Consider the following 72089-nt stretch of genomic DNA (forward strand, 5'->3'; position numbering starts at 1 on the left):
CATTGAACATTCACAGCGTGTGATATTGCATGCAGATCCATTCACCTGCATAGGTTGAGAGGGGTATACTTTATGGGGTGGGTCACACTGGATGAAAAAAGCGAAGGTGCAAATGAAAGTGACCAATGAGGCACTGGAGCAGATAACCAGCATGCCCTTCAGAGAGTGATAAGCTATATTTTAGAAATAATAAAAAAGAAGACATAGCTTTACACGGACACAAAAATTAACGTCGCATACTCAAAACGTTTTTGAAAAAAAAACAATATGTAAATTATTGAAACAACTGTCAAACTTAACACCGGCTTGTCAAATGTTTTCAAATATTTTATGGCGAGCTTTGATTTGGATAATTTTTGCTGGCGTTTTCGATTCAACCAATTTTTGCATTAAGTAATTTGGCTTTTTGGAAACAAATTGAATATTTAAAATGTTAAAACCAAGGCATGTACAAAAATCTATCACTCCCTTCATCTCAAGTTTGCAGACTTTTGGCAAAATACCTCCGCATATAAGAGCAAAGCCGGCAGCAGGCAGGAAAAATGCACCTGAAGTGAAAGCCGCTTGACTAGCACTGAATCCGAAAACTATTTCCAAGTACTTCGGAGTAAACACAGAAAGAACTGTAAGTAAAAACCCTTCCATTGCACCTGCGAATCCCAAACACAGACAAAGAGGGTTCTTCAAAATATGACACATTCCTAGTTTGAAATCGTGACAACTTGCTAATGGAATTTCACTTTGAGCTGTGGAAATTAAGTCGCTTTCCGAGTCATCCGCTTTCAGTTCCTCGTCTTCCTCGATACTCTGATTCTCACTTTCGTTGGTTGATTTTTTGCGTCCCCAGTTGCAAAAAGTTCTGGCTGTTGGTAAGGTGGAAAAAGAAAAACTTGACGCGATAATATGAAATTATGCAAGCAAGAAATGTCAATTACATATTTACTTTTTAAGACATGAAGACCGAGGCAAAGACCAATATAAACACAAAACAAGAGAGCACCAGGTTCCTTTTCAAGTAGTGCAGAAGATAAAGACCAGTTTTTGTAGCAAAAAGTCTGGAATTAAAACTTTAAAAGAAATCAACAGGTTGGAAAAGAAATCAAAGTTGAAAAGCGTTAAGGAACTCAAGGATACCAAAAAAAAATATTAGTATTTTTAAATGTTTCAACTTTCGAATTTCGGAGAAAAAATACATCAGGTTGAAAACCTTTCAGCTTTGATGATTGAAAGGTTTTTCATAAATGGAAACCAGATAAAAGCAACTGGCTCACTAAGATTTTTTCATTCCGCTGGAAAATCATAATTTTAAACTCCACTTTTGAACTTAAACTTTGTTCAAGTTTTTTTTCGCATCATTTGAAATTTTGCAATTGAACTCCATAATTTGCCTTTAGTCTAGCAAATGAGTTTTACTTAAAATCAAAATTAATAAAAGTCAAAACGCAAGAAATCAAACTGAGGTTTGAACAAATTTTAAGATTTTTACTGAAACAAAACATTCACTCGAGCTAAATAAGTCTTTTAACTGCGGTCATCGAAACTTAAAAACTGAAATCAATTTTCAAAACTTGATTTTCAATTTTCAATGCTTATTTGCACTATTTGCTGTTTCGTATCCTATCAGCGTAATATTCCTTAACTTAGCAAATGAATTGCAAATAAGCCTCAGAGGCGAAGCTGAGCTTCACGTCACTAGCAACTTACTCAAGCGTAGTATTACAAGCTAGCGAAAAGAAAACAAGACAGAAAAATTTATGTTTTTTTGCAAGTTTTGTTTCTGAGAAAAAAAAACGAAACATTCAATTTCAGAACAACAGTCGAGAAACAGAACCTCTACATTGAATAAGATTTTGCATCATTCACCAAGCGGCCACTAGGCCCATAATACTTGAATAGACACCCATTGAACGAAAAAAAAAACAAAAAAAGCTATGAGAAAATCTTGTCAAATATACTTTTGAAAGATTCAGTTTCATTAGTTAAAATTTTTACCTCACTAAATCATTTTTACTTAACAACACAAAATCAATGAGCCAAAAATATTTTAATTGAAATAGCAAAAAAAATTTGTTTTTTACCTCATTAATATGCTGATGAAATTTCAATTTACAGTCAAAGTGAATACCACGATATTTGAAACATTCTCTATCTTCTATTTGGGTGTCATTTAAAAAAAATTGACTGGTCTTTTTTCAGTATTTTTTGCTCCGACAGTATCTCATGGTCTTGGTTTTTTTGACATTCAGTGTCAATTTGTTCTTGTCTAACCAATCAACTACTTCAAGCAAAGCCGATTGATGTGCGAAAGCAATATAGTCTTTGTTGTTTGTGGATTTCAGAAAAGTGTCATCAGCATACAAAAGTACCCCTGTGTTTTTGTGGCTATTTGCAGATCGCTTATATAGAGCATGAATAAAAGCGGGCCAAGGATAGATCCTTGAGGTACACCAAAAGGTACCAGTTTAAGTTCGGTCTTAAAAGAGTTAGTTTCGATGTACTGATAGCGATTGTCTAGGTAAGATTCCAAGAGATTTAAGACAGGCCCTCTGTATCCCATATGTTGCAATTTTATTAACAGATTAGAGTGATCAACAGTGTCAAAAACCTTTGTTAGGTCTGAAAAAGTATTCTGAACAGTTTGTTTTTTGTTCGATAGCGATGCTGAAACTTCTTCCAACAATGTAAGGATGGCGTCAAAAGTGCTTCTTTTTGATCTGAAGCCTAACTGAGTGTTTCGGATGATATTAAAATTGTCTACATATGATTGGGCTCGTTTAAAAATTAGGCCCTTGAATGGGCCCTTGAAAATCGGTACAATTTTTCCAATTTTTAAACAATTTGGATAGATTCCTGAGGTTAGGCAGCCATTAAACATTTCAGTCAAAGTTCCTGCTAATATAGTTTTTAAATGCTTGACGAGAACAGTGTTTATATCATAGCAATCTGTACTATATTTATTTTTTAGACTTTCGATGACTTCATTTAAATCATTTTTTTTCAAAACACCGATTGCTGCTGACGGATAACATTATTTTCCATGCAATTTGGTTTGCTTTGTGAAAGTCTGGCGCCAATATTTGCGAAATATTCGTTAAAATGGTCAGCGTCCCCCATCGATAGATTACGTGATTTGGAATTTTTCCCTTTACCTCTCCTTTCCTTAAAAGTTTCGAAATTTTTTTTCGTTTTTCAATTAGACTCAAGCATTAAATTATTTTGATAGTAATTTCGTTTTTTTTACGGATGATTAGGTTTTTGACTATTTAATTTTGGGAACTATATTTGTTCCGGGCATCCGTTGTTTTAATATTCAAAAACTCTTGTTGTAACCGTCGTTTTTTTGCTGCTGCATTTTTTACTTCATTGTAAAAGTAAACGCTTTGGAAAAAAGTATCAACTGCCTTCACAAGGATTAAATTTATTTTTCCTAAAATCCGAGATGACTTTTGAGGGTATTCGGGTTTCCATAACTGCATACATTTGCCAATCTCATGCTGCATATAAAAACTTCATTTCTCACTTATATCCCTTTTTTAACTTGTTCCAGTTTCTAGCAAAAAATTTTTCAGAAAAAACGTCCTTTCTCAGAAAAATTGAAAAAATTTGAACACCAAAATGATCAGACAATGAACTTTTGTTAATTTTTGTTGAGAAACTTGATGTACAGAAAAATAAGTCTATCAAAGTGCTACTACGTTCTGTCACTCTTGTTGGGAGGCAGCTCATTTTGTTTTCTAACATGCCATTTCCTATCATAATATCCTCAATTTTCATTCGCTTTATCGAGTTTAACAGAAAATTTACGTTGAAATCACTACAAACTATGTGTTCAGTTTCAGGCCCTAGCGTTAATCCATGCAAATAATTTTGCAGGCTTTCCAAGGTAGCGTTGTTTAAGAATTTGGTGGAATGTCAACACAGGTTACTACAATTTTCTGATTTATTTGGGTTTTTATGAGAACTGACAAGATTTGGATATGGCTATCTTTTTTTGTTTTATTATCCTATGGTCTGACCCAATGTTAACATAGATGCCAATACCTCCTCCTCGTTTAATTCTAGCGCAACTATAGGTTCGTATCCTTGAATTTGGAAAATATCACTTTCAGAGGTATTTTTGAGCCAGGTTTCAGGTAAACAAATGATATGTGAACGTTGGGCCAACTGATCTACTTCTAATTCAATTTTGCTGTTTGATAGTTGTTTTCTTTCCTTCAACCAAGGGAAATGAACTGCACTTAAAAAGAAGCCAAAATCAAACCACGAAAAGTCAAACCACGATAAAGAACCAGCAAGACCAATCAAAGTATCTTCACAAGGTTCATTGACACCAATAAAGTTAGAACTGCTAAAACTTTTTTAATTTATAGAAAAAATGATACCAGACCACCATTTTTACATACACGGCCGTGGCTCAAATCATTGATCGCCAATCTCTATTCGCTAAAAAAAATGAAAAACCAATTCTATTCCTACCAGTTTCTCGACACTGAGAGCACTTTCTCAGACGATTAAAAACTGACCAAATCAATACTGAAAGGGCTGTGATATAATAATAATCAAGTTTGCACGTTGTTTCGTAACCGATACGGTAAAAATGAGAGTGGATTAATTAAACATACACTCGCCACAGTTTGATAGACTGGTCATAATTCTGCTTTATAGACTGATCATAATTCTCCTTTATAGACAGGTCATAATTTTGCAAGTGATCCAAGGCAGTTACGCTTTCATCCAAAAAAAGTTGTGGTAGTGGTGACCCTAAAAGTTCTGTTTTTTTTTAAAATGCTGCAATATCTACAATTCAACATGACATTGCTTCAGTTTTCAGGACAAATATAGAAGAAAAATTAATTTATCAGCAAAAATTTTGTCAAATTTTGTCAGCAATCCATTAATGAGCATCTCAGGGCTTGATTTTATGCCCTGTTTCAAATTTTTTATTTTTTGAATTATGAAGCGTCAAGTATGTCACTACGGTGCCTATCTACCTGTGGGAACATATCGCAGTTCGTAAGGATATCCGACAACAGGCAGCACTGAGAGGAGCAGTCCCAGTGAGGCCACTGCGAATCCGATCCAGTAGGCGCCGATGAAGTTAGGGTTGTTGGCGAACTCATTGTATTCTTGCTGCGATAGACTTGAGTAGAACGGATGGGATCTAGACACACAAAACGTATGAAAAGCAAAATTTAAAACATAGCCAACAGTCAGTTGGAAAAGAGTCAATGAAAGACTTATTTTTTGAAAAAATCTCAGCTTTTGAGATTAAAAAAAACACATAACATAGAAGCTGTTTGAATTTCTCCACGAATTTCAGGCTGGCAATTATTTTGATAAAATTAACCTAACTTGAGAAAACTGGATTAATCGGTAAATTTTTTATTTCGCTAGCAAATCTGAAAACTAAATTCCCCTTTCGAAACTGGAGGTCAATCACGTTTCTCGTGTTCTTTACACTTTTGATGGTCAATAGTAGAGTTTCCCTTCTCTTTAACAAAAGATATGAACTGAATTTAAAAGGAAAACATAGCCATTTGAAAAAACTTCAACATGAAATTTAAAGAAAAACTAGCGTTTAACGCACCTTCGGTGCTTCGAAATTTTTCGACAACTCATGAAAAACCGCATATATTGGAAACAACATCTGCAAACTTTTAGTGTACTCTGACTGCACCCAATTACAGGGTTGGTAATTTCGAACTTTTAAATTTTTTTATTCCCATTTTAAAAGCGTCATCTCGAGAACTTAATGGGCCTCTGGAAACATTTGGAGGCCAGATTTGCAACCACTGAGAGTCTCTGAGAGCACCCTACTATAGGGTTAGGAATCCAAAACTTCGTGAATTTTTTTAAACCTATGTTTCCAGAAAAAAAATGAAAAAAAAAAACGTCTTATCTCGGCAACTAAAAGGATTTGAGCATTCATATTAAGAGGCAATATTTGAGACGCCTGGGTGTACGCTGAGAATAAGATGGTATCTTCATCAAGTTAGTAGTTTCACATTTTTTGAATTTCTTTGTAGATAAGTTTTGAGAAATTTTGAAAAAATCAAAAAACGTCACATCTCGGAAACTAAAAGCAATTGAGCAGTCGCGTTTAGCAGTCGCATGTGGCAAGATTTGCAACTCTTTAGAGTACCCTGACAACACCGAACTATAGCGTTGGGAATTTCAGAAATTGCGAAAAAAAAATTAATATAAGTTTTCTGAAATCTTTGAAAAAACCACAAGAAGCGTCACATCTCGAAAACTTCAAAGAATGAGAAGTCATATTAGGAGGCAAGATTCGCAATATTTGAGATTACTCTGACAGGACCCAACTATGCTTGGAAATTTCAGATTTTCAGAAAAAAAATTAACATAAGTTTCTGAAATTTTTTTGAAAAAAATCACAAAAAACGCCAAATCTCGAAAACTAAAAGAATTTGAACAGTCAGATTTGGAGACAACATTTGTTATTTGTAACTCCTTAGAGTACTCTGATAGCACCCAACTACAAGGTTGGGAATTTCAAATTTTGAGAAATAATTATTTAATATTTTCTGAAATTTTTTAAAAAAAAATCACAAAAAACATAATAGCTCGAAAACTACAGGGATTTGAGCAGTCATATTTGGAGGCAAGATTCGCGATCCTTGATAGTACTCTGACAGTACCCAACTACAGTGTTGGGAATTTCAGAATTTAGAAAAAAAAATTTAAGTTTTCTGAAAAAAATTTTGAAAAAATCACAAAAACCGTCATATCTCAAAAAGTACCAAGAATTGAGCAGTCATATTTGGAGGCAATATTTGAGACGCCTGGGTGTACGCTGAGAATAAGATTGTATCTTCATCAAGTTAGTAGTTTCACATTTTTTGAACTTCTTTGTGGATAAGTTCTTTGAGAAATTTTGAAAAAATCAAAAAACGTCACATCTCGGAAACTAAAAGCAATTGAGCAGTCGCGTTTAGCAGTCGCATGTGGCAAGATTTGCAACTCTTCAGAGTACCCTGACAACACCGAGCTATAGCGTTGGGAATTTCAGAAATTGCGAAAAAAAATTAATATAAGTTTTCTGAAAACTTTGAAAAAATCACAAGAAGCGTCACATCTCGAAAACTTCAAAGAATGAGAAGTCATATTAGGAGGCAAGATTCGCAATATTTGAGATTACTCTGACAGGACCCAACTACAGGGTTGGAAATTTCAGATTTTCAGAAAAAAAATTAATATAAGTTTCTGAAATTTTTTTGAAAAAAATCACAAAAAACGTCATTTCTCGAAAACTAAAAGAATTTGAACAGTCAGATTTGGAGACAATATTTGTAATTTGTAACTCCTTAGAGTACTCTGATAGCAGCCAACTACAAGGTTGGGAATTTCAAATTTTGAGAAATAATTATTTAATATTTTCTGAAATTTTTTTAAAAAAAATCACAAAAAACATAATAGCTCGAAAACTACAAGGATTTGAGCAGTCATATTTGGAGGCAAGATTCGCGATCCTTGATAGTACTCTGACAGTACCCAACTACAGTGTTGGGAATTTCAGAATTAAAAAAAAATTTAAGTTTTCTGAAAAAATTTTTGAAAAAATCACAAAAACCGTCATATCTCGAAAAGTACAAAGAATTGAGCAGTCATATTTGGAGGCAAGATTCGCAATCTTTAAGATTACTCTGAAAGGACCCAACTACAGGGTTGGGAATTTCAAATTTTGCAAAAAAATTTAAATAAGTTTTCTGAAAATTTTTGAAAAAATCACAAAAAACGTCATATCTCGAAAACTACAAAGATTTGAACAGTCAAATTTGGAGGCAAGATTTGTAATTCCTTAGAGTACTCTGCAAGCACCCAACTACAGGGTTGGGAACTTTAGGTTTTGTAAACTACTTTGTTATTTGAAATTGCTGAAAATTTTTGAAAAAACCTCAAAAATCGTCTTATCTCCTTAACTAAAATGATTCGATTATTCAAAACTGGAGTCCAAATTCGCAAACCCTATTTCGATATTGGGCTGCTTAATTTAAACTCGGTAAAATAACAACTAAAATTAAATTGGAAAATCGAAAAAAAAATTCTTAACCATTGCAATATACGATACAGCTTAAACATGCAAAAATAACACGTTGAAAAAGCTTAAACATGGCGAGATAGTGAAGCCCGCATTTAAATATATAATAGATTATATGGCTTTAAAGCTCTTTAAATTTGAAAAACAATTTATATTTTGTAGTTTTTTCATAAAATCAACAAAAAACACGAATTATAAATTGTCATTAAAAGCAGTTAAGAAAACAAAACAAACAGCATTGAACGCAAGAAAACATAAAAATGACTACTTTTTTTTGAAAAATTTGAATTGTAAAGATTAAATATTTTCTTAAACCGCTTTAAATTTCAGGAAAAAAGTGGGTTATGTGCTTTTTTGATGAAAATTAATAAAATTTGAAAAAATTGGATCAATAGGTAAATTCTTTATTCCTCTGGGAAATAATTTGAAAATTCAAAGCCACTTTCGATCACGTTTTTTATTACCTTCCCGCACCGACCACCTATGGATCATAATTGATTATATTGTCATAATGTGGTCAGTATCTATAAAATTACATATTTATCAATTATGATCCATTAAAAAAGTCTCATAATCCTAATATTTTTATGTCAGTAAAATCCATTCTAATCGATTAGAATCCATTGAAAGTGGATTACAATCGTTATAATTTTTATGTCAATATAAATCCATTACAATCGACTATAATGAATTTTTTCGAGAAATTAGTCATGAAACTTACAACTTTTTTTCAAACTTTTTCATTTATTGTTTAGTGCAATTGTCACGTATTAGGTTTCATAAAATTTTACATTTCACTTCAAAAGTTTTCATTTTTTGTCTTAGATTCTTATATATTCTGATTGATTCCCCCCTTTACTTAATCCCCCCTGTTTACGCTCCTCCCCGTTTACCCCCAACCCCCACCCCCAGTTTCTTTTACCGCCCCCCCCCCCCGCCAGTTTCTTTAACCACCCTCCCAGTTTACTTTATCCCCGTTTAAGTTTATTTTATCCTTCCACCTCCCTGCCATTCTCGCCCCCCTATGGTTGAACACGGGGGGGGGGGGGGGGTATTTATAGGTAGACTTTGGATGAAGGGGGTTAATGGTTGACACTACCAGTTTAGCTCCTCACTCCTTTTTAGGTGGGGGGAGCTAAAAATACTTGAGGGAGTTACGTTGAGACATGACATTTAGTTTAAAAAAACGTGGCATACACTTTGCAATTTTCCTGCAAAATTCGCAAATTTTCTGCAAAAACAATCGAATTTAGTGCTAATAATAAAATGGCTTATAATAGATTATAATGGGTTATAATGGAGTTTTATTTCAAAAATAATCGATTACAATGGATTATTTTGGCAAAAATAATCGATTTCAGTACCAAAAATAATGAAATTTAATCGATTATAATGGATCATATAGGATTAATTTTTTTTGCAAAAATAATCTATCATAATGGCAATATAATCGATTTCGTGGTCTGAATTTTTCACCTTTAATGGATTATTTTTGTCTTGGGAATCCATTATCATCGATTAGAATCCATAGGCGCTCGATGCGGGCTAACACTTTTGCTGGTCGATAGTGGATTTTGCCTTTGTTTTAACAAGAAATCAACTGAAGTTTGAAGAAAGTCAAAAATCAAACCGCAAAAAAAATCACAGAGACCTATGTAAATTTTCCTTACGTTCATGAATTCTAAATAAACGCAGTATATATTCCCTTACAAAAAGTTTTGTCCGACTCCATTAGTTTTTTTAGCCTTGAATGAGCGTCCAAGAGAAACAAAACGTACTTTAAAACGCCCGACTCGTTCAGTAAAATGCTTAGTATGAATAATCACGAGCACCTGATAATCTCTCAGATCATCTCTCAGAAAAACATTGAAAACCATGAAGACGTCATCTCACCTGGTGACGTCATCGAAGGGAAGAGAAAGGAAGTAGCCCCCGAGGAGATACCCGACACCAGAGCCCACCACGTTGAACATTGCCGCTATCCCAGTGTACACTAAAGTACCAGGCACGAAATAAAAAGCAGTGACAATAATTTCTGGCTACACCAAAATCTCATTTTAGACACACAAAAAACAAGCATGAGATTTGAATCGCACCTCGCATGACTGAAATTTCAAAGCAAAACATAGCCAACTAACAGAAAATGACCCAATTTGAGAAAACTGGATCAATAGAACATAGCCAACTGACAGTTGGAAAAGCTAATGAACGCAAGAAAACTGAAAAAACTGACTTGTTTTTTCCAAAACCTTGAAATTTGAATTTCGAAGAAAAAAATAGATGGCTCTAAAGCCATCTATTTTTTCTCTTTGAATTTTTAGAACATTTTATGGTTGACCCTTTTTTTGCTAAATTTCGCCCAGTTTGAGAAAACTGGAACAAAAGGCAACTTTTATTTCGCGGGGGAATCTGATAATTAATGTCCAATTTCGAAATTCGAAGTCGATCACGTTTTTTGTGACTTTTACACTTTTGCTGTTCAATAGTGGAGTTTGCTTTCCTTTTAACAATAGAAATGCCCTGAACTTAAACAGAAATCAAAAATCAAACCGCGAAAAATCAAAATTGAGCCTGAATAAACTTTAAGATTTTTACCGAAAAAAAACACCAAGACCTACAGTCACGGGACAATGAAGTTGCAACTTTTAGTTTTCAAGCGAGAAAAAGATTTCTCTACAATAATAAAGATTCACGATTAAAAACTTGACATACGATAGATGAAACTCATTTTTAGACAATAGCCGGATAAAAACCGTAAAAACTGTTTTAAGGCGTCGTTTGGCCATATAATTAGAGGGCGACCGAGAATTGTTCTTAGTGCCAAAAATTTCCCGTCAACAGCACAAGCGGTATGAAACATTGGACCTAAACGTATTCATTGGAAAGCTGAGAATCTCAACTAGGCCCTCATGCAGGTTTTATTACTTAAAATTTTGTTAGGCTCTTAGACACAAAGTTGACTGAAAACTCAGTAATTTATACAGTAAAATGCACAAAATTGGAGTTACTTTCTGTTTCGTAGCTGAGTAGTTTTTTGCATTCCTTTTCAAGTTGAAAAAAAAAAAACTAAAATGAGGGCCTAGCTGAGATCCTCAGCTTTCCAACGAATACGTTTAGGTCCAAAGTTTTGCATTGCTTGTGCTGCTTACAATTTTTGAAAATAGTTTTCAACAGTTTTTTATCCGGCTATTGTCTCAAAACAAGTTTCATCTATCATATGTCAAATTTTCAACCGTGAATCTTGCAACTTCTATATCCCGTGACTGTATATAATAGTCTTCACTATGTTCATTACTCTTAATGAGCCAGGAAATTTTTTTCTGAAATGGTCGAAGCATAAATTTTTTTCTGAATTGGTCGAAGCTAGGTTTGTGCCTGGGAAGAAGTCCTGTGCGAATTTGTTCATGTAGTCCAGCACATTTGCAAAGAGTGGTGCTGATCCTAGTCCAATTATGGCCATTCCGAGGTAGAAGAACAGTACCCATAGTCGCAGGTCATTCGCCGGGCGAGGAACGTCAGATGAAACAAGCTGAAGCATAATTGAACCGATTGGAATAAATAAACTTGCATAGATGCCTCCCCCACCTCTGAGTTATTAGTTTCGTGATTTAAAAGCTGATATGAAGGGAGAAAACTTGTCTAGGCAAATGCACCGACTCCCAGTCTAATTAAATGTACACAGAGGCGAAATAGCATTTCGCAATCTTCAGCAAGAAATGGCAAAGAAACTTTTAAATTTGCTAGGGTTTTTAAAAAATTTTTTTTCGTGTTATTGAATTGCAAAATAGAACACAAGCGAAGCTGAGCTTCGCATTACTCGCGATACATCGCAAGCACAGCATTGCTAGCGAACAGTAAATCAGACGGAAATAACAAAAGCTAAAAAAATGGGAAAAGGAAAAAATAAAATTAAATTCAGAAAAACAGTCAAGAAAACAAAACAATCTGCATTAATTTTCAAAACAAACTTTATCGAGCAGCCAGTAAGCCGAAATTTGTGTAGAGACTCCCATCGAGCCGGAAAAAAACCAAAAAAAAAAACAAAGAATTGTCGTACATAAATTTCGAGCAATTAAGTTTTAAAACTTTGAATTTTTGCAAGACAAACTACCTGAAGTTAAAAAAAATAAATCTTTTTTTTACACTTGAAGCGACGCAAAAATAAATTAACATAGCCGATAAAGCATAAGCCGAAACCATTTATGTCGACTAAACATTTCACGCGAGAAAAAAAGGAAAATATACAAAGTCTGGGCTATTAACTTTACAAATTACAGGAACGAATCAAACACACTTGCATCTACAATTAAAGCTGCTGAAAAAACCCGCGATGTGGCAACTAAGCCGACAAAACATAGGCAGACAAAAACAAAAATCCGACAAATCAATTCATACAGTGAAAAAAAAACGAAGCCCAGCCGGGACTCAAACCCTAGACCTTGTGTATATATGGTTTACTAATAAACCAATTTTAGTTTTTATTTGCAAGTTTGTGGGAAAAATTGCTAATGGGAAAAAGTATAGTTCCCGATTACAAGACACGCAAGTTTATATAGAATTAAACACAGAGGTGAAGTTGCACTTCGCATACACAAGCAAAATATGATCGATAACGCTAGTGGGAAAATATGAATGAGTAAAACTTTGAATCTACAAAATTTATAAGTGACGCACGCCAATTATGAGTCTACATAACTGCTAAGTGACGCAAGCCAACTATGACGCATTAGCAGTACCAGTCAATTTGAAAAAAAAAAAGAAATTTACAAACTAATATGCCTCAACTTTTAGAGTGGACGCATTTTAACTAGTAAACGAAAAATTTCATTAAAAACATCCGACCCTGCCCAGGTTCGAACCCTCTTATTTTGTTGCGGGTTTCCTTTCCTACCTCTACGCTACAGATCCAAGATACCTAGAAGCTAAAGTGCTATTTGTAATATAATAGTCTGCGTTAATATTCTTAGCATTGGCTGTACTTAATACCTGGTTATTGATCAAAACGAAAACTTTGAAAATAAACACGTTTCGTCGCAACAATATTTGTGTCGCAACAATACTTGCGAGATAGGGTGGGCTTTGCTTGTGTAAACAGTCCACAGATAATGACGTTGAGCAGTTTGGTCGAGCACTAATTTATGCAAGTTAGGTTAGAAAACTTGAACTCATGAAATAACACAGGAATTTCCCTGTGTAAATAAATTCAATTAGTGATTTATTCAAAGGCCAGCAGCGATCTACCATAAATAGTTGAACAAATTGTTTTTCGGCTCCATCTTCCTGGATAAATGGTCCCAAAGTAGGAGGGATCTATCTGCCCCAGGAATAATTCTAATAATTGTGCAGTATCCAAGTTAAACAATTTCCCGCTGATTTGTGTAAAAATCTTCAACCTTAAATAATTAAATCTTCGATACATCAATTTTTTCTCGGGAAAAACTAACTGGCGCAACCATGCATTGAAAACCTTTCAAAAAAACTTTTCTTTATGTATCATTTTTTGGGATTTTGAGCCAAAAGAATGTAACAACGATTTCATTCTAGAAGAGTACCCAATTTGGCGCCAACAGTGATGAAAAATGGTAACACTTAACCGTTGAGTGCAATTTACTGTCGGAAAAAACAAACGCCTCTCAAAAGATTGAGTGACTTCTTCGACATGAAACAAATTGCCCAATCTTTTGGTTTTTTAATTTTTGTTTTGTTTTTGAATTCTTTTGTCTTAGAAAAAGGTAGGCGAGTATCAGTAATTAACTAATGGTAAAGATTTGGTTTTGGTACTTGCAATACACCATGGTCAAAACCCTATACAAAATTTGAAAAAATATATATTATTGATGTCGGAACAACCGTGTGCTCATATTTCTAATCTGGCTTTACATTAAAGCAGACGTGTAACAGACACTTTCGAATATGCAAAACTATTTACCACTTCGTAAATAGTAATAATGGTTATATTTTTAACTAAACTTGAAGATCAATGTGCAAATTTCAAGTTAACATTTTAACATCTCTCAAATTTATTTCAATGGAAAAAAATCAAAAAAATGGATGGACAGATATATGACGTAGTGTCTTTTTTTGCTAGCGGATTTTGACTATCTCCAAGACAGATCGATTGGGAGAATTGCTCGTAATTCGGATTCTAAAAAAATCTATGCGTCGACAAAACGGGTGTTTTTTTTTTCGTTTTTTTTCAGACACAATTTAAATTGGGCTGTAATTATATAACGCCAACTCCAATCACCATAAATTTCAGCACAGAGGCGAAGTTGCACTTCGCATACACAAGCAAAAATATAATTGATAACTCCACTGGGAAAAACTGAATGAGTAAAACTTTGAGTCTACAAAATTGCTAAGCGACGCAAGCCAATTATGACGCATCAGCAGTACCAGTCAATTTGAAAAAAGAAGAAATTTACCAAGTAACATGCCATAATGGCTCTTTTCCAGTTCCCCCCTTTCAAAATATCGAGTTTTATGTTTGTTTTACGTCTTATTACGGCTACATGCGTGATGTTACGCTGTAAAGTATGAAGAAAAAATCTGTTTACAGTTGTCGATTCGTTCACCACGCCAAATTTCATTGCAATATGACAAGGTTAAATAAGCTTTTCAAAATTGAATTTGAAGGGGGGGGGGACTGGAAAAGAGCCGCCATAAATTATAGAGTGTCGCATTTTAACTAGTATACGAACAAGTTCATTAAAAACATCCGACCCTGCCCAGGTTTAAACCCTCTTTGCGGGTCTGATATCTTGAAGCTTAAGTGCTATTTGTATTATAATAGTCTGTGTTAATATCCCTAGCATTGGCTGTACTGAATAGCTGGTTATTGATCAAAATGAAAACTTTCAAAATTAACTCATTTCGTCGCAACAATATTTGCGACTTGGGCGGGAAAAAAAAAGAAAGTTCATACTATCACACAAGCTTTGCTTGCGCAAACGGTAATAAGCTTTTCATGAAAACTTAGTTTAGGCTCCAAATCTTCAAAAGCGTTTGAACTGCCACTATGATAAAAATGAAAGAATAGGTTAAGGATCTGTTTCTATAAGTTCAAAGAATCTAAATCTCATTGGAAGAGAAAGGCAGTACAACAGTGCCGAAAATCAAAATCTTGTTCAACGGTGCCGAAATTATTTTGAATACTGTTTTTACCCTCTCATCACTGACAAGTTGAAGATAATGAGGAATTTGATGGGTCTTGCACTCGTGTTGCTGGCACGAGTATGGTTCTACCACTGAAAGGCTCCCATCTCTAGAACCACTGGCAAGTAATTATATTCAAACGGACGAAAGTTGAAAAAGACAAAAAATTGCCATTTCAACTTATGCCGCTTGTTAAACAAACAGAAGTTCCCCAAGCCCGGCCTCATAAATTTTGTTGAACAAACAATGAACTCCGCAAATTGTCATTTTTTTGGGTCTTGTTCCAAAACACAAGTGTTCACACAAAACTGCCAACAATTCACAAAAATCAAAAGACCCAATTATGATCATTTTTAGTTTCGAAACTGTTGTACTTAAGCATTGTTGAACGCCCCCGATCAGAGACAACAGAAACCACTACCCTTCAAGAGGTTGATGGATCAAGTCTTTTTGGTGTATATTTAGTTTTTGCATAATTTTGACAAGTCAAAAATTAGCAGCAATGAATCAGGGGCGGACTTAGGATGAAGTCGGGTGCCCCCGCCTCCTCCCCCCTCAAGGCTTTGACCTTCTCACCAACCAAAGAGTCCCCCTTACGTATTATTAAATGACATGTATTTTAGGCCTACTAACCCTGAAACTTTTCTAAGGCCCCTTTGGCACCAATATATACTATTTTTGAAGGGGAGCGCGCGCCGAAAAAACGCAATTTTTTGGTCAAAATTTCCCAAAAACGGCTTTTTTGACCGTTTTTTTTAAAATTTGCTTGCGGCGCAAATATTTGGTCACAAGAGGGTCTTTATAGTTTTTTAGGAGAGCTCGGAAAATCAATCTGGTCGACCCACCCCTCAAGAAAACCTTAGATGCCCCCCCCCTGCAATTAATCATGGCTAAATCATCGCTCTAAATTGCACCAGCGTTGAATCAGAGCCATTAAACAGGTCTAAAATTTTTTGTTTTCGGCGGTTTCTGTTTTCGTGTATTTACAGAGATTAACGTATTTCGCAACATAACGATGCATCAAGTAAATCAAAACTATCCGACAAAAATTTTTGTCAATCGTAGTTCTGACTGTAATGAGAACATCTGAAAAAAGGCGCTCGGTGTCTAAGAAAACAGCGCAAAATGCGACAAAAGCTCAAATTTCTTTTAATGACGGTAGAAATACAAAACTGCGAGGTAACCCGTTATTTCTTTCTTGAAGCTTTTGCAAAAGTGCGTTTGGAGTGCTACGCACTACATGCACATCTTCCCAATACCTTTTTTAAATATTTGCAATTGCATTTGAGGTTACAAGTTGAAAAAGCTGAGCTTCTCTACATTTACGTGGACTGTAACTTTGCGACTACTAACTAATTCAAACTCTTGCGCTCCTTGGCATTTCTCAAAAATTTGTTCGAGCAATTATGCAAAGGACAAAATTTCTCACATTAAATTCTTCTGCCAAAGCTGAATTCCTTTAATTGATCAGCTATGTTTGAATAAATTTTACAGAGCTTTGATCAAACAAAATTATATTTGTGACATTCATTAGTAGTGCGTTTCTTTTTCAAAAAAGGAGGGTTATTGGTTTGTTCGAATGTTCACTTAAGGCCACGACACCTTAAGTTTTGAAAATTGCAATATGGATTTTGACTCGGCTTTGGAAATCGCTGGATCTTTTGGTCCGGCGCAACTGATGCTGGTTATCTTCGCCGGTTTTATGTCAGCTTACAATGGATGGCACGCCTACATTGTTGTATTTGTAGGACTTGATATTGACTTCTCTTGTGCCGATGGGCCAGGAGTTTCCAAGTATCCCTTTCAAAACAACTCGGCTTTGGACAAATGTGATGAAAGCTGTCAAAAATTAATATTTGAAGACGATACCGGATCAATTTATAAAGACTACGTTTTGGTTTGTAACAACCAACAAATCCTGGCGACTGTATCGACTTCAGCATACTGGTCGGCATTTCTCATTTCAACCCTAACGTGTGGCTCCATTAGCGAAAAATTCGGCAGAAAATGGCCATCAGCAATTTTGGTTTTTCTTCAATTCTTTTCGACACTCGCCACTACGTTTGCACCAGATATCTATTCCTACATTGCGATGCGTTTCGTTTCGGGATTTTGCAGCATTTCATCTTATCTTGTAATGCTAATTCTGACAGAAAATGTGTCGAAACAATACGTGCCAAAACTAGAAATAACCAATCAGCTCATGTTTGTGATTGGACAAATCGCGTGTGTTCTAAGTGCATTCGTATTTGAGGAATCATGGCGCAAACAGTTCTTGACATTGGCACTTCCCTTAATTCCCTTTATGTTTTTCCAGGTGTTTCTCCTCCCAGAAAGTGCGAGGTGGCTTGAATCCGTTGGCCGAATAAACGAAGCGGAATATAACTTAAAATGGATTGCCAAGTACAATGGAAACCCGACCAAAGCGATTAACTTGACTAAGCCTGATTCCGAATCAAGTTTGCTTTTGCGCGAGGAGCATGAAAGCTCGAAACAAAAAGACGACTCCTTCAATCAAAAGTACCAAAAAGAGACTGGAACATCTCTCAAAATGAGCGTTTTGGATCTATTCAGAACGTTGCATAGCTGTGTTCTAACAGCCGTCAACATGTTAGCATGGTTTGCATGCAGTATGGTTTATTTCGGCCTAATTTTCAATGTGAAAAAGATTCATGGTAATCTTTATTTGAACTCACTTCTCTTGTCTTTGGTTGACGTCCCATCATGGTTCGTTTCAAAATCGATCAATAGATGGGGTCGAAAGACAGTCTTTTATATTGCCTTGTTTGTTGCATCAGCGTTTTGCGCAGGTGTTCCCTTTATAGGTGGCTCAGTTCAAATCGTGTTTGCAATGGCCGGCAAATGTCTCGCGACTGCATGTTACAGCATTCTATTCGTCCATTGTCCCGAACAGTTTCCGTCGTCGATGCGAAACGCTGGAATGTCGCTATGCTCGGCTGCCTCTAAAATTGCTTTAATTCTGACTCCTTTTGTGCTGAAAATGAACTTGGGTGGACCTTTTTCGGGAGATACGACTCCATTTGAGATCTTCTCCTTCGCTGGATGCTTTGCAGGAGTGACTGTTTGTCTGTTCGGAGTGGAGACGAAAGATAAGCCGACAGTCGAAACTATTGAAGACTACGAACATCTGGCATCTCCTCGGAGAAAAACTCTGGACGAACATGATTCACTGTAGAAGACTTTAAAAACAAAAAAAAAACACAAAAAATTGTCGCAAGGATAACTAAATACTACTATTCATGATCATAGAAAACTTTGATTTTAAAAACGATTTTTAAAAAAATAAACATTCAGGTGGAAAAAAAACAAGAAATACTGCTTGTTTTTAATGAATTTCCGCCAATCCAATGAAACTTCCGAAAGAGTGATTGTGGTGCCTTATTGAAACCTTTCTTTCGAGATTAATCTTTCATCTTTTGAATCAAAATCTTCTAACAATCTGCTCCAGTGTTCCGAAAAAAAAACAAATTGAAGATTTTGGTACTTCACAATCAATTATTAGGCACTCAATTATTAGGCACTCTTTTTGTTCCGATACCTTTTGGCTTACCTGTTTGCCCAAGTCCTTTTTTACTTAGAAATAAGCAAATGCACTCAATTAATTGAACTTTTCACACATAGAAAGCGAAACCGGGCAAACCGTTGCATAATTAAAAATTAACCTTGAAACACAGCCAACAGGCAGTTGAAAAAGAGTCAATGAACGCAATTGAACGACTAATTTTTTTTAAATCTCAACTTTCAAAAATTAAGGATAGAAATTTAAAGCACTTTGAAATTCTAGAACAATTTAAGATTGACATTTTTTTCGATAAAACTAACCTAATTTTAAAAAAAACTGGATCAATAGATAAACTTTTTATATCGCTGAAAATCTGAAATTTGAATTCGAGTTTTGAAACGAGTAACCAATCATTTTTTCAGAATTTTACACTTTCGCTGTTCAATAGTGGAGTTTGCCTTAGTTTCAAACAAATAAATTGAACAAAACTTGAAAAAATGAAAAGTCAAACCGCAAAAATAGAATTTGAGCCCGAACAAAATCTTTTCCCGAAAAAAAGCAAAAAAAAAAAATTATCGCGAATTATATAAGAGTCTGAACTGCGTTCACTGACTCTTATACAATGGCCCATCATAAGCTCAGTAAATAAATATAATGAGATGAGACTCAACTACATTTAATAAAGCACGAAAGCAAAACAATCAAATATTGTTGAAGCTTTTATTTCTTTGGATGAGTTTTGAATCCTAAGAGCATAAGAACTATTCATAAGACATGTAAAAACACGTTAAAACGACAATTTTTGACTTAAGAGAATTTAATTACAAAATAAAACAGTTGAGCCATTGAAACACCTAATAAATAAACAGATCATAATTTGCTAGTCGCACACCTTTCTATGTAACTGTTGCTTTCCGTTGATTTTTACAGGGGCTGAAAACAAATCAGTTTTTACGCGTTGAAGTTAAGAAATTCGTAAAAAAAACAAAGCTTGAAATAGCAGTATGGGGGGATTAAAAAAAGATGTTTTTGTTATAAATATTATCACAGTCACTGTTTTTGACAACAATTACAAAACTGAAAACGTTTTGGCGTGCGAAGTTTGCTTTCGCCCGTTCCAATTGAGCCTTTTAATCTATGGGGCATAAAATTTTGCACTGTGGGCAATAAATGTCGGCTCATTTAATGTGTTGCTGAATCCACAACGAGCGAAAAGATCAAAGAGATGAGCAGAAAAAATCGAAGCATTGACCTAGCATTTGGAGCTGCACTATGTTTTCATCATTTGTGTCTGGATTCCACAACATAAAAAAAGATCAAAGATAAACAGCGTTGCTGCGCATTCGACGACAACTATTTGTGTCGTAACCCCCCGACCATCCGAAAATACAGTTTGGACCGTAATGACTGTTACACTTGACTAAATTAGAAAAAAAATTGGAAAGTTGGAAAGCTTACTTTTCATTGAAACCTTAATCAATTGAATCTTGAGTTGAAAAATATTAAAATTAGGTCTTAAAAAAACTTAAATAAGGTCAATTGCGGCATCATATTAAAATTCCGTGATTGATTTTAAGTAAAAATGCACAAAAATTGTCACATATAGGGCCTTTAGCGGATAATTTTGTAAAATTTTCCCATTTTTACTTTGAACTCCTTGTCATTTTCTGTACAAACAAAAAAGTAAATAAATAATATGAAAAAACAAACACTTGCAGATTTGATTGCTTAAAATGAAAAAAAAACTATACTATTTTTTGTTGGCGACCGCCTACTCATTTTTTGTTTTTTGTTGAGTTTAAAAAAAGACAATAGTGTTCCAACGCATGGTACGCTAATTGGTACGTCCCCGCCGGCAGTAAACTGTCTTTTTAATATATTTTTAATTTAAGCTTTGTATTCAACTTAACTTCATATTTCAGCTGAAATAAACCCCCATGTTGTTTCACAATCTTAAAATGTGTCAGAATTGAACAAAAGCGATACTTTTCGGTTCTATTGAGTAGCTTCAGGATATTTTTGAACAAAGAGGCAAAGAGGAGCTACCGATCAATTATTATACAACACAAACATAGCATGGCAAGCTAGCCTAACCATCATGCAACAAAACAAAAAGTCCTACATTTCTGTTATTACACACCGAAAAAGCTATATCTACCAAAAACTTCTATGTTTGTTTCGAATGAAGTTCAATTTTAGGAAAAAACACCAAGAAAAAAAAAAGCATTTAGATTAGCCGTTACATTACCAAATTCAATAAGTGGTAACTAACCCCGATATTGCTTGGGTTGACACCCTGGAGTCGGAAAAAAACAATACTAATACAAAACTTCGAGCTAAAAGAAGGTTTCGAATTTCTTTTTAGGCCAATCAAACGCACAAGCGCATAAATTTGTTCGTCGCTTTTCAAATGATAAAAAATTAGACGACTAAGCTGATAACAAACTAGAACCGTTTAATGCGAATGAATATTTTAAGCGGTTATAAAAAAAATAAGAAAACAAGAATAACCCGAAATTGGAGCTGGTAAATCTTAAACAACATTAAAAAATGTCCAGAAGACGGACTGGGACAAAACATCCTCAGCTATTTGCGTCCCAAATTTTTCCATTTTAAATGGCGATATTCTTTCCAGCTCGTGAGGGCAATAAAAGTGGTTCAAAAAAATCGGGCAATGTCAATTTTCGGACTATTTTGTCTAAGGCGCAGTTGTTCAGGACAAAAATTTTCATGCACTCAATTTCCAGCTGAATGTCTATTTAAAACCTAACGGGACCGTACGGATGCATTCATTCATAGGCAAGTCCAAGCTACTCTCAGCATTTCGCATATTTTCTGCAAAAAAAATATTTGAAGCAATCAGAGTTTGCTCGATTTACGATTTCAGATTTTTAACTTACTCTCTCGAGTTTTTTTGGAACTTACACAACAACACGGTTCCTTTCAATGGTAACGTGAAGAATTGAGTACCTGCGCCAAAACGATACTACTTACATCAGAACGCGAAGAGCTCGAATTTCTACTGCAAAATCCAAATTGTGCCAGTCCTTCTTCTCTGTAAGAATCCATAATTGAAGGTTCATTTAGAGTCGCCAAATGGGGAATACACATGACAGCTCCTCCGAGCGATAAAACGAGCAGACTCACTCCCAGTATTCTGGGCTGAGATGTCCTTCCGCCGTAATAGGAGAGAGGGATGACAGCGAGAACTGCTGAGCTCGTTTCGAGGGAATTTTTTGGCTTTGAATTATCCTAGAAGCTTCATTCAAAATCTCTCCGTTTTAGAGCATCTATTTTTGTATTAATTTGATTGCTTTTAGCATGCATGTCTTATTTAGGGCCTTCAATAATTTAAATTTTTAAAATATTTAAAATTGTTTTATGAACAAATGAAGTGAGGTGGGTTTCTCACTCCAATAAATACAAGTAGCAGGGTTGCAAACTGATTTGAGATCAGTACCCTTAGCCATTTGACGAATTACTTCAATTCAGGTAGATTATAGGAATGGGATATATAGAATTGATCGCTTACATACTTTCTTCAAAATCAAAATTTTCCCTGAGATATCAAAGGATACAGAGATAAAAGACACTGTCTTCGAGCCAACTCCAAATCTTCTCTCTATGGAAGATAATGAAGCATTCACAAACCCATTGACCAAGGCGCCTTGGAAAAAACCAGCGATTGATATAAACGTGAGGAAACATAATGGTTTGTTGAGGCATTGCAAAAAATTTGGACGCCATTTCAGGCAACCGTATGAATAGGCAATTTCATTCATTTTCGTACGAGCTTTTTTGTTCACTAACTTCCGAGTATAAAGTCAGATTAAATCATGAACAAAAACTTACCTTCAGCTCATGCACTAGTGGACAAAATTTAACGCAAATTCTGGTTTTTTCTTTGCAAAATGACTAATTTTAAGGACCATTTTTAACACAATTTGATAAATTTACCAAAATTTTTACATCGATCAATTACAAGTGATCTGAACTACCCTCTATGAAAGTAGCAATTTTTAATTTGAAGTGCTTACAATTTTTCCGGGTCTGAAAATGCCAATTTTTACCATTTGTAATAAGTTTTCTATGGGAATGAACACTTTTTCGAATAAGTGTAAAAGACAAATTTGATGATGCGACGTGAAACTTTTTTTTATTAAACGAGAAACTTGTGTTATTCAGTGTGACAACTTTCCTCAAGTCTGCTGTTTCTTATAAGGTCCAAATGGTAAAAATTGGCTTTTTCAGACCCGGAAAATATTGGAAAGATTAAATCAAAAATTGAGACTTTCAGAGATGATCATTTGAAGTCGGTCGATGTAAAATTTTTTGTAAAATTTCAATTAACTATTGTCGAAAGTGGTCTTCGAAATTAGGCATTTTAGAAAGTTAAATGGTAAAGTTGCGTTTAATTTTGTCCACTAGTGTTTTTTTCTTGAATGCTAAAATGTTCGAAAAAGATTCAATCAAAGACTCAATTCTTAGTTTCGCAGATGCTCAACTATTCGATGATTAATAGCACTTTGTTAGCTTCAAAAATTATTATTAAATCAAAATAACACAGCAATAAGGCATTTGCTCCTTAGAATATGTAAACGGGAGATAATTCCCATATTCCTTCCAATCAGGATATCATGAATCAGCTGGATCTAACTGTACTCTGTAGGATAACGGTGCGGCTCTGTACATATGTTTCAATTAATAAGTCACTTTTCAAAAATTAGGTTGGTTTTAACTTTAATTTGAAAAATATCCAACAGATAGTTGAAAAAGAGTCAATGAGCGCAAGTAAACAAAATGCAGACTTCAAAATCAAAGAAAAAATTGATGGCCCTAAAGCTCTTCAATTTCTAGAACAATTTATGATTGACGCTTGTTTATAAAATTAACCCAAAGTGACAAAAACTGAATCAATACGTAAATTTTTCATTAGGCTGGGAAATCTGAAAATTAAAATCTATCTTTGAAATCAGAAGTCGATGCCGTTTTTTATGACCTTTACACCTTTTCTGGTCAAAAGTGGATTTTGCCTTCCTTTCAACAAAGGAAATGAACTGAACTGAAAAAAAAAAAAAAGCAAACCGCGAAAAAGACTTTACCTGAAAAACATTATCATCACGACCTTAATATGAGTCTGAACTAATTCGAAGAAATTTACCAAAATTTTTCTGGAATTTTGCGCCAAAAAACTAAGAAATTACGGGAATTTCTTTTATGCCGGAAAATTTTATCACAGAATACGAGACGGGTGTTATACCAGCTATTCGAAAAACTTTCTTTGTTTCGCAACATTCTGGTTGTTGGTTTCACTATTCCCAGTGCATTTTGCGAAAAATTCAGGAATTTGGATTATATACTCTTGATAAGAACGATCAAAAGTTTCAAAATTTTTTTAGAAAAGTTTATAGATAGCCGTTCTTGCCAATCGGCGAACTCACTATGATGCTAGCAACTTATCAGGAGAAGTTCAAGAAGAAATCAACATAAACGAAAATTTTTGACTATTTATGGAATTTTTGGACCAATTCTTAGGGAAATGTGGAACGTTTTCGATCGACCTGTCGACATTAGAATAACAACGTTTGCGAAGGATGGAATTCAGGCGGGAATAAAACTGTGGGCAAGTTTCGACCAAATTTTTGGAAAGTTGAAAAAATTATCAAATGAGGAATTGCTGTCTCGTCTACAAATATGACGTGCGAACCGAGGGGAGTGCCCGCCTTTGAAAAAACGAAAGTTTTTAGGTCCGGATTGGAAAATTTTGAGGCTTAAATGCTTATACCTCGGCGGAAATTTTTCAGAATTCGAGTATTGCGACGGTATAGCCCTGATATGTCGAAAAACTCAATGAAAAACTCAGTTTGTTGGACTCATTTTATGTTAAATTTGTTACTTCCGCTGATTTTTGTTAATATGCTTTGATAAATATGCTGTGAATTGATAAAATTCAAAACTCTGCGTTTTTGAGCCTTTTTATTTGAATAAATAATGAAGCTTTCTGATTGGTCAATTTTTGAGTCTGCTTAAAAACCGGTCTGCTGAAATCCCTAGCACCGTAATTGCCATTTCTCCAGTGAACAATTTTACCACCAGATGAGCAATTTTATTTGCGAGTTTTCTCGGAAAAATGTAGGGTCATAATAACACACTATGCTCGCTAGCAAGGTTATACAACAATCTTTTCAATGGTTCAAGCGATAATTCGCTTAGCAAGTCCACCCCACTGGTACGTTTGAGATCATCAAAATCTAGCATCACCAACGCAGCAAAGTTGCTTCGACAAACAGATTTTGCAGATAAACTACACCCTTACGCATGTTGGAGTTGAAAGACAAATAAAAAGAAAAAAATGAATGTAATTTATAAAGTAATTTAACCTCTCCTACTGGAATTTTCCAATATTTTTTCCAAATTTTAATTCTAAAAACTTGCATTTTCTGAATATTGCAGACAGATGAATCAAGTTTATATTATTGGATTTGCATTTCTCTGCTCTAACGTTTCGAGTTATAAGTTTTGAAATAGCAAAAAACGTCTTATATCGGAAATAGTTTGAGCGATCATACGTCTGTAGGTGATAGTTATAACTACTCGGAATACGCCGACATCACCCTACCAAAGAGCCAACAATTTCGAATTTTTTCGAAGTAGTGTCTTGGAGAATTCGCATTCATGAAAAGAAAAAACCGGCAATCTCGGAAACTAAAAGGTGCTGAGCAGTTACATTTCAAGTTCAGATATAAAACTTCTGAGAGTACCTTGACAGCACCTAACCATGAAGTTTTTTACATCTAAATTATTGAACCTTATGAAGTTAATTATATCTAATTTTTCTAAAACGATTTTAAAAAAGCTTGAAAAACGTCATATCTGGCAGAAAAAAGTTTTGAGCTTTCATACTTGGAGGCAGAATTTGCACCTTCTGAGAGTACCCTGACAGCGCCCCACATTGAGGCTGGTAGTTTTGAAGATTGCGAAGTTTTTGAAAATATCACGAAAATTGTCATATCTAGGAAACTAAAAGCATTTGAGACACCAGATTTGGAGACCAAATTGCGACCCTGAGAGAACTCTGACAGCTTCCAACTGTAGAATTGTCAAATTCACTACTTTCAAAGCTAAGTTTTGTGTCATTTCTCACACACTAAGAGAATACGGGCAGCCATATTTGAAGGCAAGAGGTGCAACTCTGGGGATTATCCTGACAGCCCTCCACAATAGGGTTGGATATTTCATATTTTCAGAAGTTTGAGAAACACAATTTTAAAAAATAACAAATTCAGAAACAACGTCGTATATCGTAAGCTAAAAAATTTTGAGTATTGATAATTAGAGGCCAATTTTGCAACCTTTAGAAAAACCTTGACATCGCTTTACCATGGATTGTTAACTTCAAATTTGGTGAAAAACGCTGAAACAAAAAACGTGTATGCATAGATGGATGATTGTATAGATTGATTCATCAGATTTTTATACTACCCAGACTGGCCGTGCCCCTCATCACCCTGCCGTGTCTTGCCTTGCGCTGCCCCGCCTCGCTCTACCATGCCTTGCCTTACAACTTTTCGCCCTGTCCTGCACTGCCCCTCCACGCCTTGCCCTGAGCTTCCCTACATTGCCATGCCCATCCTAGCCCTGCTCTGCCTAACCTTGCCTTGTAAATATTGTACCCAAAGACTTTAAGAAAACAGCAGTTTTATACCTTCTAGAAAATAACAACTTTACCGATGTTTGGCTGTCCGGTGAGAACACATAATAGTATAGAAAATGCTATACTAATATAAACTCTATTGTTCAATACTCTTTTCAATTCTGTTTTTGTTCAAACCTTAACCGAAATGCCTTTTTAACGTAAGATTTGAATCAAATTTCAACTAAATGACTGAACCTAAACAAAAAATCCAAATTTCTGATCTTCTAGTTTTTTAACCAATTTTTATTCAAACTGAAACAAAAAGGTGTACCAACGAGTCTTGTTTTTTTTTAGTAAAACAGTTCAAATCCAGACGCAATATTTCCAAACGATAATTCCCTCAACCAGGATGCTTTGACGCCGCAATTACCGCGAGACAAAAATACTTCGTAGAAATTTTTAAGAAATTGTGCAGTGGCAAACAAATTCACCGATCATGAACCCAAAAGAAACGTTTAGACAATCCCGAAAACACCCGTGGAAAAAACTTACACAATAGAACAAACTTTTTAGAATTTGATCAAATTTTTTCACTCTATCTTTAAATTTGAAAGTAAAATAGTTTTGATTAATTAAATTCTTACCAAAATAACATCGGATTACTACCCTTGGTCTGGACAGACAATTTCTCACAGACTCTCTTTTTCAATCCTTCCTTCAACATCTTCCCGCAAATTTTGTATGGAAGAAATGAAAAAGATTCATAAAATAGAAATCCCCCCGTCTTGGTATAATTTAACAATAGAAGAACAGTTGTGTCTGTGACCTATAAACTTTTCATTTAAATTATCCTTTTGAATTTATCCGTGAGTATAAATATGAGTATAACTACTCTAGGACCAGATCGATGATAAAACTAGAACTGAGACTAATACTTTAGTAACTACCTGGAACAAAACGTTCTATCAACGAGCATTTTTTCTTTTCAAATGCAAATGCGATATTTCCAAATGCCACACAACAATTATAGCCAGACACGAAAGATCTTCGAAGAAATCAATGACAGATTTTGCAGAGGCCAATAAATTCAGCGGACATAAACCCAAAGAACCGTGTAAATAATCCGGAAAATACTAGTGAAAAAAAATCAGAAACCAAAAAAAAGATGATTCAGTGAAAAAAAAATCAGAAACCAAAAAAAAGATGATTCAGTGCATCGGAGAATCTCAGCACGAAGTTAATTTTTAATGGTTTTTTTCTTCTAAATTTTTTGAGAGTAATTTAGCCGTTTTAACAGCGTGGCCCGCTAGCTATTCATGCCTTTATCAAAGTTTTTATTCAAGCTAATAACAGAGTTACACGAATATCAACGAAACTACTTCCACCATTCTATGACGAGCAGATGACAAAATCAAAACCGAAAACTTCAAAACAGCAAATTACTGCACGTGATAAAAAGCACTTGATATTGATTCAGAAGGTTAAAAACTTGCACTGTTTAAAAGGACAGCAGTTTTTTACAGGTTTGTTTTACAATAAAAATCATTTAAACCTCACAAACTGCCAAATTTAAATCACAAACACAAGTTCAAAAATTGTAGTTTCCACAAAAAACAGTGATTTTCCACAATAACAAAACCGTGACAACGCTTTATTTTATACTTCTTTGCTAAATCTATGGAGATTAGTTCATCTTGTCAATTTCTTTGTAGCTTTCATTTAAACAGGAATATTTTTCATCGTTCAATTTTTCACAATCTACGTAAGCTTTTCCTAGCTTTTTTCGAACAGAGACTGAGGCTGGACGAATTAGATTTGGTTTTGCACAGGTTTGTTCCACCTGAGTCGGTAGTCATTGCATTGCCCTCTGAGCCAGTTGAATTGAGACTTCTCGAACTGCTTCTGAACTTGGAAGGAGACACAAAGTCATCCAACACAACCTAGAGAGAATCAAAAACATCCTACTGTCCTAGATTGAATTTATATAAAAAAAAAACAAATTACATGCGGTTTTACAAGATTATTCGATGGCGTTCAACAATGCCAAATTAAAAAAGAGTTTAACACTGTCAAAAAAGAGGATTTTGAGAACTGTCGAACAAAATTTTTTTTTTCGGCACTATTGAACGCGCCTGGAGTACAAAAAGGCCGAAGTACAACAGCGTCGTAAAAAATTGTTGTGTTGTTGAACAGTGCCAAAAATCATCAATTTTCGGCAACTGTTAAACAATTTTTCATTTTCGGCACTGTTGCCTTTCGGCAGTGTTGAACTGCCCCCATTGTACATGAGAATCATCTATATATACTCACATACAAATTAGTTGCTCATCGATTCTCTTTCTAAATATACGGGGGGAGTAAAAAAAAAGAGGGAGTAAATTCAAATATAAACAGGAGTTCGGAAGTGAAAAACATAGACAACAGACCGTTAAAAAAACTTTCAGTGAACTCAGGAAAACAGAAAAACAACCCTTTAAAGCTCTTTAAATTTCAAGAATATTTTATTATTGACACTTTTTTTGCAAAAAAAAAATCGAATTTGAGAAAATTGGATGAAGAACTTTTTTCCACTGTGAAATCTAGAAACCCGAAACTAAAAATCGTTCAAACTTTTTGCGCCGTTTCAATTTTTTAACTAGAGCGTAATTTGCCTCCTTTTAGGAAGCGGATTTAAATTGAAGTAAAAAAGGATAGCCGGTTGCAGTGCAAGTAGCACAGAATGTTCCGACCACATTCATATAAAAAACACAAAGAAGGTTTTTTTTTCTCTTCATATTGGTGTCATTTCTTGTGCGTGTTGGGATGAGAGAAGTATACACATGCGTAGAAAATTAGGCATAATCGAAAACGGTTGTCTTCGAAGTAAGAACAAATAAAAAATAAGAAAAAAAATAAAATCGTTTCTAGCTTTTTTGCACAGACATTTTTTATTGGCAAGGAAGCGCTAAATGAAGCTTCCAAAACAAATCTATTTAATCTATTTTTTCAACTAAAAGACCAGTATCCATATAAAGAACGTTATTCGATCGCTGTAACCGATCGAAATAATTAAACTCAAAAACGTTTAACCGGTTTTTCTCGACCTGGGACAACTTTTTGAAAAAGTTTTCAAGTCGTTCATTAAATCAAGACTGATAGGGCTTCAATATGATATCACCCGACCCATTCCAATGATTATTTGCGGTACCTGAGTTTGAGTGGAGAACAAAAACTAAAACACCTGAATACCAAGTTCCTCCTCGTTTTCAATGGTCAGAACATTGAAAAATCAAACTCAACTTGATGCATGGAATGAAATACTCATCCGAAATAGTTTTGAACAAATTTAAAGATTTCTTCCTGAAACAAAAAAAAAACTGCAAAACCTCAAGCAGTGTCTGAACGCTGTTTATCACGTTTAAAAATTGCTGTTCAAAAAATTTAGAACTTAATTGAAATGTGCCATAAAATGAGAAAAACCAATGAGATGACCAGTCTTAGTAGTGACGCATACATCCAGTTTTTGACGGATGTTCTAGATAAGCCTGGAAACCTAACTAATAAATGCTAGAGAATATGAACACAGATCTTGTGGAATGAGCAGAACTTACCACCTGTCGACAACGATCAGCACCATGATAGGGTGAGTCACACTTGTTGCAAAAATGATAGCCACACATCTCACCCTCGCATTTACCCTCATCTTTAATTGCCAACACAATCGCCCGGCCACAACACGAAGGACACTTGACCACTTTATCCTCTCTAGAAGCTCGAGAATCCCTCGCGAAAACAGCCCATGTGGATACACTCGAAGTGCTTGCAGATGACTGATTCAGCGAACGATTTGAATTTTTTCCTTCTTTTTCATTGCTAGTAGAACACTCGTTTAAGTTCGTGTTCGAAAGCGAAGATGGTTTTAGAAAATAATCCGATAGTCTTCCAGATCTATCCGCGTCGTTCGTTTCTGAAAAGCTGCGCAGTGAACTTGAACTTTGATTCAAGTTCAATTTCATTTTCATTTTTCCACTCATAGGAAATGGAGAAGTGTTTTCAATGTCCTCATGATAAGCGGACATTTTCATCTTCTCCGATATTATCTCACGCTCAAAAATTACCTTTCTTCCCAACACTTCAGTTATCACAGCATTGTACCATTTTGAGTTCACAAGTGCGCAATTAAACAAATCTTCGTTTGACAGGTACTGCAAAACTATGTTTTCCAACCCACCGCGCAGCGAAAACTCGTGAACAAAATCAATATGTGACATTCCTACACGTGAACACTTCAGTGCTTTGAGCTTCCCGTCAGCATTCAAATTTTCTTCTAAAATATTATTTATCAGAGCTTGTTGGCCTTTCTTTTGTGGCGAGCAGGCTAACGGCAGCCTGAATAGAGTGTTCGTCTTTCCGAGTAGTCGGTTAAATGTAGTAGGCTTCGTAAATCCCTCGCATGAAGGCAACTGTGTTTCGACTGATTGGTCTGTCGGCTGTAGGAACAGTACTCGTTTCGCTTTCTGTGTCTCTAATGGTGTACTTTGTTTCAATGCTTCTGGACTGGTGTTGCTGCTTGACACCAAATTTAGATGCGATCCTAAATTAGCTTTCTTCTGAGCTGGCGAAGATCTAGGCGACATACGGCTAAATGACGCCAAGAGGTAATGCATCGCATTCTTGCCTCCACTCTTCATTGGACTTTTCCCGTTCAGAGCGAAATCATTATTCTCATATTTGGACGGCGTCTTGTTAATCAAGTCATACTTTCGTTTGGAGTCGTTCGAAATGAAGCTTTCGGATAATTGTTCAGATAGAGACTCGGAGAAATTGCTGTTCTGTGTTTGGTATCCACTTTCATTGCTACTTTGATAGCTGAGTGTCATTTTATCATCGGGCGAATTTCGAGAATCTTTGTTTATATTAATATTTTTCTCTATATTATCTGGTTCCATGATCTCATGCAAGACGATCTCGACTCATTGCAAGCCTGAAAAGTCATATCAGCTTTTAAAGCTAAATTATTGGCTATTTTGGCACAACGAATTCGAGACAAAAATCATTCGATTTTGCTCACTATTTTACCCCTATTTCGATTTTCAGAAACTCAACTTTGGCTGCCACATTTTCGGCCACACTTTAAAATAATTTTCAGATAATATATTTAATCGAAATTCCTAATGTATGTAATATATAAATACGAGTAATAAAGATACGAACGCGATCCAAATTTAATTGTTCCGACTTTCGAAGAAAACGAAATATTTATGCTTGAATAGTCAGTCAATTTTCGGCGATCGAAATAGTTTTTGACAAAATTTTTTTTATACCCCCTTGAAAAAATTGACTCCCTGAAATCAAACATAAAGAGATTTTTTACCTCGGATCATTTTTTGCTAAGTTCTGGGATTTGAAAATTGCCAATCTAACCATGCTCTGGACTAATTTAGGCGCTCGTTGAAAATTTTATTCATAATGCTGAAAACGCAACGCGAATTAGTTAGGCGTAGCGAATTATCCCGCACAACAAAATTGTTCCAAATTCAAATGAGGCTACCTAAGCGGTCATATTAATTTCGTACGACTCAAAACTTTACACTTGATCTTTGATTTTGTCCAAAATCGATAGTTTTTCTTTATTTTTTTTCCCAAAAACTATTCTATATGAATTAAAGGGGCAGTCGGAACATTCAGGGCTTTGCCCTGATACACGACCAGTCTTGTTGCAGTTAAGGCAAGCTAACTAGTCTTATTAACTCCCTATACGACTCAAATTTTCACCCTTGAATCTGATATCATCAACCTAAAATTCTTAGTTTGTCAATACTTCATTAACCAAAAACTATTCGAGACCATTTAATAGGCAGTTGGAACATTCAGGGCTTTGCCCTGATACGAACAGTCTTCTTTTACTTATAATAAACATATACATATCTCCTGAAGTACATATCTCCGTAAAAGAGGAAAGTCCTATCGCTAAGCGATAGATGACACAAAAAGTTACTAACTATGAAATTTGATTCTTTCTCTGTACTTGGGAAAAAAAAATCAAGAACGCTCGCTCCAGAAAAAAAAACTTGTCCAAATCCTTACGTCATTTCAGTTTAAAATGAGATATTCGATGAAATTGGGATGCATATTTTTGCGCATGCTCCAGGGATTTATTCTAGATCCACTTTTTTATACATTTGGGTTCCTTTACTCATTTCTTGGCTAGAAAACATTTACAATGAAGAAAACATTTACAATGAAGAAAACATTTGCATCGTCATGAAGAAAAAGCTCAGCTTTAAAATCAGACGATCATCAAACTAAATCACAGAAACTATTTGTGAGAAAAAGACAAATTATATCTGGTGGTTGCATAAGGATGTTCACACAGCGCAGACTGTATAAGAATAGAAGAACGAAAAAAGTCATACAAACAGAGGTCACACCAAACTTCGCACATCTTGCGACACAGTTAATTATGAGAAACTAGCGCATGACTCTCATATCCGGTGCTTTGAATAGATTGTTGAACGTAACAAGAGCTTCCTAAATTTTATACAAAAAACAACGAAGTTTAATGCAACCATCTAACTAAACTCTGACCATTCATCAGGGTTTTCTATTTCATTTATTGAACGATTTATACAGTCAACTTCTGCGTTATTTTAAACAAAAATTGTCATACCTCTGATACTACTGAGCTTCAAAAATATCAAAAAGGGCACAAAAATGACTCTTTTAAGGTCGACAGTATGAAGCGGATTTACAAAAGTTTTCACGCCAATCAATTTTCTTTTGAAGAAAGTCTTTATTTTACTGAAAAACTTATGAATTTAAAGTGTTACCTTATAAAATAAAATTGAGAAGCTCATATAGACGCCAAATTTGCCAGCCATAAGAGTATCCTGACAACACCCCCACAATGGGGTTGAGAATTTTATGTTTAAGCTTTTTGAGAACATTTTGAAAAAAAAAACGTAAGTCAAATCTCGAAAATAAACACAGTGAGCAGTCACAATTGGATAGCGCATCTGTAGCTCCTGGCAGTAACATGGCACCCATGACCCATGTCAACCCACTATAAGATCAAGAACTTCAAATTTCGATTTGGGTAATCTTTTTGATCTAATCTTTTTTTAATTTTGGAAATATTCTAAAGACCACATATCTCTGAAAAACAAAAATATTTGAGCAATCAAACTTGGAAACCACTCCAGAAAACCTTAAAACCATTATGAAAAAACCGCATTCAAGTGTCGAAAAATTTCATTCTGAGAAGTTTTTTCAATCTAAGTTATTGAAAATTTTTGATAAAACCATAAAAAAGCCATATCCCGGGAACCAAAAAAATTTGAGCAGTGATACTCGGAGGTCAGATTTGAATTTCAGTAGTTTACCCTGACAGCAACTTACCATAGAGTTAGTTTTTGAAAAAAAATTGAAAAAGAAAAAAACGCCATATCTTGGAAACCAAAAAGATTTGAGCAATATTTTTTGGAGGCTGGATTTGTAACTCTCGTGTGCCCTGAAACCATCCCACCATAGAGTAGAAAACTTCATGTTTTTTTGAATATTTTCGAATCAAATTTTTTTGTAAAAAAAAGATAAATCATTTTAAAAACCGGCATATCTCGAAAAAGAGAAGGATTTGCGCAGTAATATTTGGATGCCAGATTAGCAAGCGCTGAATGTACCTGACACTGACAACATGTTTTCATTGGTTTGAGATTTTCAATTATTTCAAATAAACACTAAGACGAAAAGCCCAAAAAGTCTGCATTCAGAAAAAGGAAAAACTGGACAGTTAAAACATTCAAGCTTTAACAGATGTATGGTTAGATTCAAAGATGACCTTGGAAACTTAAAACTATGAATTTAAACGATATGAATCGTAGCAAAATTTTGGCATTTTCGAAACATGTCAGGACAACGACTTCAGAAACATATGACAAGTGAAAAGCCAATTAAATAATGTACAGATATATAGATTTGCAAAATTACGACAAATCAAAAACCATAATTGTGACAGAAAAAAACAGCGGCCAATTTGATTCTTCAATCGAGAAGTTATTGGCTAAAATGATTCAAAGCAAAAAAATGCGAACTTTTTTGGGAAAACAGAAAATAAATATTTTTCCCTTATACCCTCCTCGCATATAAAAATGAAATACAAAAGGTATAAGGTGTAAAAACCTAAATATAGGTGTAAAAACCAAAGCAGTCCGAGCTGCTTTAAAAGAGTTTACGCATCAACGTATTTTGCCTACCACACGACTTAAGTCAGCGGATAAACTTCATCCTACTAAAACGACAGCCAATGAAAGTGAGCACAAATATAACAGAGGCGTTTGATCGAGGAATTGCCTTTTGAGAAACACAGTTTTGATGAGAGAACTTCAGAAGAATTTCTATGCGCACGAGCGGTTGACACTACTCGGGCAATCAGATTACCAGAAACAAAAGGTCAAACATTTTTCAAAACATTACGAGGCCAAACTGAGCATTTTATGAATTGAAAGCGGATTCCGCAACAAGGACGCTCCCTTTGTTCTTATATTGTTCTTTCGTTTTCTTTGATCGTTCCGACAAAATTTTAACAGGTTTAAAGAATTGTCTCTGGAATCCAGGAACATACGGACACAAAATTGTGCGGCTATCCAGTGCACAGTTTGCCCCAATCATTTTTGGAAAGTTTCGAATGACTTTCGCACACAGAAGTGCTTACTTGTGAAACGGAAATTTTGAAAGCAATGCAATAACAATTGGTTCAGCCGATAAAAATTTCATAGAAATATAATTTAAAGAACCTCACCAATTCAAAAAACTTTCATTGAACCTTAAAAGAGTTTCATTTTCGCAAAAACAGAGCTCCAAACCTTTTACTATACAATTTAAACGTAGAAAGTGCGGCGGAGGCCACTAGGCTGAAAAAAATGTGGAAGAATTATGAACACTCAGAAACACAAATGCAAAATTTTCAAAAAATCAATTATTTATCTGAATAAAAATCTCAACAGGCCAAGCTGAGCTTCGCACCACTTGCGCTACACCTGAAGAAGTCGCTAAGTCGGCAAAAAATCGAAAATGTAGGTAAAATTAGATCGAGCAAAATGAGTACGGCTAGTTTTGAACCAAAACGATGTACAGACAATGAAATGTGAAATCAGCATCGAAAGAAAACTTATCCAAGAGGTTACAAAGCCCAAAACACCTCAGCAAAAAGCCTTCAAGCCGAAAAAATCAATGAGTCAAGATGTATAGAAAGTCCTCTTCCTGCTCAAAACTTATAAGCCCGCTCTTCCTCAAAAACGCCAATAAAAAATTTAATTAATTGTCAAATGGAACAACAGGAAGCCAATAAAAAATTCAAAAAAACTAGCCTTCAGAACACAGACAAATTTTCGAAAACTTTGTCGTTCTTTGTTTTTTAGGTCAAACAAATTGATTTTCCGAGCTCTCCCAAAGCAGCAAGTTTTGGCAAAATTTTTAGTGCCGCAATCAAAGTTTTGAGAAAAAAAACAGGCAAAAAAAAAACGTTTTTAGACACTTTTTGGAAACATTTGCATATATTGGTGCCAAAGGAGCATTTAGAAATTTTTTGAGTCCTTCATCATAAAAAGATATCTAAAAATAAAACAAAATGGGACACTCTGGTATGGCACGGGGTTGAATCAGCCCCCTTCCTAAATCTGCCCCTGGATGTGGCAAGTAAGCCGACAAAGCATACGCAGACAAATAATCAGCCGACAAAGTTTTTTGAAATGGAATATTTCCTGTTGAAAAAAAAGTCATGCCAGATTAGAACTTAGCACCTTTGCCGTCTGAAGCATTTTCGTTACCTTCAGGCTAAGTGCGCCGGCAACGCTAGGAAATTTGACTATCAACTGAACTTAAATTTACAATTTCTAATTTTGACTATTCTGTGAACAAAGTTAATTACGGAAAAAGTCTGAGACCCGATTGCAATAACCTTGAATTAACGAAATGTTTACAAGCATTTGCCAAGTATCAGACAAATAAATGAACACAGGCAAAAAAATATTGATATCTTTCTGAGTTATTTTTAATTTCAAAAGATTATGGTTTTTCCAATTGCAGAAACTTTCTTTGATTTTCTCTTTTGTAGTTAAAATAATCCCTTTTTAAGAAAACTTGCTCAATAGTTAATTTTTATTTCGCTGGGAAATCTGAAAGTAAAATTCACTTTTGAAAAGAAATCAATCAAGTTTTCTCGCGCAAGAGAAGGCAACTTTTCATCTTTAAGAACACTGAATTTGAAAGGAATGTAACGCAAAAGGCAAACAAGGAGAAGACATGTTCGAGCTTCAACAACTTTTTTTAGGATTTCTTCCATAAATAAAAAAACCTTCAAGGATAAACAGTTAACATAGCCAACTGACAGTTGGAAAAGAGTAATGAAGGCAGAGAAACTGAAAAAAAAACTTTTGAATTTCGAAGAAAAAACTAGATGTCCATATGGCTCTATGAATTTGTAGAACAACTGATGATGGACACTTTTCTGTTAAAATTGGTCTGTTGGTCTCCTTGCCGACTTTTTCCTGAAAAGAAAATCAGCAAAACCTATATAAGAGTACTCATTACGTTCATTACTCTTGAACATACGACTAACTCGGCCAAACATTCAGTCTCATACAGCAAAACAAACGAGAAACCACACAAACAAAATAATTGCCTTCAATATGTTCAATGAAAGTTAATAAAATACAATCAACTAGGCTGCAACCACAGCTTCAAAATCAGCTTCAATCAGACAGAAAATTCAGCTTAAACTGATCGCAAGACTGAAGGAAAAAAACCATTAAAGAATTGAAAAAGTCATAAAAAACGCCATACTTCGAAAAGCAAAAAGATTTGAACCGTCATACTTGGCCAATAATTTTGCAACCCCTGGGTTTACCCTGGCAGCACCCTACTACAGATTTGACAAAATTTTCGTTAGTTTACGATGCGAATTCAGGAAATAAAGTTTGAGTTAAAGCTCTCGCGCTTCAATGGATTTTGAAACGCTGACATAAAGTGGTGATCTTTTAACAGACCAACATATGGACTTCATAAAAATGTGCAAAATGAAATTTCTTAAGCATTTTAATATACGATATAGCTCAACCGTGCAAAAACTCTTTCGTTAAACATGCAAAAAATAATACGTTGAATAAGCTTAAGCATGCAAATGTAGGGACTTCTTTAACATGTCAACATAGGTACTTCTTAAACATGTGTCACATGAAACGCCAATTAAACAATAGATAGATAGATAGATAGATAGATAGATAGATAGATAGATAGATATAATGATAGACAGATAATCTGCTTTAATATTCTTAGCATTGGCTGTACTTAATAGCCAGTTAATAATCAAAATGAACACATTATGTCGCCAGTTAATAATCAAAATGAACACATTATGTCGCAAGAATAATTGCGTCGCAACAAAAGTTGTGACTTGAGTTGGATAAAAAAAGAGAGTTCAAACAATAACACAAGCTTCGCAAACATTCGAGTTCCATTTGAAAAGGTGTTACCATTTTGATCATAAAATGTTGGTATCAAGCGCGAAATTTTTTATACACAAAAGAGAAGCGGAGCTTCTCAACATTTGAGATACATCAAAAACAAGGCATTAAAATATTAGGAAAAGAAAAAAAGACGAACTCGAAAACTTTATCGAATATTCTAATTGAAAAAACAATTGGACAAAAAACTTAAGAAAATTCAAAGAATCTTTTAAAAAAGTATTTAGAATCAATTAAGGAGCGGCAAAAAACGCGAAAACATTGGGTCGACCCCCCGTTGAGCCAAAAAAACCTGTTATCATACAAAAAATTGGTGCGACAAATTTTAAAACATTTTATTAGCCATCCCTAAAGAATAACACAAGTAGAAACATATTATGTGCCCTCAAAACGACGCAAATTAAACTGAGTGAGGCACAATAACATAAGACGAAAAAAAATACAATTATTCAAAATCAGACTTGGCAAATTTACAAATTACAGAACTTCCAATTATAGTAGAAAAATTTTAAATCGAAATAAAAACCCATTAGAAAGCGTGCCGATAAAACCGTATCAGATAATTGGAATGCCAAATGAAAAAACCGGAAAATGAACCGAAAGAAACGAACGCGAAAACAACAAAACCAAAATTACACACAGAGGCGAAGAGAAGTTGGTAAATAAAACTCAGAGGCGAAGCGGAGTAGGTAAAAAACTATAAATTTCCAAGTAAGTCATCATCAAATTAAATAAGTAAGTTTTGAAACGCAAACAAGCCAAGACAATTTAAAGATATTTTTAAAAATTATTAAGTCCCCTCACCCTCAAAACACACACACGCACTCAACATTTTTCGCTCGTCAAACGATATAATTAAGGCCGAAACCGATATAATTAAATTTTCCACTAAACCGATATAATTAAGGCCGAAACCGATATAATTAAATTTTCCACTAAACCGATATAATTAAGGCCGAAACCTATTAAGCCGAAACAAGGGGAAAAATAAAAAAAAAAGATTTAAAACTTAGAAAACATTATTAAGTTCCAGTCAAAACACACACTCACTCACACAAAAACATCTCACCTCAAACGACGCAATATGAGGCCACTAAGCCGATATAGTATAGGCCGAAACCAATCAAGCCGAGAAAAAAAAAGAAAGAAAAAAAATATAAAGACTTAAAACTTACAAAAAATTATCAAGTCCCCCTCACCCTCAGAACACGTACGCAAACAATAATCAGTCCAGTGAAATCATACAGAACACACTTTTTGGAGCTTGGTTTCAAAAAAGAAATGAACTCGTAGCTAGACACTTTCGGCCAACAACTTTATGAAGGTAATTAAGTGCACTCTGTCCATAATACGGCCCATAGTGCACAGATGCTTAATTTTTCGGCCGATGTCGTCTATCCATTATTTTTGAAATTTTTCAAAGACAACAACACAATATTTAATTTGAATTCAAACAATTTTCTTTAAAACATCAATCACAAAAAACACACCAAGTAATCAAAAATTCTCAAGCATCCTTTAATATTTTAAAAGATATAAGCACTTCTCACTGAACAATCTAAAACAAATAAATTCAATTCAAAACCGTTTATTTTAATTTCAAAAGTATCCTTAATTATTCTGAAATTTTACTCTCTTCTACTTCTTTGCTTTGTGGAAAATACACTTTGAATGAAAACCGGTCTTGGGCTGAAAAACTTCCTGGATTAATAGCCATCACTCCGTTACTTTGAACTTTGTAACTGTCAAACTTATCCGCCAGTACCAATAAATCTGGAACAGGGTAGAGTCTCATTGTATAATCGAAACCCCAGTAGACAGGACTAACGTGTAGAGGTAAAGGCGAGAGGTGGGCTTGGGCGAGAAGACATTTGACAAGATGCGCAGGCATTTCCTTCACGGGAACTTGTGGAATATGAACAGCAGTCCGGAACATTCTGTGCAACAAGTCTTCGCGCATGATCACTATCTCTTGGGTACAATAGACAATTCTTGTAGGGTTTGTCGAAAAAATCACATTTGGAATATTGACGAAATGTTTTCTCAGAATTCCTGGAAACGCTGACTTCGGGTAAATTACAGACGAACAAAGATCGGAGGGCCCCGGAACCAAAACCAACCTTGAAGATTTAAGAAGTGGCTTGAAATCCTGCAAAAGTTGCGCAAACCTCTTAAAGGCTTCCGTTAATTTTTGAAATGACTGCTTGCCGTAGGAAGTTGATAAGAAATTGCCACAAAACACAAAAGCTACAGGAGGGCTATCTTGAAAGCCCAGAAACATTTTGTTCAACATTTCTATAGTTTCCATTTTGTCAAGCCAAACATCCGAGCAGAAAACTAACATTGCGTTAGGATTTTGAGCTTCGAGATGTTTCAGCTTTTCCGATGATTTTGCACAAGTTTTTTGTGAGCCTCCAAAAAAATTGATATTTCCAAATTGAAGTCGTGAGTTTTCTGCAGTTTCGATAGGCGGATGGCCAATCGCTTTGACTCTTAAAACACCCTCGACAAATGTACCTTCAATCAATACTATACATGACTCAGTGAAAATTCCAGATTGGTACCTGCAAGTGGAAAGATCAATTGGAACAACTCCGCTTGGATCTTCCAGAAAATACTTGCTATCTTTTAGCTGCACTACCATTCCCAGTGCTATAACATCTGGCAAAGTAGTTTTCAAGGTCAAAAGAAACTCTACATCATGCAACTTCATTTTCGCTTCCCCACTTCCATACGCTCCTACCGATGTGAACAATTTATGACGCAATAAACGTTGCCTGATTACGTCATAGCGGTAACAAAAGAGCTGAGACTTTTGCTCAGGTACGTCGAATAAAGTTGAAGGCGGTAGTTTCAATTCTTCCGCAGTTACAAATTTTTTTCGTTCAGGCGAGAAGAAAAATCGTGGGAAGTCAAAAGCTTGAATGATTTGCACCATCATTTGTTCGTCACCTTCATCATCACCCGTGGTGCATTCATTGACGGCTGCTTCAATTTGAGCCTTAGTCACAATCGGGGATTCAATAGTGCCTGGTAAAAAGATATTATTTGAAAAATAGATTCATTCTACTGTCTTTTTACATCTTATTTTCAAAACACCCATAATTTTTTTAAAATTAGTATCATGAGTATGGTTCTCAGTGGGAAAACAAGTCGGATCAATGTTGAATTTAAACTGTTTTCGGCAATACTGCCATCATCTCAGTGATTAAAAAAATATAATAAAATTAAATTAATTTTGGCTCAAAATACACCAAAAAACTAATTTTTGTAAAATCAAACAGAGGAGATTCAATTGTTTCAATTGGCGAAATAGGATGGATATCTATAAATGCTTAGTTTGACTTGCTTAATCTAAATGACCCGTCAAAAAGATAACTCGTATTATAACAAAAGCATCGAAAATAGTACTACGAAGGAACATGACAATCACAGGCCTTTTAGGATGCAATCTAGGATGCGTTTGAGCCACTCTGTCTTCTGTGAGTCATCTGTGAGTGGCGTGAGCAAGTTGGCCAAGTACTTGCTCCCATCTGCATGCAACAGCAGTCCGTGCAGACTGAACTTCCTATTGATGTGCTGCTTCACCACAGCTGCTGCACTCATATTCACTCTTAAAATGTAGCAGATTGTTAAAGTTTCACTCCTTGTCTGATAGGAAATCATTAAATTTTTGCTGGCCAGTTTTTAATTTGGATTTAACAGCCGAATTTATTGAAACTTTTGACTGTTTTTTTTTGTCTACCAGGCCACAAGGGTAATCATTGATTATCTTTACCTTGTTTACCCCTTCCACGATTCGCATGTGAAAGATAGCGATTCTATCGCATACTTCGGAAAATCTCCGCAACAATTTCCGTACCGTTGAAAATGGGGAGAAACTTTTGTCTTCGGATATGTTTTAAGTTTTTTGTTTTCCGCGCAAAATCAAGTACCTCAACTAATCATCGGAATGAGACGAGTCATATATCAGAATACAACTCTTTCGGTCATGATCCAAACGGCATCAAATTACAGAATCAATATTTTCGCAAATAATTTTTTTGAAAAAATTACTACCTGAAACGAACTTCGCCTAATAACTACTTCTGGTAGTTATATTTAAAGGTTCAAGCAATTGAGCATGTCAGAAGTGAAATTTACTATTCCTACAAAATTGACCATTCTGTGAACCAATTAAACAAAAATAACGACTAGGCAAAATCATGAGAACCGACTAATTATTCAGTAAACTATAGGGGACTTTCACAATATGTTATTGCATTATTGGAACTTGTCCCTATACATCCTCATGGATTCCCCATGGATTCGAGATTTTTTGATGTGAACCCCGCAATTTTAGAACGACAGACTCTGTGCGTGAGTTTAGTTTACTGATTACAATATCGAGGAAGTAGAGCAATATATTAAGCCCAAAAATTAAAACACAAATAGAGAAATCCGCAAAAAATCTAATTGAGCGTGAACAATTTTTAAGACTTTTTCCTGAAAAAGCACAAAAACAACAAGATCTGTAAAAGACTACTCATTACGTTCAATTCTCTGGAATAAATAATGCCATAATGAAGCCTGCAGTTTTTTTAAAAGAGCATAAATGGCTCTCTGGAGAGGAAACGCCTAATACAAAATTTTTCCTGAAGTCCACTCAAAACTATTAGGATTCTACCTTAGGCTGAAATTAAAATTAACCAATAAAAACTTCTATTACATTTTAATAACAATTCGGTATGTTTTGACTACATCGGAGTTTGGAAATTTTTTTTAAAAAATCATCTGCCTTGTTGAGTATTTAATATTATGGAAGGTAATCATATGATCACCATCTTTTCGTTAGCTGTGCTCTCTGTAGCGTTTTTATAAATGTTATTCAAACTACTCTGATGTAGCCAATTTGGTCTTTTAGGAAATCTAGTAAATTTAAAAACAATTTCAATGACTTCCCTATTTCTTTATTCAGAAACGAAGCATCTGATCTTAATTTTGTATAATGACTAGCGACTGTCTGTTTTACTAACACCATTTAAATAGTATTTTTAGCTAAATATATTTTTAGATTGAAAAGGTTTCCTGATCAAGGATCTTATATGACAGGAATTCTGCCACGGAATTCCTAATTTGACACTAATTCGTCACTCCTATTTTCATCAGCCAGACCAAACACTGTCAATATAAACCATTTCAGAAAATAAAATAAAGCGTGATACACTATGACAGCGCTATTTTTATCAGCTAGACAGCAAACTGTCAATTTAAACTGTTATCTCAGCTAAAATAAGGCGTAATTCGGTATGAAATGGGGAAATTTGGTTTGCTCGAGCATCCTAATCCGATTAGCTCAACTGTCTAAAATCGGACTAAATTGAAGTCTATCACATATTGCTCTCAAAGCAATTCAGCGTCACTTCAGCTAGACGCAGCACATGTGATATGTCTGATAATCATGGGTTCTTAATCTGTTCAAATCTCATTCATGGTCAATGAAATTAAGTGTAGAGGCCAGACAAGACGAAACATGTATTTATTGGTTTGTTCTATTAACTACCAAAATACACACAGACAGAGCAAACAGTCCCTGTTCTCTAATTGAACAGTCGAATTCAGAGAGTTCACTGAACTTGGAAATAAAAGGTCAAATTCAGTCTATCCATCCATGTAGAAGCATCACGGCTTTTCAGCTTTCATTTCAGATCGAAGATCAACAATTGAGACTATAATTATTAAGTGCGTAGGCCATTATAGGCGAGTCAACTAGATTTTTAAATAGAGACTGTATCCTCTTTAGGTTCCAGATGAAATATCCCAATGTCCTGGACACAAAATTGTGTTTGTGGCGAGCACTGAAAATGAAGAGGAACTTTCATGATGGGTTTTGGTTTTTAAATTTTTTTTCCACGCAAAACTAGTCATTTCAAATAATCATCAGAAAGGGCCGAGTGATAGAGTGATATATGATATTGTAGGATCGGTGATCCTAACACTTTTTGCCGAACTCAGACTTTGGCTGAGAAATTAAGCTTGGGAAATGTATGCGGTGTAGTGAAGGCTAATGAGCTCGGCATCGACAAATCAATACGATAAGTAGTAAAGTAAACAAATAGTCATACCCAAAATAAGCTTAAACCTTCGAAGATATAGTCCCTCCTATGGCGGAAAATGCAGGTGAAGTAAGATCGGCGGACCCCCCCCCCCCCCCCCCAAATGGGAACTACAGTGGCTAGGTTTATGAAACTCATAGGACGGATATGCAAATAGACCCCACCCCGACTTCCGGGAGTCGTTTCTCGGACCCCACTGAACGCAGGAAGCTAAAACTTTGGGATAGCATAGGTAGCAACGAAGTAGATCTTGTGTTATAATTTGAACCAAATCCAGCGGCTGAACCGGAAGTTATTAGCACTTTGGAAAACCACCCCTTAAACCGGAAGTAGGCAATTTACGCAAAATAATGAGCGAGGTCATATTGATTTTATGACGGCATCAGATACTACAACGCATCCCCGAAAAAAGACCCCTTGTGATTGAAACCCCTCCGCCAACTCCTTCCGGTGTTAATAGCCTTTTCCCCGGGAAAAGTGATAATGAACCTTAGAAATGGGATAACTTGGGAAGTATTAACGGGATATGGATGAAACTTGTTAGGTAGGACCCCTATGGGATTGTAAACCTGAATGTGGAAGATTGACCCCGGGTGACCTTGAATTGACCTTTAGGCGTTTAGGACCAAATTTGTATAAAAAACCTCGGGATGAACACCGGAAAGAGGCGTATTCATTCGACCCCAACCCTTGGGAATGAGAATCGGTCACCTTACTAATATTTGGGAGGGAACTTACCTATTGCGGAACAATTGAGAAGTCGAAAAAGATATAGCTTAGACATTGTATAACTGAATTAGTGGAATCAATTGAAGTGAACTTGGCAAACATCGGGTTCGATCTAGCTTGGCGAATGCGCTATTAATAGAATAACAATCAAAGTAGTCCCAGAGGGAATTGACAGTAACTGCGGTATAGCATGGGAAGTATGACTCCTACATAACATGAATGAATGAGATATTTACTTAGCTCCCCGGAGGTTGCTTTTTGGCACAATTCGACCCCTAGTAAGCGAATTACGTTTCCCTGATAGCTAGAAGGTCGGGGTTGGAATAGAGTATAAATCGGAATTTTAGATGCTAAGGATGAGTTAGCGACCTATAAAAAGAGTCTTCCCCTACCCCTGGGAGGTTGGAATGTTAATGGGATAATTATATAAAAACCTTGGGAAGATTGGTTAATTAAACATAATTCGGTTTGGAGGTGAAATTGTACTTGATACTTGCACAGCTTAGTTAGAGATACCTATAATGAACTTGGAACTTAAGATTAGTGGCGTCAGAGGAAGAATTCAGTTAAGACCTTACGAAAAGGGTAACTAAGTAAATGTCAGGACTTGTAGGGACGGTATAACTCTAACTTTAACTAAAACTCAAATAGACAAACATCATAGAGAATAACAAGTAGCCTACCCTTAGGCAGAACAGGAATAATTACTATTGAGAGTAGTTGGTTCTCGGTTAGAGTGAGAACGATTGAGCATGCCGAGAAGAGTAGTTGGTCCGTGAAGGACGCTATTGCTTGAAGCGAGGCTAGTTGTGTCTCATAGTTAGTTAGTTAGTCTGGCTGATTAGGACCCGAGTTTAGTACCGGGTGGAAGTATTTGTGTGTGCGAGTTGCGCTCGAGAGTTGGTTATCGTTGGCGATTCTGGCATTGGGTCAAGCGAGGACCGACGGGCTAGTTAGCGAAGCGATTGAACGAAACGAGACGCGGGCTTTTTATAGAAGTAGTTAGTAGTAGTTAGCTCATTAAGGGCACTGTAAATTACTTTTTGTTTCCTCTGTGATTTAAGAAGAATTTACCTATTGAGCCCATGATTTGCTGAACTAGCTAGAAAGGACAGAGTAAAGCCGAAGAGAGCACTAACAAAAGGGGGTGTTGCGTAATCCATTGATCGGCCGATTTAGTCTGACCATCAGCATAGTAGAACACCTAGTATTAGTGACCCCCGCTTATACAAAGTGGAAAAATACTACAGATAGTAAAAACACTTTGGGTTGGGATTCTACCATTAAAAAGAAAAACTGGTTTTAAGTTTTTACTTTTAAGCCTAATAGCCTAATTTTTGAGGGATTAAAGTGAGCGAGTAGATATTATTACAAGGATAGCCGGTTACTGTGCAAGTAGCACGGAATATTCCGACCATAGTCTTCATAAAACTACAAAAAAGTCATAGTAAAATAAGCAAACATGACAACCGTTTTTGAGGGAAATGACTAGAAAAACAAAAGTAAAAAAAATCAGGTTTTTTCAAAATTTTTTAGCCGAAATTTTTTAATTCCCAAAATGGCATTAAAAATCTCCAAAAACAAATTTTACTCGAGTAAAATCAAAATGAATTGAAATAAGCTATTGTAAACGGCCCATATTAACCATAAATAAGAAATTTTGAAATTATACCTTTTGGAAATTTTTAAATGTCAATGAAATCATGACTGAAAGGGCTTTAATATGATATATCACTCAACTCTCTGATGATTTTTTGTGGTACCTAATTTTGCGAGGTAAACAAAAAGAAAAAAACTAAATCACACCGAATACAAAGTTCCTTCTCATTTTCAGTAGTCGGAACAATAAGAGCTTTTATTTCAGCCGTGAAAAACTTAGTTTTACTCCAGGAAATCGAAATTGATGATAAATTGTATTTTTTCCACAGTATTTGTTTTGATATTCATTTTTGTGGTTGATAATAATTATTTTACCAACTGTAGTTGACAATGATTTATTTACTAACGTTCCTAGCTTTCCTCGCATCACAATACGCACAAAAAACGGCACAATCAATGAAATTATTGTTTTTAAATAGTTTTTATGATTGTGGTCGGAACTTTCTGTGCTACCTACTTACACAGCAACTGGCTTCTCATGTTTTTTTTCTGAGAAATACAATTTTAAAGTCTACATAATTGAAACGAAACTATTATTAATTAAACATTATTTCATTTATTCGCTGAAATTGTATTTTCCTTCGTCAATCCATTTCTAACTTTCTTCGAGGAAAGTAAAATCACGAGGAAAATCCCAAGCAAATCCGTAGTCCGTTTTTGATACGCGAATCGTCGGAACAATAATGCGCGCTGCAACTGTGATTATATCAGCAAAATCTGACCGAAAAAAAGCGTTTCAACTAACAGATCCCCTTCTACCACCAATTCGAACAAAATCAGTGTGCAATTTGGAAATATCAAAACAAAATAGGATAACAGAAAAAATTTTTACTCTGCAACAACAAAAAAAAGTTAATAGTCCAGGTTTTACCACCGTTATAAGCATTTCATTTTTTCCTCCTCCAAGTCGTTTATTTACAGAACTTAATTAAATTTGTGGAAGCATTTCCTTACATCAAGCCAAAAAAGCAAGAAGACATTATACCCGATAGCAATAAGTATCAAACAAAAGATTCACATTTCAGTTTATAAGCTCAATGAAAAAAAACAGCAGATTATTCATTATTTGGCATCGAAAAAAGGGAAATAGTAGCGAAAAAAAAACCAAACCAAAACTTATGTAAATCGATTGTTTGTGAAAAAAAATATTTTGTCAATTTTTGTGGAGAGGGGATAGAGCAAGCCGTAAATTCGGCTTCTTGATTGTATTTTTAAATCTTTAGATAACAAACACTAATTCAAACAGTAAGAATTTACATTAAAAGATTCAATTTTTTACTTAAAATATCTTTGCTCTTCGCCAAAATTTTAAACCGTTTTTTCTCGACACTCCAAACGCGTTTATTTTTTATAATAGATTTTATCACGACTGAAATAAAGGTTATTCACGTTTTCAGTTTATTTGGATCAGACTGCATGTCCAATATTAACTGACTAGACAGGGTATCAGTGATCGACCTCCTTAGACAAGACAAGGTTCCTTGTGTATTTGCTTTGTTCTCCATCAAGTTCAACCATCTTTATCGAGAGGGTTCAATGTCCCGACAAACTTATTGAAGTTTTGGTCTAGACACTTTATAAAAGCATTTTGTTGTTAGCAAGGTCGCATCGGGTTGATTTAAATGCTAGATGAACCTGTTTTGGCATTTTGTGAAGAAAAATAGCTTATCCGTTGCGCCAAAAACGATCTTTTTATAAGATTTTTGTGGAATATTTTGACAAAAAAATGTCTTATTTCGGGACAAGCCCCAGAAGAAACTGATTCACGCCCACAGCGCCGTTCAATAGTACGCTATTAATGTCCAAAAATCTAGCTAGTCAAAACAAAATGAGACCAGGTATCACTAATAGGAAACATATGTTGATAAAAATACGCCTACAAAAATTTAAGTTTTGTTTCAAATAATGTTTAGTTTCAGTAACACATATAAGAGAACCGCAATCACGCCGAATACACATTCTTCAGTGTTAATAAAAGAACGGCCACATTGCCGAAAACAATTGAGTAGACGCCGTTGAGCCACAGAAGAAATCGCCAAAAAAAATTATCGATGCCATGAAAATTTTAGAGCTTTCAAGTTTAAAGAATCAAAGACGCCCCACCCCTGAAACATTACACTCCCCCTGAAACGCAAACACAGAGGCGAAGTGGAGCTTCGCAATCAATTGTGATACAATGCAAGCGCAGCGAAAATGAAAAATAAATATATTTAAAAAAAAAAAATTTCAGAAAAACAGTCCAGAAAAAAACCAACCACGATCATTAAGTAGGCTTTTATTATGTAATGAGCGGCTAACCACTCAGCTGAAAACGCGTGGATATAAAGCAAATTCATTTCGCGCTCAAACAAAACATTGCTTTTCAGATAGTGAATAGCAAAAGAGACGATAGTCAGAACATTTTCTTTGGAAGATGTCAAAAATTATTTCATATAAACATTCTTGATTTTATTAAACATCCTTAAAAAGCAATTGGAATCCTTTTATGATTGACAGGAAAACCGACAAAATTTGTGTCCGACAAAATTTGTGTTGACTCCCGTTAAACCGACAGAAAAATGATATCATAAAAAAGCTATAACATGTTGAAACTAACAGTTTTTAAGGCACATCCCTCTTAGAACATACGAAAGCATAGGAAATTAATTTCCCTCCAAAGTACGCAACTTGAAGCAATTTAACCAATATAACATAAGCAGAAACCGTAAAAAAACCAAAAATATAATCAAAATCAAAGTTGATATAGAACAAATTACAGAACGATTTTCAATTATAGTAAAGAAGGTTAAGTAGAATAAAAGCCCAAGCTTGAGAAAGAAAACCGATAAAGAACGATACTAGATACGACAACTGCATTAAAAAACAGGAAATTATGACAACAAAGATTAGGACGAAAACACCGATTCCGAACAAAAACATTTTTGTATAAAAATTCATTTGAAAAAAAAAAAACGATCTATTACCGAACACTATTCGAGAGCCATATCAGAACTTTCAAGAAATTGAGCATAAGAGCACGTAAGAAAAGCGTTTACGGCTATAGTGTCTAGTTCCCGATTAGAAGACACTTCCAAATAAAAAAAGCATGGAAAAATATTTTTGTTCTTCAAATGACAAACAAAGTTGATTAAGGATCATACACTTCGAAAAAACACTTGCTACGACCTGTATTTGAAATCCAAAACTTAGCGTCCAAAATCACGCGCTTTGCCAATAGACTAACTGTGAATGGGCGTGGAAGTTGTTGATATTCCATAAACATAGCCAACAGACAGTTGGAAAGGAGTAAAGGAGTGCAAGTAAACAGATAAAAAATAAAGACTTACTTTTTGAAAAAAACTGAACTTTCGAATTTCAAAGGAAGAAATACATGGCCTTAAAGCTCTGTGAATATCGAGAAAAATTTATGACAGACACTTTTTTGATAATTACAACCCAATCTGAGAAAGCTGGATCAATAAAAAACTGTCAATAAGAAAAGCGGTGAGCATATATCCCGAGCGGTAAATCAACTTAAAAAAAACAAAGAAATATACGAATTAAATTAAAATTAGAAACGCATTTGGTCTTAGATTTATGAAATTTGCAGAAAAAAAATCGCAGAAAAGTAGATAGAGCGAGACTGAAATCAAGTAAAAGTGCTTCATTTTGGCCAGTCCCATATTGATATCTTGCCTTTGTTAGTTAAATCGATCAAATTTAGTTTTTAAAGTTTTGATTTTCATTTTCATCATTCAGGGAAGGGGAGTTGGTCTAACCAAAAAAGTTTCAAATTACAAGTCACTAGCTTTCGAAATGAAAATTTAATTCAATCTTCAAAAGTTCTGGTTCTGGTAACTCCATTTTTCCAGGTGTAAGCAATAAAATCTGCTGGCTATAGTTGATAACTGAACAAATATCTATCGAATCGTCGTCCGTTTTTTTTCAAAACAAAGTTTTCATTGAACAGTCTATTTTGAAAATTGTGAAAATTAACGGCGAAAATGCACCAATCCATTAATAAACATTTTTTTCACTATGCTTGTTTGAATATGATTTTTGTGGATGTTCATTTCCAAAGTGAGGCTCCTTCTACTATACTGCTATTTTATGACGTTGAAACCTATAACGGGGCAATTTTAAAACGGTGTCAGGACAAAAGTTACCATACCAAAAGTTCCCATGACATTAGATACCGTACCAAAAGATCCCTTGTAAAAAAACTCGCCCCTACCTTAAAATCCTATGCCAATTAAAAGGATCCCATGAATAATGAACAAAAGTCATGATCAAAGTGTAATCAGAAATCAATTAGGTTCTCGCTAGTATTGAACAACGCAAATCTAAGATAACTAATTTTGATCTGCATTCATTTTTTGGATTAACATAGTACCAGTATGTGTTGCATTTAGTGTTAATATGGCATTGAATTAGAACAAATCAATTGAAACTGTATACACTCTCACATTCATTATCTCACACTTTAACTCATTGAATCAAAAAAGGCCAAACTTTCATTATTCTTAACGGCCGTGAATTTCGAAAGAAACGCGATACGAAGACAACAACATTACCGCTGCAACAAACGGAGATCATATAAGAGCCCGAAAATTTTTATCACTTGTGGGAGCGATATAACCTCAAACAGCAACGAGCATAGTCACGAGCTTAACGCAGGACGGACGTTCAGAAGCTCGACAACTAGTTCAGCAAGTGAAGGGGACAGTTAAGAGTCAACTAAATCCAGTAAACAGCCAGATCAACGAAGCTAGTTTGCAATTGGTGCAGGACGAAAGGCAACCCAACTGTCTTTGCCTTCCCGGTCGGAGATAACACCAACTTTAAACAGAAGTATACAAACAACAGCCCTGCCTACTACGTATGACCGTCATTATGAAATACCGGATCATTTTGAGCATTTTTGTCTTTTTGATAGCGAAAAACATGACACGGAACGCATATTGATTTTTGGCGATCTTGAGAACCTCAATGCACTTAAATTGTACAACAGAACCTGGCTTGTAGACGGTACTTTCAAAATTTTTCCCAATCAATTTTATCAGCTCTACACTGTACACATCTCGATTGGCGGGGTTTATCCACCTTGCATCTACGTTCTGCGCAGCCGGAAACTTTTATCAACCTATAACAGGTTCCTAACCAACCGCACTTAAACCCAGGAAAGAATTTTGATCGAATTTGAAAATTCGTCGTTGAGTGCTTTTGCGTCTCATTACGAAACTGACATTAAGGAATGCTAGTTTTACCTCTGTCAGAGCTTTATGCGGAAAATATTCTAATTGGGCCTTAAATAGACTTACGAATCAAACAGCTAGCTAGTCTTAGCGCTGAATATGACTCCTGCTCTTAGTTTTGTGCCGGAGTCAAAAAACGGAAATCGGCTTCGACCTAGTAAAGGAGAAAATAGGCAGAGTGGCAACCGGATATTTCATAAAACGATCTCGAAGAATTAGACGCGCTCACAGCTTATTTCCAAAAACGTATATTAAAGTGGATTTGATTGGCCGACAAACACTCTCTCCTTTCTTTATGGAACCATTATCAAAATGCGGTGTCTGGCATAGCCCGAACCACAAAATTCAGTTGAAGGGTGGCATTTAGATGTAACCGCTTTGTTTCAAGGCATCCATCCATTAACAAATAATTTTGTTTTAGTTTTTGCCTAATGTCTTCTAAATCTAAAATTGTTTGATCAATTTTTTCATAGACGCCTCCTTGCACCGGAGAGCGCCGAAATACAATACTGCGACTCGCATTCAAAAACGCTGTCTCTGTCAATTTAATTCTAGAGCAATTGCCCTTATTTACGGGACGCTAGGTTGCGGTAGGGCCTATCGGCCCTTTGAATATTGCGTCTAGCGAAAACAAAGTCGATCAAAACTGAATTGATATTTTTTATCACATAGAATGGCAAATGATTCGCAATGGAAATGATTTCAAAGCTTTAGAGTTTTGCAAAAACTTAATTTCAATCGTGTACTGACTTGAGTTGTCTGAAAAATCAGGCCATTTTTGGCAAAGTTGGTTTTGAGTAATTGGAAACCCTTCAAGTTCATTTGCAGTCTAAGTGGTTTTGAAGTTGGAGTTTCATTTTGAAGGCCAAGTGATAAGCAAGATCATTTATTTTCAAAATTTGTGCCGCAGAAGTTTGGTCGTTTCTTTGGTTTTAACCGACGATTGTTTTTGCTTTGATCGATTAACCGATTAATTTTCAATTCTTTGGTTCTTTGTTATGCTATCTTATGTCATGGGCGATTTTAAAACGAGGTATCTTTTGAAATGGTATCTTATTGACTGGTTCTACTCGTTTGGGATCTAAAGGTAGGGAATCTTTAGTCATGTAAGCATTAAAATATAAGCTCATTTGCAAAATCTGTACTTTTGCGTGCACCAAATATCATCAAGTCTATATATTAATTGCAACAGGAAGAAACGTGAGCGTAGCTTTCATTTCAAATTATCGGAGGGCTGTCTGTATTTAGACAATCGCTTATTCATACTACTCAGTGAGCACACAAATAATATTAACCAATCAGAAGAAGAAAGGGAGCAGCACAACAGTGTCGAAGTATATCAGTGCCGAAAAAAATAGTTCAACAGTGCCGAAAATGAAAACTTTGTTCAACAATGCCACAAAATTTGAACAAATTAAGTGCGGCTACCAAAAATTGAACAGCGATTGATTACAATCTTGAGTGCGTTTTTAATAATTTAGGCAAGAAAATTTGCTTAGACGTTTTGGCGCCAAAATAATTGTCATTTGCAGTTTAAGACATTTTGGCGCCAAAATTGGAGTGGTTTTCTTTGTCAATTAGCGTCAGTAAGGTCCAATTCTTTAGAAAATGCGGTTAAATTATTCTGAAATTTTACCGCCTTTTCGGCACTGTTGTACTTCGGCACTCTTGAACGCCCCGAAAAAAACTACTAATTAAATTTCTTCAGTGTTTGGATTCCGATTGGTTAATATAGTATTTGTCAGCTTACTGACGAGCATGAATGGGGACGTTCAACAATGCCGAAAACGACGGGAAATTTTCATATTAAATTAACCGCATTTTCTAAAGAGCGGAAAATTGTTGACGCCAATTAACAAAGAAAATCACTCCAATTTTGGCGCCAAATTGTCTGCAACTGCAAATTAAACAATTATTTTGGCGCCAAAACGTCTAAATTGCAAATTTTCTCGCTCAAAATCTTAAAGTATTGTTGACGTACTGTTCAAAAATGCCGAAAATGAAAACTTTGTTCAACAGTACAGAAAATTTGAACATATTAAGTGCGGCAACAAAAATTAAACGGCGATTAATTGCAATATTTTTAAGATTTTGAGGGAGAAAATTTGCATCTCAAACGTTGGATATCTCAAATGGATATCTCAAAATAGTACAAAGGGTGGAGGGGGTCGAATCCCTGAGAACGGGCGTCCCCCCGCAAACCCCCTCCCCTCCATCCGCCCCTGGTTGAGCTAATTATTTTCCCGGCTCTGTTGTACTGCTGCGTATGAAAAAGCGGTTGCTTGAATACTGCTACGAAACCCGAATTATCATTTCTTTCTAATTCGGGGGAAAACTGAAGAGGAACCTTGTATCAAATAATTCGATGCCAACTCTAGACCTGATGATGTTCATTACTAAATCGACTTATAGCTTGAACTAAAATGAATCCAAGTAGTTCATAATTGGCTTTACTTACACTGCAAAAGATTCTATTGATCTCCATGGCTATTGAATTGCTTGTTCAGTTGTTTTTTCCAGTTTAATTTGATAAGCAACTTCAAATTTTATTTGCTTGTATATCTATGACAAATCACTCTCTTCAACGAATATACGACGAAATATCTCACGACGCTTGCAATAGCTTGAAAAAAACATACATCAACGCAATTGAGATAGCTTGAAAAAAATTAATCAAGCCGTTTAGACAATAACATATTGAACTAATTTTTGTACGGTGAAATAATTCACGAAAGTTGTGCTTTTCAGACCATCTATTCTAACAACGAAACTATCAGACACATCAACTCAATTTCAAAAAGAACAAATATCTGTAATAGATATCAGGCAAGCTCTTCCAAGAATGAATTATTGAAAAACAGCTGTGCTTTTTCAGTTTTGATATAAACTAAAAGCTTTGTATAACTTTTAAACTTAGAAGCAGCCCATTCAAGCGATAACACTGCAAAACATTTCATAATAGTTTGATACCTAGATTTGGTTTGCAAACATTACGTTTTTCCAAGCAAAATATCAAGCGATAAATTTGAAAACATTTCATATTGTTCTGATAACCTATATTGGTTAGCGATCGCTGAATTTTTCATGAAGGGTAACGAGACATAAATTTTGAAGTATTTCATGCAGTATTGATACTTTAAATTGATTCGCGAAAAAACAGATTCGCGAAAAAAACAGCAAGAATGATATTAAGCGATATAACATAAAACTTGAACATTTCGTGTTGCTTCTAACTGAAACATTTCAGCTCATTCATAATCGATTAAACTCACGCTCATTTCATGAGTGACTGGCTTGAGAAACAATGAATTTTTACTGTTAACTTTTTAGTATAAATACCTTTACAAATAAATTTGAATGAAACTTACAAAATGAAATTTTGGATTAACTAAATGTGGGCAATTTAGTAGCAATACCATTGGTTTTGTCGTTACAATGCGAAATAATTGAAAGTATTTTTGATGGCTACCAGTTATGAAAAAAATTTCAGGCATGCTATTCAAATAACGAAACTACCAAATGATTCAAATCGAATCCATGGTTTCAATTCGTTCACAATAAAAAATACTTTGATCTTTGAATGGTTTGCTTGAATTTTTTTCCAATTTTCATGCTGATTTCCATACTTCAAATCATTCACAAAAAACTGAAAAATTTCACGCCAGCAATTTGGAGGAAACAATTTTGACGTTAAAGATGGAGTAAGTAGCTTGAATCCATTCGCAAAAATTTTAAGTTTTGCGAGCAAACTTTTCAACCTGTAAACTTTCCAAACCTGTAAATTTGAAATATTTCAAGCTTTTTGCCAGACTGAAATGATTTGTACAAATTAAAACTTTTGATACAAGCTACCAAATATTGAATATTTGAACCGTTTCAAACTCTTTTGATAGATAATTTTTATTGGCGAAATGCACTTAATTTTTAAACAAGCTAGCAAGCGATAACAAGCAACATTTTTATAGCTTGAATTAGTTGCAGTAAAGCTTAATTTATCAGCCCCGCGTTACCAAGAGTAGAAACTTTTGAATAGTTCGAAGTTTTCATCGCTTGAATCGGTTTAAAAATGATCAAACTTTGGAAATTTTTAGCTTGGACCCACAGCTTGATTCCTTCCACAAAAAGTTATTTTTTATGTGAGCTCATCGAAGCAAAACTGATAACATTTTATGGAAAAAAGCCCCATGTTGAATGGAGGAATCCATTCCGGGGAATACTGAAAAAACGATGAAACATTGAAATGTTTTTAACTAAATCATATATTGAATCGATTTGCAAAGAGTTAATTATTCGAGCAAAGAAACTGAAATTTAAAGTCAATTTTCACTGTTTCCTAGATTTACAAGCGCTGACTTGAAAAAAATCAGGACCAGGATATTCATGTCCAGCTTAGCTGACAGTGGTGAAATGTAAACATGGTGCCGATAGCAATCCAAACATTTAAACAGCAAAAAACTGAATGTTCTTCAGAAAAAACTTGAATGTTCTAGAGAACACACTTGAGGAATTTGAAAAACAAAATGCCACAGAACAGCCAGTAAATTCCAACTTCTGCCGACCAAACCCAAAAAAGAAACCCACAAACAAATGAAAAAGTAGCTCACATACCGAAAAAATGAATTTTTCTCGGGGAATTACATTTATTCAAGGTATTTAATTAAAATAAAACCAGATCATTTTATATTTTTTCATTGCTACTATTATCCTGTTAGAAAAACTATAAAATAAAATCGAGAGCAATTCGTCACACTATTTCTCACTTTTTTAAATAAATGTTTGGCATAGGAGAGCAAATTAGAATAAAAATCCGATGATGCATTTCCCAAACAAAAGCGCGCAAACTTTGAAAAGTAGCTCCAAAATTGGCAAAGAAAAAGCACAAAAACACCGAAATATGCATCATCAACCTCTAAACATACAAATCTTTGAGACTACGAGATTTGACCAGGTATCTCCCGGTTAACTTTCAGTTTTTTTTTAACCAGTTTGCATTGGAATCTCGATTTCCACTGCTTTCACGCATATTTTATTCCAATATATTAGGCAGAAAAAAAACCCTTTGATGAAAACATATATAGCAAGATCATGCTATATTAACGCATAAACTAAGCAAAAACATTGAACTAAAATGTGCGACTTCGGTAGAAAAATTTCCAGGTTCGCACTTGCAAGGAAAAAATAAAAGCAGAGCGACCTAACAAAGCTCCTTTGAAATGTTTAGAAAAATATAACGTTGTCGTAAATTACTATCAAATAAAAGATTTGGAGGGTGGTGAAGATATATTTGGATCTATTCCCGATAGCGATAACTGCATGTCTAGCGCATTCAGAACAACTTTCTACCATCTACTGGTGGCCCCAACGATAGCGTGATTAGCGTATTTGGTGTTCCGTTACTGTTCTACCCCAGTTCAGGAGTGGAAAAAATCTTTGGTATGGACGTGACCTTTTATATCCAACTTTAAGTTTCCAAAAAAAAAATCTGATGGCGTCGATAGTTACGTCAATTTTGAACCGTTTCAGCCGTGATTCCAATTATCTGGACAGGAGGAAAATTTTCTAAAATTTGCTATTGGCTACGTTATTTTTGCTCTCAACAATTTGATGGGTTCAATTAGATAATATTCTGAAGCTTTAGTTGACTAAAACAAGGTAGAAAATGGATTAGATAGAAAATAGATAGAGACGCATCATTTGTCTCAATCATTACAAGATGCAATAAGTGGAAAATAGTCTGAACGATTCGAATGCCACTTCGCTCACGGTTGGAGGGGTCCCAGAGTGGATGACATGGAAATGGATGACACCCCCTTCCCACGAATGGTCCTGCGTTAAGTAGGACCGGAGGTTTTAAAAAAACAATATATTCTGGCGCCGCAAGTTGCTCGGCCGAAAAAACGGATTTTGCAAAACAAAACCACAAGTCACAAAGGGGTTATTTAAGGTGCTGTAATGAACTAACAGTTAAAACCACTAATGACTATTCTGATTTGGGGAATCGGATTGTAATTGCAGTTTTGGGTTTCTCTAGAACTTCGTTTACGCACTTCAACGACCCTGAAGTATAGCATGATGTTGAGATGTACGTTTGTGTTCCTGAAACCGCTTTTCGAATATGACCTGAAGCCTATCATTTGTCCATCAACCTTGATATTTAATTTGAATTGATTCATTCTCACACCAAATCATCGTGAGTCTATTTGACCACGAACTACACTAATCCAGATATACCTTTGCGGCCACTATTTAAAGGCGTTTCGGTCACATGTTCTAATTCAAAAGAAACAAAGAAATACCTATCAAGGCTTCCAAATGAAATCGACTACTGAAAGCGGTCTAATTCACTTGATTTACCAACAAACCCACTTCTCTGGAATGAGCAAAACTTCCAACCGAAAGCGCATGCAGTCGAAATACCAAAATATCGTCAGAAATATTTAAAACCTTAACAACTTTACGCAGACTCGGCGCTAGTTTACAACTTAACTAACAGCTTTAATTTTTCAGAGCGCTTTTGTAATTAAAATGAAAAGTACAATTCTTAATTTAGCAGGAGACTATTTTTGAAGTATCAAAACTTTCTGATATCATTTTCGGTTCCTGTTACTTGCGCCAATTTCGGCTATCATATTCTGATTCTCCTGGTTCTTGATACAAGTACATGGTACTATAGTTTCACATGCCTCACAGCCTAATCAATCTGAAATTTGATTCCGTCTATAGAAGCAATCGACTCGCATTCACTTCCTTGAGAAAGTTGTTTATATTTACTCCCCTAGGATTGTATTTGTCTGAGGGAACGAGACAACCCTAAGATAAATCTCATTCAGTCCGCTCTATTTAATTTAGAACGTTAAAAGCTAAGCCCTTTACAGTACCGGTCGCATTCAAACAGCACGCAATAAATACACCGACTTCAAACCCCAAAACTTGAACTAAATCAAATTTTCCTCATTCACAGTTCATAGCCTAATTTTGACCCGAAGAAGAAGATAATTGATAAGATATTGAAGATACGAAAGAGCTGAAATTATCGTCCATAATCTATTTCTTGAATAATTCATCTAGCAATACTTCATCTGGCCAAGTAGCACAGAAAGTTCCGACCACAAAAACGACCAAAAAAACGACAAAGAAACAGCTGATCATTTTATGTAGACTTTTGTCGAGTTTTTATTCGTGGTATGATGAGAGGATATAAACGAAAGCCTGAACTTGGGCATAATCGATACTAATAGTAAGAGTGTGTATAACCGAAAACAGTTTTCCCCGAAAATTGAATAGATAAATGAAAAATTATTCCTGCAGAAAACTTTTTTTGAATTTTTCAGCGTTTTTCATCAAATAATGCGCTTAAAGAAACTTCGAAAACTTTCGAAGAGACGAAAGGGCTTCTTATTTGTAAAACCTTATTTTACGTGGAAAACAACAACAACAAAAAGGAAAAACATACTTAAACACACCGGAAGACAATTTTCGTCCCCGTTTTCAATGCTCGGAACAACAAGGCTTAAAATTTCCTAAATTACAATTTTTCAATAGAACATTTCATTTTTTTTCTCGAGGGTGTTAGGTTTAAAAGCCAGCCCCCCCTTCCCCCTCACTCCGCCCCTCTCAGCAGTTTGATTCCCTCTCAACATAAGTGCTCCCTTCAGTACAATTTAATGACATCAATTTCTAGCCAATTGAAGCGGGCAAAAAACGCAAAAATGGTCAAACTGCGACCTTCATAAAAACTCAACCTACAACTACAAACTTCCATAAAAAATCAATCCAATACAGGTCTAAACTGGAATTCTGGAGGTGATAACTTGCTTGTCTAATCAGCCTTCTCAATTCTTATCATTCAAAAACGTTCCATTTATGGCAGTTAAATTAGCTCATGAACCAATAAGGCTCTGAGGGTCGAGTTCCTCTCGCCTTTCAAAATGTTAAGCCTACTGCTTAGAAAAGTGCAATTCTAAATATATATCCAAAATGGAGTGGTCTTTATAAAGGGGAATAAAATAAGGACGTCATTGTAATGCAATGCGGCGGTCGACTGGTGGCCTTATTTGAAGCAGTCCAATTCCATACGTAGGTTGTTGCCTCCGTTCGCTTTCCTTCAGCTTTCACTCAGAGTCATTTTAATTGGTTGGGTGAAGCTTGTTCTATTCGCTTACGTCACCAAGTCAAGGAAATAAGTCAATCGGGTGGAAGAAGATCGAGCAGTCGAATTGCAAACAGCCCAAAAATGGAAATAACCTTGAGAAATGAGTTTAACGCTGAAGAGATATGAAATAAGAGCTCGTTTTTTGAGTCTAATTAACGTTTTCGCTTGTCTTCTTACATTTTTGTTGAATTCAAGATACCCAAACTTCTAGTAGCTACAGTCAACTCATCCTTAGAGCAATTTTTTTGACCATTTCCATCTCATAAAATGAAATACTCAAACGAGTACAAAAACCAGAACGATAAATTCTACAGATGATTCCAATTGAATAATGTGGTGCTTGCTGAAAAAAAAATTCAGTAGCGAACGAAAATGCAAAAATTAAAAGCTGAAAACTATCAGGTTAACTCAATTCGCATTGAATAATTTTAGACACTTATCGAGCTCACTGGGACATACTTTTTCAACACAGGTGACTCTGAGGTTCGAGACACTTGCTTTACAAATTGAGGTTAAAAAATTAAACTGATAAATAAGTTCCATGGCCAAAAACCTACAATTAAAATCATAATTTTCGACAAAAAAAAATCTAAGGCAATTATTCTAAACAGCGAATTTACAGGAGCTAACTCCGTAATGTAGCCAGCCAAAAAAACTAACAGACAACTGGTTTTCAAAAAATATTAGCAAAGGAATGACACCAAATCCAGTAAATAGTTCAATCGGATGGGCAAAATGTGAGTTACAAAAAGCACAGAACCAGAAATACAGCCTTGATAAATCAGTTTAATGGTGAATAGATTAGGAAAAGGAGCTGTTTTGAAGCTTATCAAGATTTTGGCTTCTCATTATGCACTTTTAATAAATTCAAGATGCTCGAACTTCGAATAACTACAGTCAAGTCAACCCTCAAGATTTAGAAAATCAACACAGAGGCGAAGAGCTGAAAAAAAACTAGGTGAACCAAAATTTTTGTTTGTCGATCGATGAAGGACACCTAGAACCCAGCTTTTTTTGAGAAATTTGTCCTTTTCAAGATTTTGGAATTTACTCAAGGACAACATTTCTCTTACAAAAAATTATGGAGTAGCCACTTCCGCAGGGAAAATTTGTGCAACCGCTTTTTTTCTATTGTACTTTCATCTTAGATTTGATGTGGTGCTTTTAGGAAAATTCAAAAAATTTCTGCAAAACGGTCAAAATTCAATAACTTGACTTTTTGAAATCTGTATTTCATTCTGCTGAAAGCAGGTGGTGGCCAGAAAAGTAGAAAATATTCCTAAAATCGCGTTTGTCGATCGAACACTTCACCTGAGATTTGGCACAGTAATTTTCGAGTAAGGTCAAAAAAACTTCCAAAAAACGGTCAATTTTAAAACTTTCACTTGTTTGAAGGATATAATTTTTTTTGCAACACAAAACTGGACAATGCAGATTATAAAAGTAAGCTTCCAACAACCCGTTGTGTCGATTCAACCTATGATATCAGATTTGGCAGGATAGTTATCAAGAAATGTCCAAAAAACCGGTCAACAAATCAGAAAATTGAAATTTTCGAGAACGATAACTTTTTTAAATACTGGTCGTAGCTACTTATGCAAAAATTCGCCCAATCTGTTGTTTCGATTGAACTTAAAAGCCTAGGATTGGCAAAATAGTTCTCGAAAATATAAAAAATTTTCAAAAAACGGTCAAATAAATTTTGACTTTTCCGAGGGGCATAACTTTTTGTGCCGACAAAATTTGGGCGTAGTCAAGAAATCAAAGTAGCCTCAACGACCTGTTCTTTGGATTGAACCCAAAATCTGACATATGGGAGGGTATTGTTCGGTTTAATGCATATATTTGAAAACGCTCAAAAATATTTTAGAAAAGACTCTTCCAGGACGATAACTTAAAACTCGTCGTAACTTAACAAGGTTAGTTTATGAAAAAAAGCCAAAAAAGATGCAAAAAACAGGATACAAAAATCAAAAATTTCACTATTCCGAGAGCGATATTTTATATGAAAAAAGTTGAGGAGTAGCCGCTTTTTTTGGTGTAGGGGGAGCGTTTCAATTTGTTTCTATTCATTGAAACCTAAATCTCAGATTTGGTAGGTTAGTTTTGGAAAAAACGAAAAAAAAATCAAAAATATCACTCAAATATTCCCCACAGACTTTTTCGAAGGCTGTAGACAAAATGGTAAAGCAAAAAAGACCAAAGACTCTGCAAGCACTCAAAGGTGTAGTCAGTCTTTCTTTATATACCCTTTTTTTGAAAATCGGTAGAAGGGTTTTTGAGAAGTAGTACCCACCCAGTAGTTAAATTTGAATTTTTTAAAAAATGAGCATTTTAGCATCATAACTGATTCGACTGATTTTGTTAAATTAGTTAACCCGAAAAAGTCTACATTCCGATTTGATAACGCTTGCTAATCGAAAGCGTAATAAATTGTGCGAACCTTGACATCTCACAAAATCGCAGAAAGAAACGTTAAACCCACATATGTTCTAGACGAATAAACTTTGAGAAGTATCTAATTTAGCACTTGCTTTTTCAGCCAGCGTGAAGTCCAATTTTGTGAATAAAATCAGAAAAAACTTTAAAAAAATTAAATTAGCAGAAATCTAATTTAATGACTCAATCTGCGTGACTTAATCACGTTTTGAAAAAAAACATGTCTGGAAAAAAGATAGATGACAGAAAGTCAACAATCTGGCTGGGACAAATTTATTCAACCAGCGGCGAAGAAGCGGATGTTCAAATCAATTGCTTAAAAAAGGGAAAAAAACTTAGAGCTGTAAAGTTCATGTTGTAGAATGGGTCTTGGAACATGTAAAGCCTATCCAAAAACGTCAGATTAAAAAATGACACCCGTTTTTGACAATAGGTCATTTGGCTAGGGAATTACAGAAAAACCGAGTTGCAGACTGCTCAAAAATGGAACAAATGAACAATGGACTGAATGCAGAACAGAATAATGATAAGAGCTCATGTTTTGAAGCATAAAAGTTTGGCATGTCTTTAACTACTTTGATGAATTTAAGATACTCTAAGGTCAAATAACCTTAAAGCCATTTGTGTGACCATCTCAAAAAATGAAGAAAAAATCAAACACTATCTCGCGCAGCTACACTTTGCGTCATTTTTTTTCAGGAAACCATCGACGTCAGCAATTAAATTCGGCAATTAAAGTCTGCCCTACGGAAATAATTTGGATAAATGCAACTTTTGCAACTGTAAATTATGTCTCGCATTGTTTTTTCACAAATTTGGAAACTTAATCACAGAAACAAAAAGAAACTGTCTCTTCCTGAAAAATAATTGCGCTCCTATTGAAACTTTATTAAGATTTTAGACAAAATGACCCGATTCCTAATGAAGGATATCAAACATCCATCCAAACAGTCAATCCAGCAAACTCCACTTGCATTGCAAAACAAAACAAGAAAGCCGATCAGTTGGAAAAACAACTAAATTGTCGAAGAAAAACTAGATCTATGAAAATGAATTAAGCTGGGTTTGAAAAGAAAGCCAATCGGTAACAAAGCCGAACACACCTCAGCAGAAACACTTTCAGTCGAAAAAAAATCAAAAATACTAACTAATCAAAAGTAAATAAGTTGTCCAGCTCAAACTCAAAACATATGCACATACAGACACACTAAAACTTTTTCGCTCATCGAAAGATGCATCTAAGAGGCCGCTAGCCGAAATAGTATAAGCCGAAACCTATTAAGCTGTATGAAAAGAAAGAGAAACACAAAAATAAATCTGAAATTTCAACAAATCGAGTTGGTAAAATTAACACAGAAGCGAAATTAACACCACTTACGATAGAACACAAACATAGTATGTCTCGACAAAATACAACTAGGGGTCCAGCTGAAGTTGCCGATACGTGTTTGATACTAAATGAAAGTGCTATACTGATGCGGCAGCAAAAAATTTGATTTAAAAAGTTGAACTTTGACCAAAACCTTAGTTGTTTCTCTACTTAAATAAGTAGGAAGAGAAAAAAATTCTGAGATAATCAACTTTCCCAAGGAGATAACATTTCTCTTAAAAATAAGGAGTCGCCACTTCTGCAGGAACAACTATCGCAAACGGTTCTTTCAATTGAACTTTTCATCTCAGATTTGATTGCATAAATTTGGAGAAAACTCGAAAAATTTGTACAAAGCGGTCAAAAGTTCTAAAAACATTCAGAAGACTTTCCAAAATCCACAACGTTTTTCTGCCAAAAGCAGGTTATGACCGCTTAAGGAGAGCAGATTCCGAAAGCCGGGTTTTTCGATTGAACAACCTGAGAATTGGCCCGATAGTTTTCGCCTAAAGTCAATAAGTTTCCAAAAACTGTCAATGTTTACAAACTTCGACTTGTTTGAAAGTCTTAACTTTTTTCCTCAAAGAAACAGGGCATAGTCAGTTATAAAAGTAGGCTATCCAGAACCTGTTGTTTCGATTAAACCTATGATATCAGATTTGGCAGGATAGTTAGCGAGAAAAGTCCGAAAAACGGTCAAAAAATTGACATTTCCGAGAATCATAGCTTATGCAGAAGGGATTACTCTGCCTGTAATTTCGATTGAACGCAAAATCGGAGATTTGCGAGGGTAGTTTTCGAGAAAAAAACAAACTTTAGAAAAAAACGGTCACACAATCAAATTTCTTCTCATAGGGCCAAAACTTTGGGAGTCAAAAAAATTTGGGCGTAGTCGCATAAGCAAATGAGCTTCCCACAACCCGTTCCGAAAATTGAATTCAAAATCTCAGATATGGCAGGGTAGTTTCCTAGATTCACCAAAAATTTTTCAAAAAAAACGATCAAAAAAATCAAAAATTTGATTTTCAGAGGGCGATAATTTCTTGTGTAAAACTTTTTGTTAACGTGCTCTAATGCAGAGAAGCTCCCAGCTACCCGTTATCTCATTGAACCCACAATATCAGATTTGAGAGGTTAATTCAAGAGAAAAGCCGAAAATTTCAAAAAAAAAACGGTCAAAAAAAATTGACTATTCCGAGGGTCATAATTTTGTGTAAAAAAATGGGTGGGTGTAGCCACACTTGCAGGTTCTATTCATTGAAACCAAAAACTCATAATTGAGAAGGGTTGTTTGATCCAGTCAACATTTTCAATATAAACCATTTCAATTAAATAATAAGCTGGTTCAACTAATGAGACTCAGAGAGAATAGACAACGGGACCATCTGGTCCTCAGTCCACCCTGGTTGAATTAATGGAACTTTAAAATAATAATAAATCCCTTTTTAATTTGAAATTCAATTCTCAATTGAAGATTTTTGTATATTGTCGAAAAGGATCGTTTAACAACAGACAATTATATGATCAACTTGAGCAAATTTTTGCTATTAAGGAACATGTAGTTAAAGAATTACAAAAACGAAGAAAAAATCATTCAATTATCTCAAACGGAGAAAAAATGACATCAGCCAAGAAACTATTGTAGCAAAAATAAACGCAGAGGCGAAGCTTCGCTTTGCAAACACTAGCGACAGCAAAAAAGCAGCTCTATAAAGTACAATAAAAAAGTAGAAAAAAGCTTCGAATTAGCAAAAAATCGGATCTATCTGAGATTCAAACCTGCGACCTAGAGATTAGGACCCTCACACCTTAACCACTCAGTCACGGCAGCTTAATAGTTTGCAACCAAACACTAGTCACAAATGAAGCAGAGAACAGATGCTATGCAATTTCCAATGCTACAGTGAAGCTTCCAAATAGTAGAACCTTTTTAATGAACACTTTTATTTGCGAGTTAGGTTAGAAAAACAGAATGTTCGTAATAATACACTACGCTGATGCTAGTGTAACGACTAGTAAAAGATCTCAACTTTCCCGTGAACAGTCTCTTAAAATCATAGTAAATGAATCAACAAGCTTTGTGGCTAATCACAAATAATAGACGGCATTTAATCATAACTTGATATTTCATATCTAGGGATAGTTATCAAATCGGAACACAGCTTTTTTAACATGGTCAGATTGAGAAAGAGATATATGAATTCTAAATTTTTCTCAGTTATTTGAAGATCATGAAAAATCGTAAAATTGCACAGTTCGAAAATCAAAAAAAAATCCGAGCTTCATTATTTGAGCCTAGAAACCTCAAACATAAATGAGAACCAGTTAACAATCAAACAGATAAGTTGGACAAGATGAACAGGAAGAAAGGAAACATTATTACAGAACGCATTGATTTACCTCACCAGTGCCAGGTATAAAAAAGTTCTTCATCTTGTAAACAAATTCATATTTTTTTTCAAGATATCCAAATTATCCCGAAACGAATTTTAGGCACTTAATTTATTTTGAAGCTTGAACCCGCATTTTTTAAACAGCCGGTCTTTCTTCTATTTTTCTTCAAAATGGAGGTCTCTGCATGTCTTTTTTCAGGTCTTTTTTCTTAGGTCTTTCTTCAAAATTGAGAATTATACCACGCAATTTTGACTTTCTGGCTTTGCATTCAAAATACTTTAAGGAAAAGATCAAACAAGAGAAATTGCATCAAAAGAAATCATGAATACCAGACAAATTGCAGGGCAAAACAGTATCTTTTTTTCCTGACTTGAGGCTCCCGAAAAGAGGCTCTTGTAGCCTAATGGCGTCCTCTCAATCAAAGTATTTGTGAACGATTATATTGAAAAACTCTGACATCGCAAGCTTAATCGGAAAACTTATCAAGCATATATATGGACACAAATCAAAATCCACCACCTAAGACAGAGACATAAAAATCGACCATTCAAAATTTACAAATTATCTATTGAAAGTTTAGTAAAATTTTCGAACATAGTGTACAAACATAACCGATAGACAGCTAGAAAAGCGTCAATGAACTCAAGGTGGCCGAAAAAAAATGATTACTTTTTTTCGAAACAAAAAAATAACTTTCGAGTTTCAAAGAAAAAAATGTATCGCATGTAAGCTCTTTAAATTTTAATGATTGTCAATTTTTTGATGAAATTGATCCAATCTGAAAACTGAACTATTCGGCACTTTTTCTATTCCGATTGGAATTCTGAAAAATTAAATCCATTTTTGAAACTAGAAGTCATTCAGAAAAAAGCATTTATAATTCATAAAACTCAATCTGAGATAAATTGGCCATGAAAAATGATATAGCAGGCATTTTAAGTTTATCAATGCATCGTAATTCTTTTGATGGATTTTGTTAATTATCCCCCCACCCCCTATGGTACCAAAGTTATCTGCTTCACGGATAGTTAAGATAAAAAAAACTTCAATATCCAAAGCAAATAATTTCTCAAAAAATATCCTCGGTAAAACATGATTTTTCTCTTACTGTGTTGAACCTATCCTGAATATAAGTGGGTGCACTTTTGGCTTTCAAACTAAATCACAAGTGACGACAGTTTCTCTTAAACATTCCTATGTTGAAGATGACGATCGTGTCTTTATTATTTTACGCAATAGCACCGCGCACTGCAAGCAACTCATTACCTCTCATTAATTAGCGCATCCCTCCCTCTGTGATTACGCGCAAACTCCTTCTATGATGACGTTCGATACTATAAACATGTCATAAAATTTGCCTAGCTTCAAACAATCTAAAAGATCAAAGAGGCGTTGCTTTACTTTCGTCACAGCCACGTGCGCAATCGATTAACAGCTAGCGGTTGTGACATTTACCTGCTGAAAGAGATATAACTTTTGAAAAGATAAAAAGCGAAAATGAAATCCTTGCGGAATTGTAGGCTGAGTTGCACCATATAGTTCCAGCCTACGCTCGAGCTTGCGGATAAAAACCAGTCATAGTTCATCACACCCTTTCGTCATCATCTACTTGTAATGCTATTACATAAGACGCAGATATTGGTATATAAATGCTCTCTAAATTCTCTTACTAAAATGGTAGTCACAACTCTCATTCTTTCATTTCTTCCCACGCATACTGCTTATGGATCACTTCAATCCGTCATTGGACATTGAGACACATACTGTTGCAATGCAAAGCAGCCACGTAAACTTGCAAGATGCGTTGGTGTGTATCGACGAATGGTATGTAGATGAAGTACTACTTCGTGATCGCTCAATCGGCCACATTTAAACTACACTACATCTAGTATCCCTTAGTTTGTACAACACAGAACAATAGAAAAAAAAATAATTACATCATGCAAAAACACTACAATTATGCATTACAAAAAAAACGAAGCGAAAAACAAAATTTCTTTTGTCTTTACAATATAAATCACCAAAAAAAAAATGAAAAACACGGTCGGTCGTGTACCTACAGCTATTAGTGGTGTGTTGGTAATGCTTCTATTTTGAGTGATGACGAAACTGCTTCGAGCGATATCATCATTTGTTAAACCTGCATATGAAAAAGATCTCAAATCCGATTGGCTAACGAGCCTTTCAACAACGCCTCGCATATCAAATACGACAACGAGTCAAAGGTGGTTATGACAACATATGGAGGATTGAAAAAGAACAAAGTATAAATATCTGGACGCGCAAAGTCCAAAAAAGTCACAAAAAATACCATCACTAAAAAATTGAAGATCATAGCTTTTGTTTTTAATCCAGCACCTGGTTTAAATTCACTTCTATTATTCATTTGGTATCTGGCAATAGCAATCCGGTACTGATTGACCTCGTTTAGGGCGGTTACTACAAAGACCTGCGTTTATTGGTTCAACGATTATTGGATGACGACAAACCAAGCAGCAAATATAGCCGACCGAATAACGTGGCATGACTTTCTGTTCTAAATTGGGAATTGCAGTTCTACCGTGAAAATAGAAACGTCATAAGTCATAAATAGTCTCTAACAAGATCTGAGATCTATTGAACTTTACTATCATACCACAATAAAGTTTGACCAAAGAAGTCGTAAAATCAGATCCGCAATTTCGGGATATAGCAAAATATCACCGAATACTTCTGCTCGAAAACTTGCCTAATTAAAACACTACAAGGTTATTTTTGCATCATACACCTTTGCTCAAATCAATTTGTCTGTTTTTAAATTCAACTTCAGAATCAAAAGGTTTGAGTCAGAAATTTTTCCTAGCAGGAACGGAAAGTGCAAACCATATTGGACTTTTTTTTACAAATTGATCTGAACTTATACCTTCACTCGTGAAATTTTCCTTGCGAGTTCGATTAAAAATTGATTTCCCGCTTCAGTATACACCATACGAACAGAGTTAATTTTGGTCGCCTGTCTTCTCGTATCGAATTCAGTCAGTTTATACTTATAGTACCATTAGGGAGCACATACGTCATTGGTCTGTTTGTCCCTTTTACCAGTTCGAATTCCTTCATTCCATTCCATTCCTTTCCTTATACTTACTATATATTTCCCGCATTCACTTTAATCTCAGCTCGGTTGCCATTCGTCATTTTATTATCTTGTCTCTTCTTCTATCGGTGGTACACTATCTGTCTTACCAACAAACAGTTTCCTCTCAGTTTCAGTTTTCATAGCACAGCTCACTTCCTAAATTATATTCCTTCCACTTAGTAGCTCTTCGGTTTGGCTTCAAAAAATAGCAGAAACAGTACCGTTCGCGATACTTTTTAACTTCAACTGCGGCGTCTACAATTTCCTGAACAAGTCAGAATTGCCGAAAACTGAACTTCTTAAAGTTCCAAACTCGGAAATTTCGCTTGTTTACAGAACAGGGAATCAAATCATTACTAGGGTAATCGAATACAGTGAACTTTCAAGGAGAGACACTTGGTAAACATAACAATCAGGTAGTTTCCACCGCAGTTCAAATTTTGCCCTGCTAGAAGAAATATTCATTTTTCTTCACCTGACTTCGAATTTCAGCCGCCTGATTGTTTCTTTTGGGAGAACAACTCACTCCCACAACCACCTTTGTTGACAAGGTACAAACCGCACTCACCGCAAAAACAACACCCACGTGACCCTTTTGTTTACTAAAACAGGGCCGCACTTCCAAACAACCGCAAACGAGACAAGTTATTTCTTTTTCATACCAACTTGATTTGAAGTCGGTTTTGGATTAATTGTCCTTTTTGGTACTAAACTATTTTTACACCTCTGCTAGTATATTTAGTACAAAAAAGCTAGTAACAGTTTCATGCTACTATTAGCTTCTGACGTAAAAACTTTTGTCATCTGAACATTTTACATCAACTTTCGAATCGTTAATTAAAATCGTTAAAAAGCATTCCGTCGTCAAAAGAACGACGCATTAAGACGGTTTAAAAAGCAAACCGCAAGCATATTTTCAATTGATTATAAAAACTGCACTAATTCTGTTGCAACGTTTGCAAAAATGGGTAAACAGCATTCAGATCAACTGTTAATGTCCGATTATTCTTTAAACCCATCTTCGTTAAGTATGACGCCCGAGCATTTCCTTTCGCTGCAGAAAATTGAGCAGCCTGTTCAAGTGATTCCCATGCAGATCATGCAGATTCCAACTTTATCTTTATCACCTCAACTACGCTTCTACACGCCAAAGGTGATGTCGCCGGTCGACCAAACCATAGACGTCGCATGGATTCTAGCATCATTGCCACAAATCCATGAACAAAAGTCGCAACAACATCCCCATTTTCAGCCTGTTTTTCATTACAACTCAACACCATCACCGCCGAGAATAATTTCAGAACTAGAAGCGGCACAGATGGTGCAACAGAAGCAGGCCGAGAACCGAGTTCTCAAACCACTTCTCTCATCAAATCAAGAAACAGTTCAGATTCTGAGGAGGACCGGACACACAATTCCTAAAGTCATACCACAGGAGCCGACAGATTTCAAAGCGCAACAGAACGATATGAGACTGCACCTTGCAAATGTTTTAGCATCCAGAGAGCATGGCATATTTCAAGACAACTCTTCAATTTTTGACTACGGAACGCCTCTACGAATACAGACCCAAAATAATCAAGAATTTTGTTCGTCATTGAACACTGGCAATTTGCTCGCTGTTAACGAAAGCATGCTCATTTCCGAGAAGCATCGAACTTCTAGTGAGAGCTCATCTGCTTTCCACAATCAGTTTACTTCTGTGAGCGAGAAAGTAACTGAAAGCGTTGATAAGAGTTGCACGGATGCAGATAGATCGTTTAACATGGACAAGGGTCGAAACTCACGTCCTCCATCTGAGGAGTCAACGGATTGTATGAAAAGAAAAACTGATCTCGCTGGTTCCTTGCTGCCATTCAAAAAGCGAAAGTTTTTCCCTTGTGCTACCCCCGTTGAGCCCAAGATCGAAAGTGAAAAGAACGACACTCACATCCAAATCAAACAGAGTCCATCAAGAAGTCAAGAAACATTCTCCAAGCAGGAGATGGACTTGGAAGCTCCTCGACAACATCAAGTCAAACGGGAGTTTAAATACGAAGACCTTTCTAGCCTACCAGAAAATTTCGCGTTTTTCGGAAACAATATGCAAAATATCTCCGGCGGAAGTGAAGCAAAGACGTCGCAAAATCGGACGGCAGTAACGCCGAAATCGACCAATGATGTGAAAATGTTCAGTCCGATGACTTTCAGCTCGTGCTCGTCCCCCGCGCTCTCCACGTCGTCTGGTGGATCGCATTCGGCTCATGACAATTCGGGAAGTGGTTCGGAGAAGGCGACTCTGACTTGTTTCATCAGACACAGATCACAAAATATTCCGAAAGAGAAGTCATTCACTTGCAATCACGAGAACTGCGATAAAGCGTATGCTAAGTTGGCACATCTCAAATCTCATATGAGAATTCACACAGGTAAATAGAAAAAAAAAGTCTCTTTCCATTTCTATCCCGCGCTTAAAACATGTTTCTACCTCAAAGTAGTCGCACTCTTTGACCAAACATCGTCGATATCAAAAAATCCTCGATATCAAAAAAATCTTTCAGACCCTCGGTTAGGTTTTCAAGATAGGCTTTTTTGAAAATATATTGACAATTGAATGTTTTTAGGAGAGCGACCATTCGCCTGTGATTGGGACGGATGCACAAAGCAGTTCGTTCGCTCAGACGAATTGAAGCGTCACCGAAGAGTTCACACTGGGGAGAACCGATTCCAGTGTCCCATCTGCCTCATGAAGTTCAAGAGGAGCGACCATCTGACCAAACACGCACGCAAACACGCCGAGTTCGACATGAACATGTTGCGACGACCCGAGGACATTGAGAAACGTCGACGAGAGATGGAACAACAACTATCGCAAAATCATGAAAACAATAACAATAGTGATGACAATAGTAGCTCCAAAAATGAAGAAATGCACTCAAATAACTTTAATTCTAATGAACTACATGATCATGTCGAAACCGAGCAGTAGAGTACATGCCTCTAAAAGCTTCTCGAGGTACTTTGAATTTGGTTCATACAGAAAAATTCAACTG

At 35.3% G+C, this 72089-nt stretch overlaps 4 protein-coding genes across 4 annotated transcripts in view; 2 read left to right on the forward strand and 2 right to left on the reverse strand.

Annotated features, from left to right (window-relative positions):
- The first annotated feature begins 16727 nt into the window (after window positions 1–16727).
- On the forward strand, window positions 16728–18550 carry LOC134839357 (solute carrier family 22 member 15-like). Its single transcript, XM_063854877.1, has one exon. It carries the CDS (start codon window positions 16839–16841, stop codon window positions 18408–18410), a length of 1572 nt encoding a protein of 523 aa, XP_063710947.1. The 5' UTR covers window positions 16728–16838; the 3' UTR covers window positions 18411–18550.
- Window positions 18551–27663: 9113 nt separating this feature from the next.
- LOC134839546 (uncharacterized) lies at window positions 27664–31332 on the reverse strand. Its single transcript, XM_063855137.1, has 2 exons — window positions 29964–31332; window positions 27664–28313 (listed from the first exon to the last, which is right to left on the reverse strand). The coding sequence occupies exons 1-2, from the start codon at window positions 31299–31301 to the stop codon at window positions 28125–28127; spliced, it is 1527 nt and encodes a 508-aa protein (XP_063711207.1). The 5' UTR covers window positions 31302–31332; the 3' UTR covers window positions 27664–28124.
- Window positions 31333–39355: 8023 nt separating this feature from the next.
- LOC134839773 (DNA polymerase epsilon subunit 2-like) lies at window positions 39356–41480 on the reverse strand. The gene is made up of 2 exons (XM_063855393.1): window positions 41309–41480; window positions 39356–40901 (listed from the first exon to the last, which is right to left on the reverse strand). The coding sequence occupies exons 1-2, from the start codon at window positions 41475–41477 to the stop codon at window positions 39487–39489; spliced, it is 1584 nt and encodes a 527-aa protein (XP_063711463.1). The 5' UTR covers window positions 41478–41480; the 3' UTR covers window positions 39356–39486.
- Window positions 41481–68041: 26561 nt separating this feature from the next.
- LOC134839154 (myoneurin-like) overlaps window positions 68042–72089 on the forward strand; it is a 4550-nt gene continuing 502 nt past the window's right edge. The window contains exons 1-2 of the mRNA XM_063854610.1: window positions 68042–71465; window positions 71661–72089. The exon at window positions 71661–72089 is cut by the window's right edge and continues 502 nt beyond it. Coding sequence (XP_063710680.1) covers window positions 70022–71465; window positions 71661–72025 — 1809 coding nt within the window. The 5' untranslated portion in view covers window positions 68042–70021 and the 3' untranslated portion in view covers window positions 72026–72089. The remainder of the gene's footprint in view (window positions 71466–71660) is intronic.

The sequence above is a fragment of the Symsagittifera roscoffensis genome, chromosome 2 (assembly GCF_963678635.1).
Source record: "Symsagittifera roscoffensis chromosome 2, txSymRosc1.1, whole genome shotgun sequence".
In the NCBI taxonomy this organism is placed as follows: domain Eukaryota; kingdom Metazoa; phylum Xenacoelomorpha; order Acoela; family Convolutidae; genus Symsagittifera; species Symsagittifera roscoffensis.

Bases quoted from the DNA above. Each gene is read 5' to 3' on its own strand.
- LOC134839357 (XM_063854877.1), top strand. From the start codon at position 16,839: ATGGATTTTGACTCGGCTTTGGAAATCGCTGGATCTTTTGGTCCGGCG.
- LOC134839546 (XM_063855137.1), bottom strand. From the start codon at position 31,301: ATGGAACCAGATAATATAGAGAAAAATATTAATATAAACAAAGATTCT. The intron at 28,314-29,963 runs GTAAGTTCTGCT...GATTCTCTCTAG, and splicing joins CTGATCGTTGTCGACAGGTG to GTTGTGTTGGATGACTTTGT.
- LOC134839773 (XM_063855393.1), bottom strand. From the start codon at position 41,477: ATGAGTGCAGCAGCTGTGGTGAAGCAGCACATCAATAGGAAGTTCAGT. The intron at 40,902-41,308 runs GCCTGTGATTGT...TCTTTTTACCAG, and splicing joins CCTAGATTGCATCCTAAAAG to GCACTATTGAATCCCCGATT.